We start from the raw sequence: 72089 nt of genomic DNA on the forward strand, positions 1-72089 counted from the left end.
AAAACATCCACTAGTTGTTTCTGAATAAAGTTATGTGAGCTACCTGAGTCAACAAGAATTGCAACAAACTGACCCTTAAATTTCACCCGAAATTGAAGAGCTTGAAGGTTCTTGTCACCCTTCAAAGAGTGGAGGGCAGCTTCACGAGTGACCTCAGGTTCCACCTCAGGCTGCCAGACAATTTGCTCATCAGACTCATCAGCACAGTCCTCGAAATCTCCCACCATGAGGAACATCTTGGAAGGGCATTTATGACGAGCATTCCACTTCTCATCACAAGTGTAACAGAGGCCTAATTCCCTCCGCCGACACAGTTCTTCAGTACTCAGCTTCTTGAAAGATGCAGTGGATGGTAAGGCAGGTAAAACAGGCTTTGGACTTGGCAGAATGGCAGTCAAAGCCTTAGGTTGTTCAACAGTATAAGAGCTTTTAACAAAGCTCTTCTTACCCCCTGGGGATTGGAAAGAGGATCTCAATTCCACAAAATGAGCATCGTAGGTGATTGCAAGCTGCATTTCCTGGTGAAGAGAAGTAGGAGAATGCAGTTGAATAGCTCGTCGAAGGTCAGGAAGCAGACCAGAAACAAAGAAACTCATGAGAACCTCATCAGAAAAATCAGTAACCTGATTGATCAAGGCCTCAAAATTACGAATGTAATCATTCAAACTCCCCTCCTGTGTCAATTTTGACAACACACCCCTCAAATCAGTGTACGCGCTACCTCCAAAGCGCTGGCGAATTGCCAATTTCAGTTGTTCCCAAGAACAAACCGAACCACCATTGAAGAGCCACTGAAACCAAGGACCGGCCAAACCTTCCATGCGCATTCCCGCCGATCGGACTTTTAACAGTTCAGGAACCTGTTGTAATCCGAAATAAAGTTCTGCACGAAAAATCCAGCTATTAGGATCAGATCCATTGAAAACAGGTAATTCCATACGAACAGACTTCATCAGGGAGCGAGGATCATCAGGAGGAAAACGCTGATGAGAAGTCCCACCCAAACCAGTACCAGCAGATGAGTGAGCACCATGTGGAGGAACATTGTTACCTACCACTGCTGCATGTATCTCCTGGAGTTGCAGATTAAGATTAGTGAACTGAGTCTGATGTTCGGTAAACCTTAGCTCAACCCTAGCTTGTAGATCTTCCAAGCTACGATCAACGCGAAGCTGGAACTGACCGAATTCATCCGCCAAATCTTGAACACGCATGATGAGTGAATGTTGAGCTCCGAAGAGATGAAAGCACCAATGTTAGGATAGCGAATCCTAATTGGAAATCTTCGAAAGGAGCAAATGAACAATGGAAGAGAAACAGAGAGAATAACAAACAAGAACTGTATATTTCAATTGATGAATCTCATGACACATTTTAGTTCCATTATATGCCACGCCTCCTAATAACCGTGTAACAGAATTGGGAAAACAAACACGTAAGCTGCAAATTACAATTAAAGACAGACACGTAAGCTATGAATGCAATGAAGGTTCACACTCTAAAAGCAATACTAACAGAAATGACTTGGGCTGATTACATATTACACAATGTAATCTGAGGCCCAAGATGGAGCCCCAACTATTCTTTTAGTTTTAGGAATCTCCACCGTAACAAGGTTACTGACTGTACCAGTATTTGATATTGAATTAAACTGAAAATAGAGACTATGTCCTTAATATTGCAAACACAACCAAGAAAGAAACTTGTGACATTAACAATCGCAAGACACTAACAGCAAAATATGCAGAAAATAACAAGTTAAATATTAAGGAAGATGACCCAATTGCCCTGGATCGGAAATGCTCTGATACCAAATTGATGGGTATCACAGTAGTTAGGAATCGAACCTAGCTCATGGAAGTAAGTGGCGCTACCACTTAGCACTAGGCTATTCTTACTTGTTGGATAATATGCACTGTTTAATATATTTATTATATAATTTAATAGAATTATTTTAGAAGTTGGGGGATGGAACCCTTGTCATGAGGATATACATTCTAGTACTTACCACTAGACTATATTAGTTGTAGTTTAAATTGCATCATTTAAAATATTTATTATATAATTAAGTATAAAATATAAATTTATATACATTTATCCAAATAATGTGATTCAACCGGTGATTCAATGACCGGTGCTCTGATGGAGTCGATGATCGGTTTGGGTTTAACAACATTGGAATATGTCCTTACAATTGCAAATACAACCAAGAAAGGAATTGTGATATTAACAATCACAAGAAACTAACAGCAAAATACAGAAAATAACAAGTTAAACACTAAGGAAGATGACCCAATTGCTTGCTCTCAAAAACCAACAAACCGAGGTCACAAATAGATCCAAATTCTCCACTCACCAATATAACAGCCCAACTCCTAGACACTTATTCTTTTCTCTCCTCTAACTGAATCTCAATTCTGTTACCAACTTGGATCCATTTTGCAAAGCCCATCAGTTATATTCTTACTTTAGAATCCATTAAACTGTGGCATTTTGTCTGGAGTGAGTGGTAAACAAAAGGGATTGAGTTAATGGGAATCCAATGGGCTAAAATACGTTCTTGCGTCCGGTTGTATAAAAGAAGAGGTACGAGTATCTGCAATTCTAATCCAACATGTACATAAGGTTAGTAAATATAGTATACTTTTCCCCTCAGTTTCTTCTTGCCAGATGGTCCCATACGTTTTTATGTTTCCATGCCTTGCAAATATTTTGAACTGCATAAGCTTTATCTCGTATATTGATTGGTCCAGTTTTTGAATGATTTAATATTTGTACATTTCTTTCTTTTAGCAAAGTTTTAATGTTTTTTCTTTATTAATAATTAAAACATAAAGTTTTTGACCTCCACCTATTCTTACCATTTGCGTTGTTTTCTTTAAATCTAATAATAACAAAAAATAATAATAGCATAAAAATAAAAAAAGAATAAACAAGAATTTATTTTTCTTTTATTGATTGAAAAACAAAAATGTCAACTAACATCCTAGGATTTCTTTTGGATGGAGAAATCCTCGATTACATACCATTTTGAAATGAAATTCAAACAGCAATAACTCAATGACAAACAAGTGTCCATAAAATTCTCCTTAGAAATTATGGGTCTTCACTCAATATTAATCTATTTTGAAGCAACAAGACTTTCATAGTGAGCTTTCAAATTGGCAAAAAGTGGGTCTCTAGGAGGCAGAGTTTCTTTGACAACTGGATGGTTGAGAAATTCTTGGCTCCATTTGTAGAGTTTGGGAAATTTCTCACTGGTGAACAGTTGCAGCCCCCCAACTTCTTGAAATAAAGGTATCCAAAAGGCTATGAAAACAGCAGCAATATCCACAAAGCCAAACTCTTCTCCTCCAAAGAACTTGTTTTTAAGCTCATTCTCAAGAATTTGCAAAGCCTCAAATGACTCTTCAACATACTTCTCTCGCTCTTTCTCATCAATGGTATAAACAGATTTCCATGCAGCAGCCACGCACTGATTTTAAAAATTAAAGTACTTATTAGTAATTATGTTAGTAAATAATTAGGACAAGAAGAATTTAGATTGAGTCATATAGAAATTATAAAACAAAAGAAAACTTGTTTAAAGGTGGTAACTTTTTCTTCTTTAGCCCCATTTTTTATGGTAAATTTTGTTATCGCAATCTCGATAATCTCTACGGTTAAAATCTGTCAATTTGTCAGAAACACATTGCAGTGTGGCACATCATTCCTTCCCCCCCCAAAAAAAAAATTAAACATTCTAACCAAACCCTATAAGATTCCATAAAATTGACAAACCACAACTATATTTTAATTAAGGTAGTTCTTAAATGAATTTGATCAATCATTAATATAATTTTAAACAAATTAAGTTCATATACGATCTAATTTATAAATGAAATTTATGCAAAAATTTTCCTTTGTTGACAGTTGACTATTGAGTTCTCTAAATTATTGATAGATTACTCATTTAGATATCATTGAAGATGATGTTTATGGGACAAATCAGCACACATGAAAAGCAAGTAAAGAAGAAAACTGGAGTTACCTTGTCATCTATGAACTTGGACCAGAAACGAGCCAAGGCTTTCTGGTAAGGCTCAGCAGGCAAGATGGGGTGGTCTTTCCATGTCTCATCAATGTACTCAATAATCACGAGGGATTCTGATATAGGCTTCTCATTATGAACAAATACAGGAACCTTCTTGTAAACTGGGTTGTATTTGAGGAGCAGATCACTCTTGTTGTCCAACTTTTGTTCCAGATATTTGTATTCAATTCCCTTCAAATTAAGAGCAATCTGCACTCTACACACAAATGGGCTTCCCACAAATCCCAAAAGCTTCACCTCTTCCTGATATGTAGCCATTGCCGCACTCCTATTCACCTGACTTAAACAAATATTTATGAAGTTACTGGTCTCTGAGTCCTAAGGTTTTCTGGCTTTATAGAACCAGGAAGCTAATTTAATTATTTTTTGTGTGGAAAGTACTGAAAAGTAATTTAATCATTGATATAAATTAATGCATATGGAAAAGGTCCAAAAGTGATGTAAGGGATTACATCAGCAATATAATAATAATAAAAAAACTTTGTGGAGTAGGTCAATTAAAGTCTTGATTTAAGCAATTCCCACTTTTAATAAAAAAAACTATTTCCGTTGCTTTGTGTTCCTCTGGCTTGTAAATGTCAGAAGCACTGTTTGCCAACAATTATTGCAATTATTGTTCTTCGTTAGAGTTACTGTTCACATCGTCGGAGTTATTGTTCATTGTCGGAAACACTGTTCCGACGTCCCTTTCTTGACATTTCAGGACAGAACTGCTCGATTTTGTCTCCTCCTTCCAGATCTGCTCTTAGTTCTTCGTGGAGGCACGTGTTTCTTCTTCTCTGGCTATTGGTTTGATTCTATTATGCAACTTTTTATTGCATTCATAATGGTAGCATCATCTCCTGTTCACTCGGAGGTCAATTCTCCTCCTCCTCCAGCCAGAAGTTCTTTGAGTATCACCACCACTAATGTTAGACCCATTACCTCATCCAAACTGAAGGGTTTTGTTAACTACAAGAATTGGGCCATCTCTGTTCGTGTCTGGTTCTTTGGATAAGGGTATGAGCGACATCTCACAGTTCAATCGACTGCTATTCCTAAGGACGAAAATTTTGATGGGAAAGGATTGACAACTAGCTCCTGGGTATTCTTTGGAAGTCTATTGAACCAATCATTATGGACATTTTTTATTATTTTCAGACATGCTATGAAGTGTGGGAGGAAGCTAAAAACCTCTACACTAATGATATTCAACAGCACTATTCTATCATTTCTCAATTCATGGATTTGCGCAAATCATCTGACATTCAGATGGAGACATATGTTGGCAAAAGTCAATCTTTGATGCAGACATACTTGAATATGCCGCCTTACCTACTGATGCTTATACATATAGGAAACATGTGGAGCGCTTCTTTATGGTTGCCACTCTTTTAGGTCTTCCCGAGGAGTATGATAGTGTCTATGACATTATCTTGACTAGTGGGGATCCTAATTTATCACTTACTTACCAGGGCCTTTTGAATCTCAACAAGATAATAGTGCCTGCGCTTGATTCATCTTCTGTTGTTTATTTCACTGCTCTTGTTTCCTATACTGACGTTCGCAGGAATAGTGGACGTTGCCATGGTCGTGGTCGGGGCCATGGTGGACATGGTCAGAGACCTCGTTGTAGTTTATCATGTTTTTAAGGACTAAAATAATTCTTATATCTAGTTAAAAGAATGAAAACTTAGAGTTATTTGGCTAAAAAAATGGATTTCGAATTATTGACTTATGTGAATGATTTTTGCTTATTTTGTAGGACAATTGAGTTGAGTTGGAGTATTGGATCAATGGTTAAGCTTGAAGAACTTAAAGTGGTAGTTAAGGAGCAATTATTTGGTGAAAATCACCATAAAGCTGTCTTTCGGCAATTTTTGCATCAAAGATAATGGATTTGGATCTTTTTGTTCTCATAGAAGTTATAAATCTCTCTTTTATCTTTCCAACATGACCAAGATTATATCAATTGGAAGAGTATAGCTCATGTTATGGCCAAAATATTAAACCATATTTTTGTTGTAAAAATAGCTCATCTTAATGCACTCGAACCCATTTAATGCCCAGTTGCGGCCCAATTAAGGCCTATTATATAGTTTTCACCTAAAACAAGGATTCTTACACCTATTTAAGCTATTCTTCATGAGTCTTTGATTGAGCTTGAAATCGAAGGTAGAGTTTTGATCAGAGAAGCGTGTCTTTTGTGCTTTGGAAGCAAGAGATGGGTCGAAGTCAAGATTACGCTAGAATCCTTGAAGATTCACTGCGCCATCACACCAATGGAGTTTGGGAAAGCTTTCTCGTTTTCTTGATTCCACCATGTTAGGCTAGATTTTCTTTGTAGTTAGGGCTAGATGGAATCTAATTGAACCTTTATGTTTTGAATGAATCTTTAATGTTAATTTTCCTTTTCAAATTGTATAAGTTTATCTTCTCTTAATGTAGACTGATCTAGGGTGATTGTATTGCAATAGAGATGTTGGTACATGAACTGCGTACGATAAACTCATTGTAATTCTTATGATTCTAGGGATGGGCATAGGAATTATGCAATCTTTATGATTCTTGAACTTAATCCATGTTTTTTTTAGGAATAATCGAGGGATTAGGGTTCTTTCAAGATAATAAATAACTAAGATGTCAAGGAATTGAGTCCTAATTAATCTAAGAGAATTGATTGGCGTTATTTTAAGGACGGTTAATTAAGGGTTTAGTTCATAACATAAAGGGAAAATTGGGGGAAATTGAAACCTTAACTGCGTTTCTTGATTAACGAGTAATCCAACTTTTATCTTCTTGTCTAGTTATCTACTTTTAATTTGAATTCAAATTTCACCCAAACCTCTTAATTGATAGTCCAACTTAAGCAAAAGTAACGAATTAGTGATTGAAATTTTAAACCTCGCGGGAACGATCTCGTACTCTTACATTTTTTTACTTTTACGACCGATGCACTTGCCGAAGTCCCAACAAATTTTTGGTGATGTTGCTCGGGTTTAGTCTATTTCAACATTAGTAGTAGCTATACACACTTTAGATTGGACCTTTATTTTATTGCATTTATACTAATATTTATATTATTAAAGCAATAATGGGGACACAAAATATGGTGTTCCGCAGCCTATGATGCACCGACACTGACACGGGACACGACACACGACACGACACACCGATATGTTAATTCTAAAAAATGTCATATTTCGACACGTTGGGACACGTTTTAATATTAAATAAAATTTTTAATATATATATGTAATATAATTTATATTTAATACATATAAGAGTCCATAATAAGTCATATAACCAATCAAATATTTAAATTTCATAACATAAATATAAATATAAATAATTTTTTTGTACTTTGTTAATTTTTCATGTCAAATTTCATAATAGAAAATTTTTTTTATAATTTTTTTTTTTTATATTTAGTAATAAAATAAAATTAAGATTAAAAAAAAAACATGCCCGAGCGTTGACCGCATGTCAAAAAAAATTGACTGCGTATCAAAAAAACGTATCGAAGAATTAACCGTGTGTCTCCAAATATTAACTGTGTGTCGGACACATGTCGAAACGTGTCTGTTTCAGACACTTGTCTGTGCTTGCTTGTCCGCAGCTAGAATGCCCCATATCCCATTTTGAGGATACATAGAATTAAAGACATAATATAAAGGAAGGGGGAAGCACTCCACAGGAAGACAAAACAGGTGTAAGAACCTAGGCTCTAGATATCACTTCTTATAAAATCAACCGCGTAAAATACCACTTGTTATAAGATCCAGGCATGTGTGTCAAAAAATTTACAGCCAGAGCAGCCTTTCCACTTCAGATCACGAACCAAGAATAGGTCGCACGAACAAGAAATGCCCAAGACTCACGATTTGTGCCACCAAGCTCACCTACATAGGGAACAAACAACAAAGAACATGGACCAAAAATATACGCAAAAGATTCCTCAATTTCAAAGGCCAAAATAGGGGTTTCGATAGAAAACCTTTGGTCCCCTGAGCTAGAGCACATAGAGAAAGCTTTTGAGAAACGAGAGGGTATTAATTTTGTAATGTTACGTGACAAAACTAGTACTTCCCACAAAGACAATAAATCAGGCGAGAGAAAAAACTGTAATGGGACCATAAAAAGTTGTGTATGCAAAAAAGCTATTCATAATTCATGTAATATGATAAATGGATTTTCCAAAAAAAAAAACCCAAAGAAATGTACCATTTAGACAAATGGGATAGAATGATAAATCTAAAAAAAATAAAAAAAAGACATGCTTATATTATATGACAGTCAAATAACCAAAACACATCATTTCATGGAATAACTCCATCACTGTTGTATACTGAAAATAAGTGGTACTGAATAACAGTGAATGCATATGCAATTCTCATCCAACAAGTACATAAGGTTAGTAAATAATATACTTTTTTCCTGTGCTTCTTCTTGTAAGATGGTCCCATGCATTTTTCTGTTTCCATAAACCCCGACTAGAGAGGTTTTTTTTTTTTTTTTTTTTTTTTTTTTTTTTTTATGCCATACCAAAATTTTTAACTGTATAAGCTTTATCTCTTATATTGATTTGTCCAGTTTGTGAAGGAATAAATATCTGTACATTTCTTTCTTTTAGCGTGTTTTTTTATGTTTTTGTTTGTTAATAATTAAAACAAAGTTTTTGACTCCAACTATTCTTACCATTTGTATTGTCTTCTTTAAATCTAATAATGACAATAAAAATAATAATTCCATAAAAAAAATTATTTTTCTTTTATTGATTGAAAAAACAAAAATGTCAACTAACATCCTAGGATTTCTTTGGGATGGAGAAATCCTAGATTACATACCATTTTGAAATGAAATTCTAACAGCAATAAGAGTCCGTTTGTTTGACCTTTTTTAAAAAAAAATAGCTTTTATGCCTTGTTTATTTTATAAGTATTTTTTTTACAAAAGTTAAAATTATTTAAATTTTTAAAAGAATATTTAGTTTTTGAAAAAAATATCTAACTTTTGACTTATGTTTTTTTTTAAAAGCTAAAATTTTTAGCTTCTAAAAAATAAATTTTTAATTTTTTTTTTGTGATTTCTGCTTCAAACAATCTTACAGTAAAAAATGTTTTTTTTTTTCCTTAAAAAATGCAGCTTATAGAGAAAAATAACTTATCCAAACCAGACTAATTGTGACAAGTCCAGTGTTCATAAAATTTTCCTTAGAAATTATGGGTCTTCGATATTAATCTATTTTGAAGCAACAAGACTTTCATAGCGAGCTTTGAAATAGGCAAAAAGTGGGTCTCTAGGAGGCAGAGTTTCTTTGACAACGGGATGGTTGAGAAATTCTTGGCTCCAATTGTAGAGTTTGGGAAATTTCTCACTGGTGAACAGTTGCAGCCCCCCAACTTCTTGTAATATAGGTATCCAAAACGCTACGAAGACAGCAGCAATATCCACAAAGCCAAACTCATCTCCTCCAAAGAACTTGTTTTTGAGCTCATTTTCAAGAAATTGCAGATTCTCAAATGACTCTTCAACACAATTCTCGCGCTGTTTCTCATCAATGGTAAAAACAGCTTTCGATGCAGCAACCACACACTGATTTCACAAATTAAAGTAATTATGTTAGAAAATAATTAGGACAAACAGAATTTAGATTGAGTCATATATAAATTGGAAAACAATTTGTTTAAGGTGGTAACTTTTTCTTCTTTAGCCCCATTTTTTATGGTAAATTTTGTTATGGGAATCTCGATATTCTCTACGGTTAAAATCTGTCAATTAGTTAGAAACACTGTAGTGCGGCACATAATTCCTTTTTCTTTTTTTTTTTCCAAAATTAAACATTATCATCAAACCCTACAAGATTCCATAAAATTTACAAACCACAACAATATTTTAAGGTAGTTCTTAAATGAATTTGATCAATCATTAATATAATTTTAAACAAATTAAGTTCATATACGATATAATTTATAAATGAAATTTATGCAAAATTTTCCTTTGTTGACAGTTAACTATTGAGTTCTCTAACTTATTGATAGATTACTCATTTAGATATCATTGAAGATTATTTTTATGGGACAAATCAGCACATGAAAAGCAAGAAAAGAAGAAAACTGGATTTACCTTGTCATCTATGAACTTGGACCAGAAACGAGCCAAGGCTTTCTGGTAAGGCTCAGCAGGCAAGATGGGGTGGTCTTTCCATGTCTCATCAATGTACTCAATAATCACGAGGGATTCTGATATAGGCTTCTCATTATGAACAAATACAGGAACCTTCTTGTAAACTGGGTTGTATTTGAGGAGCAGATCACTCTTGTTATCAAACTTTTCTTCCAGATATTTGTATTCAATTCCCTTCAAATTAAGCGCAATCTGCACTCTGCACACAAATGGGCTTCCCACTATTCCCAAAAGCTTCACATCTTCCTGATATGTAGCCATTGCCGAACTTCTATTCACCTGACTTGAACAAATATTTATGAAGTTACTGGTCTGAGTCCTAAGGTTTTCTGGCTTTATAAAACCATAAGCTATTTCAATTTTATTTTTTTTGGAAAGTACTGGAAAGGAATTTAATCATTTAATAATATTCAATTGTCAACATATGATGCAGAAAAAGTTGAAAACAAAAGGAAATTGAAAAAGTGGCATTGATATAAATTAGGAATTACTTTTCTTACATAAAAAAATTATTATCTCCTACATTCATATTTTTTAAATGAATCTCGCAAGATTTTTTTTTCTCACATTCAACTTTTTTTTCTCTCCTAACTATTGTTTGAGCATAAGATAATATTTTTTTATGTAATATAAGATAAGTATTACCGTATAAATTAATGCATATGGAAAAGGTCCAAAAGTGATGTAAGGGATTACATCAGCAATATTGAAGAGTGTAGTCGACTAGAAAAACAAATGAAAATATAAATTGTTTACATGGGATCACACGATGCATATCTAATTGGAACAGTAAACTCATTAATTTTGTTTAGACTTTGGCGTAAAGGCATCTAAATTACTTGAAAAATGGTAATGGAATATATTATTTAAATTGTATGTAAATTGTACAAAAAGTTCTCTATTTAAAGAGATTATATGATCTAATGGACTAAGTCCAATAAATAAATAAATATTATTATTTACAATCCTCCCTCTCAAACTGAGAAATAGATATTTATCATTCTCAGCTTGCTAGTAAGCTCTTGAAATCTATCTGAAGGAAGTCTCTTTGTCAATACATCAGCTAATTGACGCTTATTGGAAATATATGGAGTGGTAATCAACCCGCTATCAAGTTTTTCTTTGATGAAATGACAGTTGACCTCAATATGTTTAATCCAATCATGTTGAACTAGATTATGAGTTATACAAATAGCGGACTTATTATCACATAGCAGCTTCATAGGTCCCTCGCATTTTATTTTTAGATCATCAAGTACAATTTTCAGCCATAATAACTCACAAATGCCTTGAGCCATAGCTGGAAATTCAGCCTCTGCACTTGACCTGACAACTATATCTTGTTTCTTACTTCTCCACGTCACCAAGTTACCATAAAGAAACATACAATAACCAATGGTAGAACAACAGTTAGTCAAAAATCCAGCATAATCAGCACTATTGTAAACTTCTAAAGAGAAATCGTCATCACGCCGAAATAACAATCCTTTACCAAGAGTGGCTTTAAGATACTGAAGAATTTTCTCCACTGCCTGCATGTATTTCTCCTTTGGATCGTGCATAAACTGACTGACAACACTAACAACATAAGCTAGGTTTGGTCTAGTATGAGCCAGATATATCAGTTTCCCAACTAGCCATTGATATTGTTCTTTATCAACTGGAGGACTGTAAGAACCCGCACCGTTAATTTAAGAAATTAATTAATTAATTATGGATTAATGAGATAATTCTATAATTGAACTTGATAATTATGAGAAGCTTAAATAATTATAGTAAGTGTGAAATAATATTGAAAGTCGTTTTTCTGACGAAAAGTGCAAATACCGGTTCTGCTTCTCGGTATAAATGCGTAACGATGAAGTATCTCGAAAAATTATAATAAGTGTGAGAATATTCCTAGAATAATATAGGGGACTAGCATAACAAGTTTCAGGTCAAAATAATGAGAACTGATTCCAGAAAGGTGCTGCGAAAAATAAAATAAAAATATGACAAATCCTAGAAAAATGAGTAGGTTCAGAATCCTAAGTTTGGCATTAAAATGCTAAGTGTAGCTACTAGAGCTAATACAGTGCGATTAAAACTTAAGTAGCCTATAAATAGCCTTGGCACACACATATAGGTCAGAAAATACAACTCTACGTGCCTCCATTTCTGAGGTTTGGGCTCTTCATGCTGCCACCTTCTCTTCCTTTTGAAACTCAACCATGTTGCATCTTTTCTTCTTGCAATCTTCACCAAAATACCTTGGCCGTGTGTGAGCTAGCACTGTGAGTGGGAAAGAGCCACCATTTCTGAGTTTGAGCTACTGTGTGTGAGGTGTGGGAGCTGACCTTGTTGGTTTGAGTGTTGGGAAGCCTTTTTTCCTTGCTTGTGTAACTTCAAGAAGCTATTTTGAGTGGTAAAGGACCTTGCTTGTGGAGTATTTTTGTACTCCTTTAAAGTCAGAACTGTGGAACTGATTTGTGAGCTACAAGAGCACTTGTGGTTCTGTTTTGAAGCTTTTGGGTAAGCACCATCACCTTGATCATGAATTTTTCATGTTAAAAGTTGAGTCTTGGCATGTTTAATAAGATAAACAAGTAACCAACGTGATAATTGACCTAAAAGGGCTTAAAGATGCATGCCTTAACGTTATAGTGTGTTAAAAATGGAACCTTGGATGTGATATCTCGCGAAATGCAGAAACTGCATTCTGTCGCGAAATATTCAGATATGATATCTGGATATTGATATCCGAATATGGGCTTTGTGATATCCGAATATGGATATCCGGATATGATATCCGGATATGGCCCCGACATATATCTGGATATTCTGGGAAGTTCGAGACAGTAACAGTACTGTTCATACAGAATGATATTTTGGGTTTGTGGACCCATGATTTGGCTAATGTGGACTTCTGTAATAATTAATCTAAGTCAGAACCAAATGGATTAAGGGCTTATGGCTTCGTGAGAAGCCTAAAGACATGAAATGTAAAAGGAAGGCTTGGTCTTTATGTCTTATGCTTGTAGAGTATGAATATTGATATGATTTTTGGTCCAAACAGATTGTGATTATGTTGTGTGTGGACTTTGAGCTGGTGTGATCCTTGGATTGCATTGATTGCTTAGAGGTAAGCTTTCGTGTCCTTAGTTTAGCCATTGTTGGCTCCACCATACCCCATGGGGGAATGGTTTATATGCATGATATGTTTTCAAGCTTTGATAACTGAAATGCTGTTGAGCTTTATGTGCAAGTGCCTTATAATATGTATGTGTTGTTCCACTTTGACGGTAAGCCTGAGTATGTGGTGTCATACAATATGGTCATCCTATGGGTGGGTGCAAGTGACGTCTTGCACTAATATGGGTAATAGACGTATATAAATCCTGCATTTCTCTAGCCAGTAGAATAGTATTGACACACATGACATGATTATCTGCTGCATTGCACTGATTTTGGATTTGATATTGTATATTGCTTTTAGAACTTATATTGCACATGTAAGTGAGCTTGGGGTGGAGAAATCCTTGAGGACCCCTTGCCTTATTGAGATTTCTGTTTAGAGATCTCACCCCACGTTTGGGGCACATTTTCAGGTTCAGGTAACTCAGGGGTTGAGACATCTGGCGGCAGGAGGCCAGAGCTTAGTTGACTGTTGATTTATATACATGGATGCTGACATGTCTTACATTTTATGGCTATTGTTATTGTATTGAGACTCTGTTGGGCTTTGTTGCCTTATTTGGTGAGCATGAGGATTGTCCACGCCACATTGATGTTAGTATGTTTGTAGTTTGAGTTGTATAAATTATCAGGATGTTGTTCGGTCTACATGTTGTAGTTCCGTGACTAGAAACACAGTTGTTATTTATTTAATGAGGTATTTCAGGTAGATGTTTCATTGCAATTTACATACACGCGATGTTTTGAAAATGATTAAGTAATCAACTTGGTAAATGATAATGACATCGTAATTGAAAAGAAAAATTTATTCCGCAATTTTAATTAAGCGTAGCTTAGTATACGATGACATGATAACAAACTGGGTATACACGGGGTGTTACAAGGACTCTCCTCTTCATAACCTATCTTGTGTTTCTGCTCAATAGGAGTATTCGAGGGTTTACACCCTAGCTTTCTTGCTTCTTTGAGAAGATCAAGAACATATTTTCTCTGGCTGATAAAAGTTCCTTTATTTGAATGAGCTACCTCTATCCCTAGGAAATATCTCAGTTTCCCAAGGTCTTTAACTTCAAACTCAGAGGCTAGTCGTGTTTGCAGAATATGTCTCTCCATAAAATCATCACATGTTATAATAATATCATCAACATATACAAGGAGCACAATGAGCTTCCCATCTTGGGAGTGCTTAAAGAAAAGAGTGTGATCTCCTTGACTCTGTTTCTATCCTAAGGTCATCATAACCTTAGTAAACCTCTCAAACTAGGCACGAGGTGACTGCTTTAATCCATACAAGGCTTTTCTTAATCTACAAACTTTATTTTCTCCATTCACAAAATCAAAACCAGGCGGGATTTCAAGGTAGACTTCTTCTAACTCACCATTAAGGAAAACATTCTTCACACCAAATTGATTTATATCCCGATTGTAACGGATAGCAAGGGATAACAAGACTCTCACTATATTCAGCTGGAGCAAAGGTTTCTTCATAATCAATGCCATAGGTCTGAGTGTAACCCTTGGCGACTAACTGAGCCTTATATATTTCAAGAGTTCCATCAGAATTATACTTCAGGGCATAAACCCATATGTTTTCTTTCCATTGGGTTTATCAACAACATCCCATATTCTATTTTTCTCCAACGCATTCATCTCCTCTTGCATGGCTTGAGCCCAATTCTTATCTTTCAATGCTTCATGTACTGATTTTGGGATTGAAATAGAATCTAGTTCTGAAACAAAGCTTTTGTGCTACACAGAAAGATTAGTAGAAGAAACAAAATGGGAGATAGGGTATTGAGTATAAGAGGGACATGAGGAACAAGATTTCTTGGAACAAGATATTTTCCTTTTCTTAGGGCAATGGGTAAATCATCAGAATCAGAAGCAATGGGTAAGTCATCAGAAGTATTAATATCATGATCAGAAATCTGAGATTTAGGACTTACCAGTGGTTCAGACGATTGAGGTTGCTAGTAAAGCAGTGTGGGTTTTTTCCTTCTATGATATACCAACTCAGGTGTCATAATCTTCCGTCTCTCTAGTGTACTTGATGGATCAGACACAGGAGGATAAAACACAGAAGAATCAGACATAGGAGGAATAGACACACGAGGAACAGACACAAGAGGAAGAGGTGAAGGAGTAGACACTGAAGATTCAAACTCAAAGAAGGAAGGTGATGAGTTTTCTGAAGAATTGTTCTCCCAGAAGATGAGGACCTCGAAAAAGGACTCAGATTCCTGAAATGTAACATCCATAGAAACAAAAAAAATCGACTGCCAGGGTGATAACACTTGTAACCCTTCTTATCAGGAGCATAACTAAGGAAAACACATTTAACAACCCTAGGATCTAACTTAATACGATGATGTTTATGAATATGAACAAAGACAACACACTCAAACACTCGTGGAGGAAGACTCTGCATAGTTGGAACAGAAGTCAAAAAAAGTTATTGAATGAATGGGAGTTACATTGTCAAGAACCCGAGTGGGTAAGCGGTTGATCAAGAATGTTGCAGTAAGAATGACATCTCCCCAATAGCATTTGGGTACATGTGTTTAAAACAGTAAGGCACAAGCAACTTCAAGAAGGTGACGATTCTTTCTTTCAGCAACCCCATTTTGTTGAGGGGTGTCTACACAAGTAAGTTCATGAATCATACCTTGACTTCGTATAAATTGGGAAAAACAGTGATTAACATATTCAATACCATTATCAGTCCTTAGTCTCTTGATTCTTTTACAAAATTAAGTTTCAATCATTTTATAAAATTGAAAGAATAGTTATGGTATCTCAGGCTTTTCACGCATCAAATAAACCCAAGTTACACGAGTGCAATCATCAATAAAAGAAACAAACTGTTTATTACCAGAAGAATAAGGGACCTTAGAAGGACCCCAAACATAAGAATGAATAAGATCAAAAGGTTCAACACTTTTAGTAATACTAGAAGGAAAAGATACACGATGATGTTTACCAAACTCACAAACATCACAATGAAAAGACTCAAAAGACTTAGACAAAAACAATGATGGAAATAAAGACTTGAGTAAACTAAATGGAGGATGTCCCAATCATTTATGATGAAGCCAAATCAAAGAATCAGCAGTTGACTGGCCATGAGACAACAAGATGCGATCCTTAACATTATTTGTAGAAGATTGGGTTGTGACACCAGATAGTACAGCTCACCTTGCTTTTTAGCACCCCCAATCGTCTTCCTAGTGCCGAGATCCTGAAAAACACAGTGAGTAGGGAAGAAGGTTATAGTGCAATTCAAATCTTTTGTAATTTTATGAATAGAAAGAAGATTAGTAGAGAGTTTAGGAACATGAAAAGCATCTTTGAGATGTAAGGAAGGCTGTAAATGTATGTGACCAGAACCCGTGTAAGAACCCGCACTGTTAAATTAGGAATTTAAATGATTTAATTATGAATTTAGGAAATAATTTCATAATTGACTTTGAATAAATACGGGAAGACTTAAATAATTATTATAAGGACTTAATAACGCTGAAAGTCACTTTTCTAACGAAAAGTGCAGATACTGGTTCTGCTTCACGATATAAATGCGTACCGATGAAGTATCCCAAAAAATTATAATAAGTACATGAATATTCCTAGAAAAATACCTAAGTCAAGTATATCAATTTTGAAGTCATAATAATGAGTATTGATATCAGAACTAATACTAGCGATGTATAAAACACGTACCAGAAAAGTGTTGCGAAAAATTATAATAAAAATATGATAAATCCTAGAAAAATGGCTAGGTTCAGAATATGAAATTTGAGATTAAAATGATTAGCGGAGCTATTAGTGCTAATACCGACAGGTTAAACTTAAGTAGACTATAAATACTAAAGGGCACACTTTTGTTGGTCAGTTTTCTCTCTTCGACGTGGGATTTCTGATCCTCTTGACTTCCACCCTCTCCTCTCTTCAGAAAACTTGAGCTTTTCCTTCATTTTTGCACCAAAGTTCCCACCTTTTCTTCTTGAAAACCCTCATCCACCATTGTGTAGACTTGTAGCAAGCATTGGGGGAGTGGGGAGTCTGTTCTTGGGAGCTTGAGGTTCTGTTTCTGAGTGTTAGAGGGCTGCCTCCTTGGTTGTGGGAGTGTGAGTGTGTTCCACCTCCATGGAAGCTTCAAGAACCAAGCTTTGGAGAGAAAGAACCTACCTTGGTGTGGAGATTTTCGTGCACCACTAAGTCAGTGGCTTAGAACACTCCATTGGTCATCAAAGTCTCCTCATTTTCTGAGTTCAAGGGTCCATAGGTAAACCATGATCACTTCCTTTGAAATTTCATGATTTTAGCTTGTTTGAGTCATTAAAAGAGGGAACTTTGATCATTCAAGTTAAGGGTTGTTAATCTAAGCATAAAAAAGTGATAATGAACTGCTGTTTTGAGAAAAACCGGACCTTGGGGAACCCTTGGGGTCGCCGATTATGCAAAAAATTCTGCAGAATTATGTTCTATTCGCGTGGTTATCAATTACCTTTCGTATGGTAATCGGTTACCATGTGTAGTAATGGATTACCCTGTTTTTGGTAATCGGTTACCATGTGCAGTAATCGATTACCCCCTGTCAGAATGACCAGAAACCAGTTTTAATGCGTGGGAAAGTTTCCTTTTGGGCATGATGCCCTAGGAAGTCAGTGTTACTGTTGAGAAACATTAATACCTTTAGTAGTGCTTAATACTTGATAATTATGAATTAGAAAGGATGTAAACGAAAGAGAAAACGTTGCATAAGTATTATGAAATTGAGGTTTCTGAATATTGAATTGTGCATTCGTGCAATACAGATTGCAATTGTTGGGTTGTGTGACTGTTGGGGTGTCTGCATATACCGAGCCTTTGGATAGGGATTTTGGCACTACAGGTAAGCTTTCGTGTCCTCATTTTGCCTATTGTTGGTTCCACCATACCTCATGGAGGGATGATTTATATGCATGCTGTGTTTTGGTATGAAAATATTTGAAGATCATTGATATGCTATTGAGCAATTTTATTGAGTGCAAATGCCATATGATATGTATGTGATGTTCCACCTAGACATTAACCTCTGAGTATGTGGAGACATACAAGATGGTAACTCCGTGGGTAGGGGTGTTCATCAACCGATCCAAACCGATTCAAACCGCAAAAACCGAACCGAAAAATCGATAACCGAATAAACTGAAAACCGAAAAATCGGAAATCGAAAGAAAACCGCAAATTTTAATTGGATTGGATCGGTTTTCGGATGGGTTGATGAAAACCGATCCAATCCAAACCGATCCAATATATTAATTATTCTCTACCTACTTGTCCTTTCTCCAATCATAGCCCAAAAATTTCTAAACTCAAAACCCATTAACTCATCAACTAAACACAAAAAATAACTTAGTCACACTATAGTATTGTTTACTGATATTTTTGTATTTCAAATTTTTTTTTTACAAAGCCAATATATACAAAAGATGTTATTTGCACAAGAATCATGAAACTAATTTTAGGATATTCAAAAAACCGAAAACCGATCCAATCCAAACCGAAAAAAATTGGATTGGATCGGATCGGATTTGAAAAAAAATTTAAACCGAATGGATGATTACATGATCAAACCGAAGGGATTGGATCAGATGTGTTTTGCTTCCAAAACCGATCCAATCGAGACTGCGAACACCCCTATCCGTGGGTGAGGTACAGGCGAGGAGTTTGTACTGTAAGTTGTAGACGTATATAAATTCTACTTTTATTCTCTGGCCAGTAGGATGCTTACACACATGACATGGATATATGCTGCATTGCACATATTTTGGAAATTATACTATTGTTACTGTTTTAGAACTTTTATTGCACATGTAAGTGAGCTTGGGGTGGAGAGATCCTTGAGGTCCCCTTGTCTTACTGAGATTTCTTTTTAGAGATCTCACCCCGTGTTGGGGAACATTTTCAGGTACAGGTACCTTGGGGGATGAGACCTCTGGAGGCAGGAGGCCGGAGTTAAGCTGACTGATGCATGCTTACTGTTTTATCTGTTTTACATGATTATGCCTGATTCCCATTTTATGGCTATTGTACTTGAGACTTGATGGTTATGTTGTTTTACTTGGTGAGCATGGGGTTGTCCATGCCACATTGTTATCAGACATGTTTGTTTACGCTTGAGATGTATAAGTGTATCTGGATATTGTTCGGTGTACGTGTTGTAGTTCCGTGACTAGATATATAGTCGATGAGGTTATTCAGCTAGTTATTTATTGCAATGTACATACAGACGATATTTTGAAAAGGAAAAAGTAATCCACTTGGTTAATAATGAATAGTTCATAATTGAAAAGAAAAAGTTAGCTTCCGCATTTTAATTAGTTACGCTATTGTCATATGTATGTTTAATACACCGGGTGCACACGGGGTGTTACAACCCGCAACTAATCTATGTGAGCCATCAGCTACGATTATTGTATGAGTGCCAATGGTATGATTATAAGAAATAAATAAGTCAGAACAACAAACCATATGATCAGTAGCACCAGAATCAATAACCCAAGAATGTTTAAAATTAGTACATGAAGAAAGAAAAGAATAAGTATTGGAGCTCATACTAGTTATAGCTAAAGCACTAGTACCAGATGGCTTACTCAGAGAATCAAGGATGGTCCTGAGCCATTCCAACTCATCTTAATGAAATGCAGGTTGGGTCTCATTAGGTGTAGGAGCTATATCAGAGGAAGTAAAATGAGCTTGACCACGCATCATTGCCATCTTTTATAAGACCTTTTGCTTTCCATGGAGGCGAAAGCATAGATCCTTGACTTGTCCTTCAACAATAAGAACACCAGCGATAATCTTTCTTAGGTTTAGAAGATGCACCATCAGAAAATTTTGTAAAAGAACTCCCTTGAGAAGAACCATCTCTTTTTGTAGAAATCATAGCAGACCCATTAGTGGATTTATAAGCAACAACATCAGGTGATGACAGCATGACAAACTTATCTGATGTGATAGAGTTCACCATAACTCCCTGACGAGTCTCCTCTTCCCGAACAGTATTGAAGACAACAGAAAGGGATGGAAAAGTATCTTTGCCAAGTATCTGAACCCGAATAAGATCATACTCACAATTCAACCCAACAAGGAAATAAAAAATACGCTCATTTTCCACCTCCTTGGTTAAGGCCATAGCATCTGTAGTACATTGCATCTTCAAACTCTGAAATTGATCAAGCTCAGTCCATAATTCCTTTATAATACCATAATAAGCAGTCACATATAAGGAATCTTGTTTAGTACAAAAGATTTTATTGCGCAATTCATAACGCGCAACCATATCTTGTTTCAAAGAGTAGGTTGAGCATACAGTTTCCTAAATCTCCTTAGCAGAAGATAAAAACATACAATGACGACCTACTTCAGGAGTCATCGAATTCCACAACAAAGTCATGATAAGAGAATCGTCATTATCCCAGACAACAAAACTAAGATCAGCAGCAGCAGGAGCAGGGCCATCAAGATGAGCAATCTTATTGCGACTCTTGATGGTAGTACAAATAAGATGAGACCACGACAAAGAATTTGACCCATCAAGTCGATAACTCTGATGTAGACTTGGAAGATCATTGTGACCAAGAGGGGTCACCAAAGATGTAGAAGAGTTTGCAATAGTCGAATTAGTGTCAGAAGAAGCCATACTGTAAAAAATAGAACCAAGAAGCCAAAAAGTACACAAAGTATATGCAAACGTTGTCGGATCAGAGAGAAAATCACATATCCAGGTAGAGGAAGAAGAGACGAGCAGAGCACTTTTGGTCGGAGCTGGAAACTCGCCGCCACGCGCCAGTGAAGTTTTCGGCGCGTGGGATTCACCTGTTGAGAGAGGGACGACGTGTGAGAGCTCGTGCAACGTCGGCCGAAGTTGGGCTTTTCACGACGAGGTTGTCCGGAGGTTGCGGTCCAGTCTGTGGCTAATCGGAGTCCAAAAGGTCACCGGAAAGAACTGTTCCAGTGATGAACAATGTTGTTTGGGTCATTTTCTTGGAGATTGGGTTGTCAATCTATTGTAAAATGTCTGCAACCTGATAGATCAGAGAAAAAAGAGTCGAAAACAGGTCCTCTCAGTCCAAAAGGTCCCCGGAAAGTTTTTTGGTGGCGGCTAATGGCGGTGAGAGGCGGAAAAAAGAAAGGTTTTTTTGTTTTAACGGCGGTAAGTACATAAGCAGACCTTCAGAATCGAGAGCTCTGATACCAACTTGAAAAAAGGTAATGAAATATATTATTTGAATTGTATGTAAACTGTACAAAAGGTTCTCTATTTAAAGAGATTACATGACTTAATGGGCTAAGCCCAATACAACAAATAAATAAATATTATTATTTACAACAAACAAAATATTAAAAATACGAGTAAAGTCCTTTTGGGTCCTTAACAAAAAATACGGTCCTCATTTTAGTCCCTTACAAAAAAAATTAGTCGTTTGTTTCCTATGAAATTCAAAGTGGACCCATTTTAGTCCTTTTGAGGGACTAATGTGGGTCTTTTTTGAATTTGTGAGAGACTACAATTTTAACTAAATGGGTCCACTTTGAATTTCTTAGGGACCTCGAAACTAATTTTTTTTGTAAAGGACTAAAGTAGGGACCGCGTTTTTTGTTAGGGACTCAAAAGAGATTTTACTGTAAAAAGTATAATCATCCATAGTTCTGTACACTCATTTGAGAATATGATTGAATAGTTTAAGAAGAATAAGTTGGAAGCACCCGCAGCAGACTAAGTGATGGGACCTTGCCAATTCAATTTTCTATTATTTTGGGATACAAATACAATCCAATTTGCTATTACTTGGGTTCATTGTGTTTGGACGTGGTCAAATAAGGAGTTGTAACTAGTTTAATTGATTTTTTTTCTAATATCGAGTGAGTCAATTAAAATCCCAATTTAAGCAATCCCCACTTTTAATAAAAAACTATCTCCACATGTGATTTCTCCTTCCTTGCTGTGCGTTCCTCTGGCTTGTAACTGTCAGAAGCACTCTTTGCCGACAGAGTTATTTTTCACTGCTAGAGTTACTGTTCACATTGTCGGAGTTACTATTCATTGTCGAAAACACTATTCTGACATCCTTTTTTGGACATTCCAAGACAGAACTGCTCGATTTTGTCTCCTCCTTCCAGATCTACTCTTGGTTCTTCGTGGAGGCGTGTTTTTCTTCTTGTTTGGCTATCAGTTTGATTTTATTCTGCAACTTTTTATTGCATTCATAATGGCAGCATCATCTCTTGTTCACTCGGAAGTCAATTCTCCCCCTCTTGCCAAAAGTTCTTCGGGTATCATCTCTACTAATGTTGGACGCATTACCTCATCCAAACTAAAGGGTTTTGTTAACCACAAGAATTGGGCCACCTCTATTCGCGTCTGGTTCTTTGGACAGGGACATAGGCGAAATCTCGCAGTTTAATCTACTACTATTCCTAATGAAGAAAAATATGATTAGGAAAGGATTGACCACCAGCTTCGGAGTATTCTTTGATCCAATCATTCTAGACATTTTCTATTCTTTTCAGATATGCTATGAAGTGTGGGAGGAAGCTAAAAAACTCTACACTAATGATATTCAGCAGTTATATTCTATCATTTCGCAATTCATGGATTTGCGCAAATCATCTGACATTCAAATGGAGACATATGTTGGCAAAAGTCAATCTTTGATGTAGGCATAGTTGGATATGTCGCCTTACCTACTGATGCTTTTGCATATAGTAAACATGTGGAGCGCCTCTTTATGGTTACCACTCTTTTTAGGTCTTCCCGAGGAGTATGATAGTGTCTGTGACATTATCTTGACTAGTGGGGATCCTGATTTATCACTAACTTACCAGGGCCTTTTGAATCTTAACAAGAAATCAGTGTCTGCGCTTGATTCAGCTTTTGTTGCTTATTTCATTGCTCTTGTTTCCCATACTTATGTGAAAAGAATGAAAACTTAGAGTTATTTGACTAAAAAAATGGATTTTGAATTATTGACTTATGTGAATGATTTTTGCTTGTTTTGTAGGAAAATTGAGTTGAATTGGAGTATTGGATCAATGGTTAAGCTTGAAGAACTTAAAGTGGTAGTTAAGGAGCAAATATTTGGTGAAAATCACCATAAAGCTGTCTTTCGGGAATTTTTTGCATCAAAGATAATGTATTTGGATCTTATTGTTCTCATAGAAGTTATACATCTCTCTTTTATCTTTCTAACAAGACCAAGATCATATCAATTGGAAGAGTATAGCTCATGTTATGGCCAAAATATGAAACCATATTTTTGTTGTAAAAATAGCTCATCTTAATGCGCTAGAACCCATTTAATGCCCAGTTGCGGCCCAATTACGGCCTATTATATAGTTTTCACCTAAAACAAGGATTCTTACACCTATTTAAGCTATTCTTCATGAGTCTTTATAGAACTTGACACCGGAGGCAGAGTTTTGATCGGAGAAATGTCTTTCGTGCTTTGGAGAGCCGGAGACAGGTCGAAGTCGAGATTACGCTAGAATCCTTGAAGATTCATTGCGCCATCACAACAATGGAGTTTGGGGAAGCTTTCTCGTTTTCTTGATTCCACCATGTTAGGCTAGATTTTTTGTAGTTAGGGCTAGATGGAACCTAATTGAACCTTTATATTTTGAATGAATCTTTAATGTTAATTTTCCTTTTTAAATTGTATGAGTTCATTTTCTCTTAATGCTTTCTTTGAGTTTGGTCTTGTAAACTGATCTAGGGTGATTATATGGCAATAGGGATATTGGTACATGAACTGCGTATGATAAACTCATCGTAATTCTTATGATTCTAGGGATAGACATAGGAGTTATGCGATCGTTATGATTCTTGAACTTAATGCATGTTTTCTTGAGGAATAACCGGGGGACTAGGTTCTTTCAATACAAAGAAGAACTGAGATGTCAAGGTATTTAGTCCTAATTAATCTAAGAGAATTGATTGGCGATATGTTAAGGACGGTTAATTAAGGGTTTAGTTCATAACATAAAGGGGAGATTGGGGAAATTGAAACCTTAACTGTGTTTTTTGATTTGCGAGTAATCCAACTTTTTTCTTCTGATTTAGTTATCTAGTTTTAATTTTGAATTCAAATTTCATCCAAACCTCTTAATTGATAGTCCAACTTAAGCAAAAGTAATGAATTAGTGATTGAAATTCCAATCCTCACGAGAATGATCTCATACTCTTACATTTTTTTACTTTTACGACTGATGCACTTGCCGAAGTCGCAACAAATTTTTGGCATCGTTGCTGGGGTTTAGTCTATTTCAACATTAGTAGTAACTACACACACTTTAGATTGGACCTTTATTATCTGTTATTTAATTTTGTTTTTGTTATTTGATTTTAGTTTTTATTTAATTATTTTGTTTTGTAGTTTGTGCGAGGTACCATTGACATTGAGTCTTTGCAATTTGATCAAGAGATAGAGAAAATCGCAAAAAGAAATAGAAAGCTTGCAAGGGAAAGAAGACAACAAGGAGCTTCTAGTTCGCAATCAATAATGGTTGCCACGATGGGAGACAATAACCCCCCTCAGGAGAAATTGATGGATGCATTCCTGACTCCAAACTTCACTAGGGCCATATCAAGTATCGTAAGGCCGACAGTTGCTGCAAACAACTTTGAAATAAAGTCAGCATTTCTCATATGGGTCCAACATAATCAATTTGGGAGGAGCGATGTGGAAGATTCTCACTTCCATCTGGACAAGTTCCTGCTGATTTGTGACACTGTCAAGATCAATGGTGTATCTGATGACGCGATTCGCTTGAGGTTGTTCCAGTTCTTATTGAAGGAGAAGGCACTGAGTTGGTTGAATCAACAGCCTGCAAACAACATTAACACGTGGGATGATCTGAAGGTCAAGTTCTTCGCCCAATTCTTTCCTATGGCTAAGTATAATAAGATGGTGAATGAGATCACCAACTTCACCCAACAGGACAGGGAATCTATGTATTCTGCATGAAAAAGGTTCAAGGATTTACTTAGAAGATGCCCTCAATATGAATTACCCACTGGACAAAAAGTGAGTCTTTTTCAATGGAATCACACAATCCTGCAGGATGTTTAAAATTATTGTTGCAAAAGGCTCCCTAAGATAGAAAATGCCAACTCAAGCATTGGCGTTATTAGTGTCCATGACCTTACTAGAGAATGGAAGTGCCGTAGTACAACCTAATAGAGGAGTTCTTCAATTGGAGAGTAATGATGCAAAGGTAGCTCAACATAAACTCTATCTCAACAAATTGCCAATCTCACTAGCATGTTCGAGAAGTCTCAAGTTTCTGCTATTCAAGTGCAATTGCCAGTTTGTGAATACTGTGGAGGGAAGCATGCCAGCAACAACTGCGATGCCCTTGGGGGAATAGAGACAACTTAGGTGAACAAGATTTGGTATGATCAGAGAAATCCAACTAACCCCTAGAGGAACTAGAAAAGTCCTTATGGTGATACTTGCAACCCAAGATTGAAGAATCGCCCATGTTTCTCCTACAAGTCATCGCAGCAATTGCAACCACCTCTGCAACGCCTCATCTCAAGCCGGTTTGTTAACATGTAATATTGTAATAAAAGCGTAGCATACTTGATTAAAGTAGCGGAAGAATTATATAAAGTATCACAATAGTTCTCTATAACTATGTGACTTAACTATTTCCTTTATATACACTTTATGTAAATTACCATGCAAACTTATTTTTAACGATATAGACTGTACAAAATCCAAACTTGATAACTGATGATCATAACTAATGATCTAATAACTATCCAAACATGATAACATGTACTTTCCCGAATAGAGTCTTACAGACAACATGACGGCTATAATTCGGACTAACTAGGGATAAGATCCCACAATCAAACTTGATACCTGAAATCCAGAAAAATCTTATCAAAATACACATACACTAAAATATGGCTCTCTGCCATTTCAGATAACATCCAACATGATACAATACAGTAATACAAAACTCATGTCTCCATAATTTACAAATACACATAGGCAACACTTGCCTCTCAAAATAGATAATAATTGTACGTATGAATAATCATAACATCTCATGCATCACAAAACATGGTATATAGTCATCCTCAAAATATTAATCTAAGTATCTGCTCTAGCTGGATTCGCTAGCCACCTTGCACATGCCTCTTGCCTTGAGAGGGCTCTCCTATTGTTGGAGTACCTGAAATATATATCCCCAAATGAGATGAGATTCACAATCTCAGTAAATTTTGGGTTTATGGAGTCATCTCCACCCAAGAGTTCACTTCCTGCATGAAAGGTCAGATACAGAGCATATAATACAACATGTCATCTTACAAAAACATACATACTTGCAAATTACAAGAGTTTGTTTCCTCCCAACAAAATAATCCAAAGGCTTGAGTCCCTCATATGGAAAGTATCATATACCTCTGAGGCTTGTGTCCCTTATATGGAGATATGTACTTAAAATTGTTCAGAGTCCATGAAACTTGAATCAAACGAATCATATCACATCATCTTACATACTTGTCTACATGAATGCATATACACTAAGTATCTAACACATCCAATCATACAAACATCCAAACCATCATCCCAATGGACCATGTTGGAACAAACAAAGTAGGAGAAACCGGAAGCTTACCTGTCAAAAGCTTTCCTTGCAAAATAACTTGGAATCCAAGTAGTTATTCCAAATATCCTTTACTTGACTTGTACTCCAAAATACCTATTTCACATAGGATATTAGAATCACAATGCATGTCATGATTCAAACAATGACCCAATGGTCCAAACACCATATAAAACATAATTGCATAAACTTTTCCTATTCTTGAATGAACAAGAACTAGGGCTTCCAAGGCTTGGATAACTTGCAAATTGATCTTCCAATGTCAAGTCTATTGATTGCACACTAAAGTCATGAATAAAGAAGCAACTTTACTTGGCGACCACGCAAAGGGAAGGCGGCAAACTTGCTAGACAAGAAAGAAAAATGAGAAACTTACTCAACGCACCACTCAACCTTTAATTAAAATTAATTCTATTGATTCTCATTTTATCTAACTTTGACTCATTTTCATCTAACCATACTGAATTAAATCTAATAGCACATTGATTCCCTCATTTTTGCTAAACAATTTAATTATATCTTCTAAATTAAGTTTAGGCCAAGTTTTTGCCTAATTGCCAAATGATCCTAAATTTTTACTACAAAGACATCTATGTCCCATAACATATATCATGATTCTATGAGTCCTAACTGACTTGTTGGCATGAATTGTCATTATAAAATTATGTTGATCACCTGATTAACTTGTCATTATTTCCTTGAATCCATACTTAATTTCTTTAAATACTTACTTAACCCCCTTTTTTTTTTACCAAACTTGATAATGTGGGTTGTTATACTATAAGCTGATAATAATAGGAATAGAAAATAAAAATGAAGAATACAAAAAGAATAAAATGTGATAAGATAATAAATAAATTGAAAATAAAATTAAATGAAAGGTATATGATGGGAAAGACAAGTTTGAACCACGAGAGCTAGTTAATTATAAAATAAATTAAAATCTTTTGTATATAAGACAATACTTACAAAACGGGTTAACCCGTCCCGCCGACCTTTAACTCGCAAAAATCGGGGCTAGACAGATTGACTCGCCATTGATACGTGATTTGGAAATATTAACTCTACTCGTTTTGAGATGGGTTACACGTCAACCCGCCTAAAAAATTAAAATATTATAAATAATATATATACTTAATACTAATATTTTTTTTTGGTAAGAAATACTAATATTTTATTTCTAATCTCTAACATCCAAATATTTCTCAAGTTTGAAACAAGCGTCAAACAATAAGCTAATGACAAAAGAATAATTTAAAACAATAATTTAATTTAACATAGCTACACAAGCCATGTTTAAGATTAATTAATAATTCTAGAGCTATTATATATGAAAAGAATGACACCAGACATGTGAATAATACAATTGAACACATCATTGCATTATATAACTAGAATTTCATAAGCATATAGTTTGGTTTGTATAAAAAAAACATTAAAATCCAAAAAAAATCTCAGGTTTTTTTTTCTTTTTTTGTGTTAATATCTTTTCTGTCAAATTAAAAGTGAATAAAATATAACCTCCCAAATGAAACAATAGAATTATGGCCGTAAAATAGGTTTTTTTTTGTCTCATACAATAGCCATTAACACAAACCAACCAAGCCATCATCTAACATTTAATATTTAAAAATAATAATAATAATAACCCATGGGTTGACCTGCCCTACCCTGCCACCAAGGGGTTGGCGGGTTGAAATAAATAATCCAACCAGCCCCGTATTAGCGGGTTAGCGGTCAACCAGCTCCATTTCAATTTTTTTTTTTTGAAACATACCCCTAATCTCTGTTGCACCAACATCGATATTGGACATTACAGGATGCGACATGCCGACACGTTAATTCTAAATAATATTAGATTTTGATACGTTAGGACACATTTTGATATTAAATAATATTTTTAATATATATAATATAGTTTACATTCAATACATATAGAAGCCCATAATAACTCATATGCCTAATCAAATATTCAAATTCCATAACATAAATATAAAGCAAAAATAATTTTTCATGTCTTGTTAATTTTTCATGTCAAATTCAATAAAAAAAATATTTGGTTTAAAAATTAATTTTTCATGTTTAGTTAAAAAGATAACATAAAATAAATTTAGGATAAAAAAGTGTCAGAAAACGTGTCAGAGTATTGACTGTGTGTCGGTGTCCGACACATATATTTTTTTTAAAGAAGCGGGTCTGCTTCCTTGCCCCTAATTATCTCTTTGAGGCGAGTATACTCCCTCCTATATCTCCACAAGTAGGGGTGGTAAATGAACCAGAGGCCTTTGACTCGGCTCGTGAATGCCTGAGCTTACATGTCTAAAATTGGTTGTTGGAACCAGGCTTGGACTTGTATAAAAACTCGTTTAATAAAAAGGCCTCAGGCTCCAATTCAAAAGCTCGGCCTTAGAGCCTCCCAGGCTGGCCTAGTATATTAATTTTTATTTTTATTTTTATTTTATATTTTTTATACTACTTTTAGTATCCCTCTCTCTCCTCAATCCATTTCACCCCATTTTATTGGTTAAACAGACTTTTTGAATTATTTCTTTCTATATTATGTTGTTTAGATGTACATTAAATTTACTAATATTTATGGAATTACTTGTGCTGTTGATTGTATATCCATAACAGGTAACATGCTTGGTCAGACTGACATATTTAAACACAGGCTTAGCATTTTAAGACCAAAGCTTGGCTCGGCCCCTTAACACCCCTATCCACAAGCTTCGATTCTTTGACTTAAATATGAGACTAATTCGGAGTTCGAGGTGGGTAGGGATAAAGATTTTAAGCCCCTCCCAAAGGTGGCATGTGAAGATCGAGCCGAAATCCTTTTCTTTCCACTACTCAGCTCCTATACACCAATTGAGGTACCAGCATTCGGTGCCCTCTTTTATTCTTAATTGTCTTAGTTGTCAATTAGGAAGTACTAAGCGTGTAGAGGATTAAATTATTATTATTTTTATATATAATAGTAGTATTAAGATTTGAGCCTATGACTTCATACAAATTATTTAAATCCATCACCACTAGACCACTTGTAATGATGATGATGATGATGATTATTATTATTGTTATTATTATTATTATTATTATATATTTTTTGTAATCTTTTTTTGCATTAAAAAAAAATTAAATGAAAGTCCCTAAGTTTGAAATTAGGGTCCTCGTTAGTATTTATTACATTTTCTCTTTCCAAATTATTTTGTTCATATTTCCTTCTTATAAGCTCATGGTAAGAAATACATTCTTTTGTATTTATGGAGTTTTAGCATCCTAAATAAATTATTATTATTATTATTATTATTATTATTATCATTATTATAATAATGAAGTTTTAAGCAATAACTATAAAAGGGAAAAAAAAGGAGCTGCATATTTATTTACCCTAGCAAATGTGCTACAACGAAGTCAAGCTTTAGAAGAGCAAGCAACATCTGGAATGGTGGATGGGAGTGTTGTAGTGGCCTCTGACACTAAGTCTAGTATTATTAAGAGTTCTGATAATATAAATGATTAAAAGAGTAGCCGTGCTTCTATAGGTCTAGAATCAAATTCTAGTGACCAGAAAAGCAATAGTATCCCAAATTCTGAAACCAACATAAAAAGTGAAGCTTCTATTGATGCACAGGTGGAACCTAGTTTTGTTCCCAAGCAAAAAGAAGTAAAACGTTTCGAAGCAAGTCATGCACTTAGGTGTGCAAATAATGTTGGGAATGAAACATAGTAGACAGAGCATGTTTTTCTTAACTTGGAAGATGTCAAGCAAGCATGTTGGAATAGCTGTAAATATTAATCGTGCTGTGGAGGAAGTTTGTATTGTTCCCACACAAGTTGAGCGTGTTGGAATAGCTGAGAAACTGAAACTAAATCAGATTGTAATGGTGATGATTCTGGGCTACTTGGCAAGTCTAGGAGGCTAAACAATGAGACAGAACCTCCTCCTACAATCGACAGAATGCACTCATTCCTAATAGGAAGTTGGGACAGAGTGGTCAAAGCCCCAGTGTTGTCAAGTTGGGAAACAAGAAACATCTTTCCAACAAGAAGCAGACTTTTAGGGAAAGTGTGGTTAAATTGCCTGATGAAGCTTACTACAAGGACCCTTTACTTGAACGGGAGTCTCACAGAGGTGGATCAGTATCCTATCAAAATATACATGAAGCAAAATTTTGTCTCCGAGTGTATGAGTATATTCAGAAAACATTGAAATCTTTGGGACTGGGAAAGATTACTGCTGGCATAGTTACTCCTTGCAAGCTGCATTTGAAGTGCCTCCAATGTGAGTCTGAGGAGGTCTTAAATTCTGAAGAAGGAAAAGATCTATATAACAATATACTTGATGATTTCCAAGGTCAAGAACATGATGTAATTATAATTTCTTATGTGCGTGGATCCAGTTCATGTGTAACCTATTGATCATTATATTAATACTGAAAATGAAATATTAGTGGCTCAGTTTAGATATTAAAAATAAAATACCAAGAACAATGATGTGCTGAAATCAATTGTGTACCATAATATATATATAGCATTATGTAACCCTGCACAAGTGCACATTATTTATAAAGAAATTAAATTGACACAGTTAATGACAAACATCGTCATTTATTAAGTTTTTTTAATTAATTAAATTTGTCACTCACGTCCATTAAATTCCCACCCATGTCTTTGGATGCACTTTAGGTGTGATTGTTTGTTGCGCCTCTTAAGATAAATCTGAGTTACAGATTACTTCCTCACAAATGTTCCCCCAAAATCTGACATCTTGTCCTCAAGGTTAAAGAAAAAGGAAAATGCACTCCTTTGGCTTTGGATTCTAGCCAATGAAGTTGAATTTTGAGGAAAACCAAGTCCCGCAATAAAGGTACGATTCTCTTATTTCTTGATTAGCTTGATTGTCATACGATTCAAAGCTTGACATAGATTTTCCTTAATAACTACATTAGTAGCATGTTTGAGATTCTTGAGGAGCAAGCAAAGCTCCATCAACATTCGTATGCTCCTTCTCTTTCCGATTGTCCAGGCAATAGTACTCAATCCGTCCCCTAGCCAAACTCCTGGCTAAGCCCAAACACATCCCAACTCTAATACTGCACTTGTCAGACGGGTCCAAGGGGCCGCCCATGACAGAGGATTACTATCAATGAGCTAAACTAGACCAACCACATCAAGTGGATCTGATACCATGTCATCACCTAAAACCTTAAGGCATTGGTTTTATAGATTCCTCCACTTATATGGACTTCACTTAACCCATTACCAATTAATGTGAGACTCATCAGATTTAAATATTCCAATAGTGTTGAATCTGCATCTAGTCAATCAGTTGAGCCAGCATACATTGGCTCTCTCTACTAATATTTTTTGTATGCGTAGTTCATTGACTGCAATTTGTATATCAGATATGTTGTCCTTCATATTGAACAAAAAATTTTAATCACTGGAAGGTAGTAGCTGACTAGCAACTTCAAGTCTCCTACCATTAGGAGTATAAGAAGTATGAGCATTCAAGGATTTTCGGAAGGAAGAGAAATGCTTCCCACTACAAAATTTATATAATGGGAAAAAATATTTTCTTTTATTGACTGAAATAACAAAAACGGAAACAACATCCAAGGATTTTTATTTTTTTTCACAAGGAGAAATCCTATGTTACATATATGAATTTGATATGACATTCAAACAGCAATAACACAAAAACGGACAAGTGGTTCATACAGTTCTCCTTTCAAAGTATGAGTACGACTTAAAGTAATCTACTTTGAAGCAACAAGACTTTCATAGCGAGCTTTGAAGAAGGCAAAGAGTAGTTCTCTGGGAGGCAGGGATTCCTTAACAACAGGGTCGTTGATAAATTCTTGGCTCCATCTGTAGAGCTTGGGAAATTTCTCATTGGTGAACAATTGCAGCCCTGATACTTCTTGAACAACAGGGATCCAAAAGGCTATGAAAACAGCAGTAATATCCACCAAGCCAAATTTCTCACCAGCAAAGAACTTGTCCTTGAGCTCATCCTCAAGAAACTGCAGAGCCTCAGATGATTCTTCAACACCCTTCTCACGCTCTTTCTCATCAAGGGTGAAAGCAGCTTTGAATGCAGCAGCCAAGCACTGATTTCACAAATTAAAGTGCTTATTAGTAATTATGTTAGAGATTCAACTGTATGGTATCTGCTTTTATGGTCATCCGTACGATAAGTATCACTCAATTACAAGCTATTTATCTAGAGATTCAACTACCAACTGTCAGATTTGCATATTACAGAATTCTTATGTTAAAAAAAATATCTGCCAAAGCCCGATAAGATTCCATATAATTCATAGATCACAATAATAATATAACGTATAGTTTATAAATGAAATTGATTAATCATTGATATGATTTTGAACATATGTTTACAAGAGGTATAATTTATGGAATGAAATGGATTCAAACTTTTTCAGGTTTGATACTTTACTATTGAGATTTGAGTTCTCAAACTTATTCTGAGATTTCATCTTTACAAGAAAATAGAAGAATGAAGTTATACCTTGTCATCTATGAACTTAGACCAGAAACGAGTCAACGCTCTTTGGTAAGGTTCAGCAGGCAAGATGGGGTTGTCTTTCCATGTCTCATCAATGTACTCAAGAATCACAAGGGACTCTGATATGGGCTTCTCATTGTGAACAAGCACAGGAACCTTCTTGTAAACTGGGTTGTATTTGAGGAGCACATCACTCTTGTTATCAAACTTTTCTTCCAGATATTTGTATTCAATTCCCTTCAAATTGAGCGCAATCTGCACTCTGCACACAAATGGGCTTCCCACAATTCCCAAAAGCTTCACCTCTTCCTGATATGTAGCCATTGAGCTACTTCAATTTACTTGACTTCAACAAATATTTATGAAGTTACTGGTCTCTTGAGTGCTAAGGTTTTCTGGCTTTATAGAACCATGAAGCTAATTTAATATTTCTTTTTTTGGAAAGTACAGGAAAGTAATTTAATAATATTCAATTGTCAACTAGAATCATACGGTGCAGAAAAAGTTGAAAGAAAAAGGAAATTGAGAAGGTGGCATTGATATACATTAATGCATATTGGAAAAGGTCCAAAAGTGATGCAAGGGATTACATCGACAATATAATAATAATAGAATTGAAGACTGGAGTGGAGTCGACTTGAAAAACAAATAAATATATAATTGTTTACATGGGTTTACACGCGTCACATATCTACATTAATTGGAACATCGAACACGTATTAATTTTGTTTAGACTTTGGCTTGAATAACGAAATATTAAAAAGTATAATTATCCGTAGTTCCTTATACTCATTTTGAGGATTGATTGTTTTATCATATCAATGATTTCTTTTTTTATTCTTGGGTGCGAGAATACATTCATTATATCGCCACATTATTCATATTCAAATCTATGATAATGTTTTTTTTATCTTTTTATTTAAATATTTTATTGTAAACCTACAATGAAACAAGCATGAATCCATCATGCTAAAGCATAGAGAGTACGTATACAATATTTTTAAAGGAAACTAATCAATTTTATTCCAGTAAAGCTTTCAATTATTAAGTTGAAAATATTGGATTTGCAGCTCATGATGAACCTGACCCAATTGGTAGGTGTTGTAATCTCTTATTTAAAAGAAATGCTTAGTTGTTGTTCCATGTAACACTCTGTGTATACCCGATTTGTTATCATATCATCGTATTAAGCAGCGGTTAATTAAAATACGAAACTAACTTTTTCTTTTCAATTATGACGTCATTAATATTAACCAAGTTGATTACTTAATTTTTTTTCAAAATATTGACTGTATGCAAATTGCAATAAAAGTTGTATACACTGAATAACTTCATAATATAAATAAGTGCGTCTCTAGTCACGGAACTACAACACCTAGACCGGACAAATCCTGATAGTTTATACAACTCAAAGCTACAAGCATAATCTAACACCTCGTGTATACCCGGTTTGTTATCATGTCATCGTATTAAGCCACGCTTAATTAAAAATGCAGAATATCTTTTTCTTTTCAATTATAACGTCATTATCAATTACCAAGTTGATTACTTAACTCACTTTCAAAATATTGTCTGTATGTAATTGCAATAAACAACTATCTACACTAAATAACCTCAATATATAAATAAAGGTGAGTATCTAAGTCACAGATCTACAACACGTAGTCCGGACATAATCTTGATACATTAATACAACTCGAACTCAAAATAAGACATAGTCAATCAATGTGGCATGGACAACCCTCATGCTCACCAAATAAGGCAACAAGCCCAACATAGTCTCAAGAATAGCAACATAATCCTAAAGATAGCAGAAAACATGCCAGCATCCAATCATAACAATAAAAGCAGCAATGCCCGACTCAGCTCCGGCCTCCTGCCGCCCGAGGTCTCAACCCCCGAGTTACCTGAACCTGAAATATGTGTCCTATACGTGGGGTGAGATCTCTAAACAAAAATCTCAATAAAACAAGGGGTCCTCAAGGATTTGTCCACCCCAAGCTCACTTACATGTGCAATATAAGTTCAAAAGCAGTAATATAATATAAGTTCCAAAATCAGTGCAATGCAACATATAATCATGTCATGTGTGTTAACTATTCTACTGGCCAGAGGAATGCAGTATGTACGTACGTCTACAACCCACAATAGTACACGCCCATGTCGTACCTGCCCACAGGATCATAATCCCGTCTAGGCGAAACATCACATACATATCATAGGCATTTGCACTTAACAACTCAAAGGCATTTGCACTTAACAGCTCAAAGGCATTTCAATAAATCAATACATGAAAACACATCATGCATATAAGCCATTCCCCCATGGGGTATGGTGGAACCAACAATGGCTAAACCGAGGACACAAAAGATTACCTCGCAAGCTAACTATCCAAATAGGAGTCCAACCAAGCTCAAGGTCCACAAACAGCACTTTCACAGTCTGTTCATACAAATAATCATATCAACACTCATAATCTATAAGCATATAACATAAAGACAACGCTTTCCTTTTAAGTTTCATGTCTTTAGGCTTCTCACAAAGTCATAAGCCCTTAATCACTTTGATTCTGACCTAGATTAATTATTACAGAAGTCCACACTAACCAATCATGGGTCCACAAACCCAAAATGCCATTCTGTATGAACAATACAGTTACTGTCTCGAAATTCCCAGAATATCCGGATATTTGTCGGGGACATATCCGGATATCCATATCCGGATATTTCCAACCCCATATCTGGATATCATATCCGGATATCAATATTCGGATATCATATCCGGATATTTCGCGACAGAATGCAGTTTCTGCATTTCGCGAGATATCACTCCCAAGGTTCAACTTTTAACCCATTAGGACGTCCAAGCATGCATTTTTATTCAATTTTATGTTCATGTTCAGGTTGGTTACTTATTTAACTCATTAACATGCCAAGACTCAACCTTTAAACAAAGAAAACTCATGATCAAGGTTAGGAACATACCCAAGGCTTCAAAACAAAAGCTAGAGGTGCTCTTGGAGCTCTCTAAGAAGCCTCAACAATCTGACTTTGCCAAGCCACGAAAATGGTGATCAAAGGTTGGTTCTTTCTCATCAAATATCACTCCTTGGAGCCCAAAATACCATGACAAAGGCTCCACCCTCACAACTCAGAAACACATCCCTTAAGTCTCACAAATTCTGAAACTAAACTCAGAAAGAAGTTCCCTACTCACACCCAAGGCAAGCCCTTACTCATACAAGGTGATTTGGTAGAGAAACAATGAAGAAAAATGGTTTCTTTGGAGGGGAAAGCTATGGAGAATGGTGAAGAAGGAGGCTGCACTCACAAGCTCAGAATTTCACGCAGGAGGCAATCAGAATAAACTAGGTCTTTGTGCCAAAGGTTATTTATAGCCTCAATAAGTCTAACCACACTGTATTAGCAATAATAGCTACGCTTAGAATTTTTATTCCCAAACTTAGGAATTTGAACCTACTCATTTTTCTAAGATTTGTCATATTTTTATTTTATTTTTCGCAGCACCTTTTTGGTACGGCTTTTACAAAGCCAGTATCAGTTCTAGCACCAGTTCTCATTATTTCGACTTGAAACTTGTTATGCTAGTCTTATATATTATTCTAGTGATATATACATACTTTTCATAATTTTTTGGGATACTTCATCGGTACGCATATATACCGTGGAGCAAAACCGTATCTACACTTTTCGTCAGAAAAGAGACTTTCAGCATTCTTAATCACTTACCATAATTATTTAAGACTTCTCATAATTATTAGAGTCAATTATGGAATAATCTCATTAATCACATAATTAATTAATTAATTAATTTCCTAAATTAACGGTGCAGGTTCTTACACATAACTAACATCAATGTGGCATGGACAACCCCCATGCTCACCAAATAAGGCAACAAAACCCAATAGAGTCTTAAATCATATGACAATATAAAGACAATAAAACATAAATTGGCATCCAAGAAGATCAGCATAAACATGCATAAACAGTCAACTAAGTTCCAGCCTCCTGCCGCTCGAGGTCTCAACCCTCGAGGTACCTGAACCTGAAAATGTGCCCCAAACGTGGGGTGAGATCACTAAAAAGAAATCTCAGCAAGACAATAAATCTCACTTACAAGTATAATATAAGTTCAAAACAGTAATTTCAATGCATGTTCATGTTAAGGCATTTAAATCATAACAGTATAATCTCTTGTTCAACGAGCTAAATACTACAACTCATTATTCATGTGATGTATGTAAGTGTGGTTCGACTGGTAAGGGAACATGATAGGGTTTATACACATCTGTTACCTACCAACATGAGGGATACTGCCTCATGCCTTGCACACCAGGGTTGCTGCCTGATCGTACAAGTACTAACATCACATTCATACATTACATCAACAACTATATCAACATGTTTCAGGCATATATCAATGCATATATCATTTTTATAAAAGCATACATGCATATAAATCACCCTCCCATGGAGGTCGGTGGAACAAGCAACAGATCAATCCGAGGACCAGAAGCTTACCTCTTAAGCAATCAATCCAATCAAAGAGTTCACACCGGCCCAAAGTCACCAAACAACACTCTCACAGTCTGTTTATAGCAGAAACAATCATTATTATTTGTAGCCCAAGGTTTCACAAGGTGTTTAAGGCTTTCCAACTTGTTTTATGTGATTTTAGGCTAATTTGGCAAAAGTATTCGAATACTCCCCGATAAGTATTCGAATACTTTTGTTCCCATAAAAGTATCCCAATACTTTCACTAAAGTATTCAAATACCACCAAGTATCCTAATACTTTCACTAAGGTATTCAAATACCACCAAGTATCCTAATACTTTTACTAAGGTATTCGAATACCAGCAAGTATCCCAATACTTTTACTAAAGCATTCGAAAATGCCATTTCCAGAAAAGTATCCCAATACTTTCACTAAAGTATTCGAATACCACTAAGTATCCCAAAACTTTCACTAAGGTATTCGAATACCACCAAGTATTCCAATACTTTTACTAAGGTATTTGAATACCAGCAAGTATCCCAATACTTTTACTAAAGTATTCGAATATTGCCATTCTCAGAAAAGTATCCCAATACTTCACGAAAAGTATTCGAATACTTTTCAGACAGAATGCAGAAACTCGTGTAGTTTCTGCATAAACTCGATTTTAAAGGTCCTCCAATGGTTCTAAGTCCAATTTCTCCACAAACAGAAGTTTATTACTGTATTTTAAACATAGATTATCAGTCCTTAACTCAAATGATCAAAGTTTCCCTATTTAATGGATTAATCAAGCTAAAATCATGAAAATACAAGGGAGGTGATCATGGTTTACCTCCAAGGCTCAAAACTCAGAAAATGGGACACACTAGGAGCTTCCAACACAGTCCCACAACACTGACTTCACAAGGCCACAAATTTGCCTTGCAAGCTAGGTCCTTTTCCTCCAAAGGTAGCTTCTTGGAGCACCAAGTGCTAAGAAGATGACTTCCTCACCCCTAACCAAAGAACTCAGCCCTCAACTCACCCCAAACAGCAACAAGTACGCAGAAATGGAAGGCCTTTCTCCCTCACTATGCTAGCTCACACCTAGCTATGGTGTTTCGGTAAAGAAACTACGAAGAAAGGTGGTCACTTTGGTGGAGTTTCATGTAGAAAAAGGCTATGGAGTGTGTGGAGAGGGTGGCAGCCAAATGCACCAAAAATTCCTACGAAGTAATATCAAAATCTGACATAGGTTATTGTGCAAGTGACTATTTATAGTCCATTTAAGTTTAATCTCACTGTATTAGCACTAATAGCTCCGCTTATCATTTTAATCCAAAACTTGGGATTCTGAACCTAGCCATTTTTCTAGGAATTATCATATTCTTATTTTATTTTTCGCAACACTTTGCCCGTACGCGCTTTTACGTAGCCTGTATCAGTTCTGACGTCAGTTCTCATTATTTTGACTTCAAACTTGTTATGCTAGTCCTAGATATTATTCTAGTGATATATACGTACTTTTCGTAATTTTTTGGGATACTTCATCGGTACGCATTTATACCGTGGAGCAGAACCGGTATCTGCACTTTTCGTCAGAAAAGTGACTTTCAACATTAACAATCACTTACTATAATTATTTAAATCTTCTCATAATTATTAGGGTCAATTATGAAATTATCTCATTAATCTCATAATTAATTAATTAAATTCCTAAATTAACGGTGCGGGTTCTTACATTTAATGATTAAAATTAATGCGAAGATAAAAGTGTCATGAATAATAAAAGACATTCACTAGTTATAAAATTTATTGAAGCAGGGAAATTTGAATATTTTACCATAAAAATAACGATCTAATAATGACTATCGTGAGGCACTACTACTCTTTTCAAATTGGGATATAATATCTATCTATCAAAATAATGGTTGGCTGCGCACGCGAGTAACTTCTCTTGGCATGTCCAGATGCTGGATGATCCTCCGCCTGGTTGTTTACATCGCCTGCTGAGTGACCAAATTGGAATTCATTGGCCTAGGCTTGTACCTAGTGTGACCTAGTCTTCTGTTTTGTCCTTTACTTTCCTATTGTATAAAAAAAAAAGACTAGTGTATAAATTAACATGTAAAATACCATTCTAGCCCTAATACTTCACTGTTTTACTCTTAAGCTTCCAAAGAATATATCAGGGGCTTTTCAACCATTTTGCCTCTTTTTTACCATAAAATTTACCAAAATATCCTCATTTTCAAATTATTTAAAAATTTAACACCAATCTATCCTTGTTTGAACGGTGGAAAGATGTAATTTAATATAATCGATTACATCATCATAAAATTATGGTAAAACTTCAGAAGATAGAAATTTTTGGCTCGGGAGTTTGAATTAGGTGATTTTTTTTATTTCACATAACTTTTTGATATCTACGCATTGAAAAATTCCCGAAGCAGAGATACCAACGAAGGCGGTGATATGCCTCCAGCATATAATATTTTTAAGACTTATTAGAGCAAGGATTTAATCTACTTTGAAGTAAAAGGAGCTCATATTCGTAATAAAGTATATAAACCATGCTCAGACCTACTCACACTTAAAATCTTTTATTTTGTAGGAATTTTACAGTGAAAAAGAGATCAAATCACAAGAGCAAGTTGAAGTAAATTTCAATCCTCTCGCGCCAAGAGTATCAGGTTGGCATTGATGGCGCTAGAACAACCTTAAGCCCTTGTTTCACCACTCCATTAGCGTGGGTGCCACGGTAGACGTGCTAGCTTTGAACGAATCGTTCGCACTAGTCGCACGGAGCACACACTTTTAACGCCAGAGCCACGATTTAGTGTGATTTTCACCGCGCTAGTAGCATGGGAGTGGCGCTACTAGCGCCAAATACACATGGCTCACTTAAAGAGGAGAAATTTCATTGGAAAGAGGACTGATGGGAAAGATTTTATGGAGATTTTCTACACCATATAAAAAGGGAATTAAAACCCTTATTCGAGGACCTTTTGGCGGAAGAGTTTTTAGAGCAAGAGAGAGCGTTATTGGGACATTTCCAATGGAGATCAAGAATTCAGAGAGTATAAGCTTGAAGGAGATTGATTAACATTAATTTCTTTTCTTCTTCGTCTTCATGATGCCTTATAATTTCTTTTCAGTTTTTGTTTTGTTTCAGCCAACTATGTCTGGCTAGTTTTCTTTTTGTCCTTAGGATTATGGATCCGTTGTGAATTCTTATTTTATTTTGAATTAATTCTTTAATAAATTATCTCATATTGCTTGTGTTTTATTTGGAGTAATTTTCTATATCCTTGTAGGAATTGATCACTCTTATATGGATTTGAGGGTTAGGATTCACAATAGGTATATTGGAATTTTAATCCTGACAAGGGTAAAACACCAATTCTTGTATGATCTAGACATAGGCTTGCTTGAATTGAAAACTTTTATAATTCATTATACTTAATGCTTATTATGAGAGGAATCACTAAGACATTAGGATTTCAATTAGGTTAAAGGGTTAAAGTCACTAAGATATTAGGATTTAACAAAATATTTTTAGAAGATGAATTGTTTGAAATAACTGAGGTAATTATTATTGAAATTAATTTAAACTACTTAAGGAGCATCAGAGATGAAGTATATCCTAACTGCAACTTTAGTTATTAATCTTAAATCTATTCAATTCTCTGCGTTCTTAATCTGAATTTATTTCCATTGCAATTGTTTCAATTATTTTTTATTTTATTTCAAAATTATTATCCTCTACACTTATTGATCTGTCCAAATTAGAGGGATAGTGAGAATAGTACTAGGTACAATTAATTCTCGTGGAACAATAATTCTACTCATATTTTATTACTCGAGACGATCAATATACTTCCCGTGATCGCAACAAGCAGTGGCTTACTTGGCGAGAAGAGAAAGCCAACGGGGGTAGGTGTCCAGGGGAGCTGTAACGAATATGGTTTGCCAGAGGAAAAAATACAATAAGGTAGAGGCCTACACTAGTATCAGGCCTCCTCGGTCCCAAAGGTGCTGCCCCCACACCTAGTTGGGGCAGCTACCCCGAACCCCGCCCCTATTGGCTTTCTTTGCCCCTCGCCAAGTAAGCCATTGCTCCCGTTGGCTTTCTCTGGTTTGGGATTTTTTTAGTACGTATATCTCAAAAAGTTATGTAGAATAAGAAAAAGATCACTTGATTCGAAGTCCCGAGCCAAAAAATTTGATCTTCCAAAGTTTTAACCTTATTTTTGGGTTATGTAATTGATTACATCATCAGTAACGTTCAAGTAAAGGCATACTGATGTATAGTTTTGGGATGAAGATAAAGTGAAATTTTTAATTTAATTAGGGGCAAAATGATCAATCACCCATATTTTAGGATCCAAAAAAAATAAAGACTAAATATCTTTTTTTCAGCAAATTTTACTATGTCCGCTTTAGTCCCTAATAAATAAAAAGGCTATTCGTGGTCCCTAAGAAATTCACAATTGACCCATTTAGTTGAAATCGTGATCCCTCACAAATTCAAAAAAGATCCATATTAGTCTCTCAAAAGAACTAAAATGAATCCATTTTGGATTTCTTAAGTATCACAAATAGTTTTTTTATTTGCTAAGGACTAAAGCGGATATTAAAAAATTTGCTGAGGACCGAAAATAGTATTTACTCAAAAATAAAAAGATAGATAACCAAATATGCATAGTTTTTTTGTGCTGTTTTCACATTTAAAAAAATGAATCAATCGTATCATTCTAGGCTGTCAAATGCTTTTTATGACCCACTCTGTGCTTTATCATTATCGTATTCAATCTAAGCGTTACACCTAAAAGCATCAATGCAAAGAGCCGACAAAGCGTAGTGACAAATAAAGCACTACGCTTTATTTGTAAAGCGTAGTGCTTTACAAATAATGATAAAGCACAAAAAAAAAAAAAAAAAAAAAAAAACACTAACGTAATAAACTAGAAGCAAACATAATAAGATGAAGACAAGTTGCAAATAACATAGTAAACTAATAAACTAGTAGCAAAAAACAAATAGCAGTAACATAATAAACTAATAAACTAGAAGCAAGTATAATGACGTGAAGACCAAGTAGCAAATAACATAATAAACTAATAAACTAATGACAACAGACAAGTAGCACTAACAGGCTTTTTTACCCTTATAACCCTTTATTATTAATTAATTACCGATTTGACCTTGATTATAAACTATTTCAAAAATTTAACCCCCTCAAAAAACATAACACCAATCTGCCCCTGTTTGACCGTTGACCACCAAGCCTACCCGGGTACACCCCTCTGTACCCGGGTATTTTTTGAAAATTTTTGTCTACCCGGGTAGGGAGGCGTGTACCCGGGTATTGTTCTTCGCACCTGAGAAATTGCTTGAATTATTTACCCGGGTAGAGAGGGGTGTACCCGGGTAAATCTTCAACCACCCGGTATGATTACTCTTTGGATCTCCCATGCTCTTCTTCTCCAAGCTTTGAATATGGAGGCATCACGTGCTCTGCCTCTGCAACTTTTTTGGGTCTGTAAAGCACACAAATATTTTTCAATGATTATTTCAGAAAGAGAATTCTCAGTTAACAGTATAAATCCACAACCACAAACCTTGTCTCATGCATGTCTTCCCTGAACGTGATAATTCGTCATTTACCAGTAAAATGAAAAGCTGCATGCTCACACTAAATTTCTGTACCATGAACCCTGTCTTTATTTTCTTTCCGTCTCACTCTCCCCAATAGACCCGGTACCACATTTATATATAGGAGCGCGATTTTGACGTACATAAAAGTAGACCCCATCATAATCGATACGAACAGGGACCGCTTTGATGAGCAGTAAAGTGTTGATGTATGGAAATTCCAAATCCATTCTCAAAGCTAAAAGCTCTTCAAATTGGTTAGGCATGCTTAACTTGATAATACTGATCTATCTCATTAGCTGTAAAAAAGAGAGAAAAAATACCAAATGGGTGGTCGAAGATTTACCCGGGTACACCCCTCTCTACCCGGGTAAATAATTCAAGTAATTTCTCAGGTACGAAGAACAATACCCGGGTACACGCCTCCCTACCCGGGTAGACAAAAATTTTCAAAAAATACCCGGGTACAGAGGGGTGTACCCGGGTAGGCTTGGTGGTCAACGGTCAAACAGGGGCAGATTGGTGTTATGTTTTCTGAGGGGGTTAAATTTTTGAAATAGTTTATAATCAAGGTCAAATCGGTAATTAATTAATAATAAAGGGTTATAAGGGTCAAAAAGCCAGCACTAACATGATAAACTAAAAGCAAATAATATATAATTGTTTTTCTAACCAATGGCACACTTGCAACAAAATTTTAGGGGATGTTTGATAGGTGAAATTTTTTAAGAATACTAAGAAATTGATAGATGAGATTCACAAATGATTATATTTAGTATGAAGTAGGGAAAATTTGCCTAAAAAAAAAGTTTGATTGAAAATTTTTTATAGTATAAAAATGAAGAAAAATATCCATTTGAAAATACCAACTTGATGGCAGTTTTTTGATGTTCACAGACACTCAAACTTATAGTCAATTTTACATCAATTTTTTTTTTATAATATTTCAGTAACTTTTCCAAAAAAATTACTTTCCCACTTTTTCTATCATTTTTTTGGTAATTATATTTTGATAGTAAATTTTTTTCCTCTCTATCAAATATCCTTAAAAAATCTTGCAAATCATCTTTCCTTGTAAAAGCTCTTATGTTTAGGTTGAAGAGTCACGTCATATGACTATTCTAATGTCTACTACACTCAGCCACAAGTAAAAGAGAGGAGGGGAGTACAGCCAAAAGCTAACAAGCACGGACTCGTGCATTTTTCAAAATTTTGCGTTGGGACACGTGTTCGAACGTGTCGTCCGACATGCGATTAACAATTAGGGACACGCAGTTAATTCTTTGACACATTTTGACACGTTTTTTTGACACACGATCAACTATTTTCGACCCGCGATCAATGTTAGGACACGCTCGGATACGTTTTTTTTTTTTTTTTGTAAATCTTAATTTTATTTTGTTAACTAAATATAAATATAAAATAAATAATTTATAAATTAATTTTTTTCTGTTATGAAATTTGACATGAAAAATTAATAAAGTGCGAAAAATTATTTATATTTATATTTATGTTATGAAATTTAAATATTTGATTAGTTATATGACTAATTATGGACTCTTATATGTATTAAATATAAATTATATTATATATATTAAAATTTTTAAATTTTATTTAATATCAAAACGTGTCCAACGTGTCGAAATATGACATTTTTTAAAATTAACGTGTCGGCGTATTGTGTCGTGTCGTATCCCGTATCTGTGTCCGTGTCCGTGCATCATAGGCCAAAAGTATGCGGACAAATGTTTTGACAGAAAAGAAAAAGGGGTTTTGCATTTATCATTTCACATTACACAAAATTTTTTTCCTACACACACAATATTTTGTGGGGTCCACACATTTTAAAGGAAAAAAAAATTATGGCACGCAAAACAAATCTCTATAACATTACACAATTACTTTTCCTACAACATAACTCTTATAAAAGGCAAAGTAAAAAGCACTTTCACAAAAAGCTTGTTACAGAGAAATCAACACTACCGTTTACCATTTACTTGATATTTTGTAATAAGATATCCTTATATTTTTTTATAATTTTATTTAAGAAAAAGATTTATTTACAATTTTTTTTTACAAACTTACAAAATATATTATATCTCACCGCTAATACTCTACTCAAAAATATATTACCAGTATGAGATAATGTAATTTATAAATAAAAAAATTTAAATCCAAAAAACTTCCCTCTTTTAGCTTGGATATATCTACATTTATTGCACCGGAAATTTTCTTCGTGATTAGCTGAATGGTCCTTGTCATCACTACCTTTTTTTTTTTTTTTTGGAGTTACCCAACTCTAATTTTCTCTTTGAGACGAGTTGGCTCCCTCCGATATCCCCACGAGCTTCGACTCTTCGAGCCGGCTATGAGACCTTGTCATCAGTACTTGTTTACAGAGCATCCGACATTTTGGATCTTTTTAATGAACTTTTGGTTATGATAAAATAAATATATTCAAGTAAATATCATATGAGGAAAGTAAAATAAAATTTAAAAATAACTTCTAATTTTTAAATAAAAATAATGCTAATAGAATTACACTAATTTTTAAGAATTATCAATAATGAATTCAGAATTAAATTCTAAAATTAAGATAGCAAAATATAACGGACAATGAATAATATTAGCGAATTAAAATTTGCCATAAGAAATTGGATTGTTCTTGTGCGAATTTGGAGTAAGCTGAATAAGGAGGTCTCGTTGGTTGAGAAATACAGATTTGTCTGTTATGTTAAATAATTTTGTGCCTCATTTGCGTAAGCTGAATAAGGAGGTCTATGGTTTCATTCAGGAGAGAAAGGAATCGCTGTTATCTGAGATAACGCTTGTTCAGCAGCAACGCCTTTCTTGTGATTCTAGTGATTTGGAGGCTTTGGAGCTTAAGTTTCAAGGGCTGCTTAATTTGACTCTTAAACAAGAGGAGCGTTTATGGTTCCAAATATCCAGGCGTAAATAGATTACCGAAGGTGATTATAACACTAAATTTTATCATATGCAAACAGTGAGCAGAAGATGCCGTAACAAGGTTATGAAGTTTAAAAATGAAGTTGGGGAGTGGATTAATGATGTTTCTTTATTGAGGGATCATGTTTGTTCCTTTTCCTATAATTTATCTATGGAGGAATATGAGAATAGACGTTGGTTGTCTTCGAATAATCTATGGCTGTGTATCCCTGCGGCTGATGTCCTACTAATTTGGAGGATATTAGGGTGAATAATCTTTTTAGGATGAGTGCGTATAAGGCTATTGGAAGGGATGGCTTTTTTGCTATTTTCTTCCAAAAAAATTGGCTGCTTATTAAAGACCAGCTTTTTAATTGCATCTTTGATGTTTGGAGGAATCCGGAGCATTTTAAATTTATCAACTCTACGCTACTAGTTCTTATTTCCAAAGTGAATGTTCCTTCTCTGATCAGTCAATTCATGCCTATTTCTTTATGCTCGGTTGTGTAAAAAAATATAGGCAAAATAATTATCTCTCAGCTCCAATTGATTATGAAGCGATTAATTTCTCCGTTCGAAGCTAGTTTTGTGCCTGAGAGACATATTCATGATAATATTATTATGCCCTGGAATTAATTCATAGGATGCATAAAATGAAGTCAAGACGCTGCTTTTTCACAATTAAAGTTGTTTTATGAAAAACATATGACCATCTGAGTTGCGATTTTTTTAAGAGTGTGTTCGAAGAGATGAAGATACCGGAGGAGTTGCATACTATTATCATGGAGGTTGTTACCTCTTCTTTTATTAATATCTTGGGGAATGATGGGCTTACTCGTAATTTCATCCCTATTAGGGGCCTTCACAAGGTGATCTTTTGTCTCCATATCTTTTTGTGCTTGCAATGGAGAAGCTTACACATATTAATTTAACAATAGTTAAGGAGTAGTTGTTGAAGCCTATTGTTGCGGGTAACAATGGACCTGGTGTCTCCCATTTCTTATTTGCAGATGATCTGCTCCTTTTTGCGGAAGCCTTTATAGAGCAATTAGAGGTAGTGCTTAAATGTATTTCTTTGTTTGAAGAAATTTCTGGCCTAAAACTTAGTGTATCTAAAACCTCTATTTATTTCTCTGAAAATACTCCGGAGCAACTTGCTGATCTTTTGTCAGTTAGATGTGGTTTTAAGAGAACAAAAAATATTGGGAGATATCTCGGAGGTTGGATGATTCACGGTTGTGCTACTAAGCAACATTATATTCATATCTTTTAAAAATTATCCTCCGGTTAGGTAGTTGGCAACGACTTTCTCTTTCTCAAGCTGAGCATATAAATTTGGTTAAATCTATTTTTTCTTCGATTCCTTATTTTCACATGCAACGTGGTATGTAATGTAACGCCCGACAACTTACAAGGATCGATGATTGTCCCCACAAACTAACATGGGACTTCCCAGGAGGTCACTCATCCCAGAATTGCTCCAAGTCAAGCACGCTTAACTAAGAAGTTCTTCTGTTCCAGGCTACTGAAAAGTAGATGTATCTTGTTAGTATAGGTAGTACTAATTAATTCTTATAAGTTATCCCCAACTGTACCATCTCATACCAGCACAGTCTCTAGAATCCCTCTCTTCTGGGTGTTGATTAGATTCATTCTGGGTGCAAGATTTGACATGAGCCGCTTATTGTCCGCACCTCTTCTTGCACTGGCGATCACTCCCAGCCCTTGGCAGCCTTTGGGATGTTACATGTTACCTGTTGGAGTTTGTAAGGAGATTGAGAAACTTATTTGGAATTTTATCTAAGGAGACATGCATAATCAAAAAATTGCTCACATTTTAAGATGGGATATTAATGAATATAAGGATGGTAATGAATGAAGTGTTCTTGGGTAAAATGTTATGGAGGCTCTGCTGTGAGGAGGATTCATTGTGAGGAAGAATCTTGCATGCTTTATATGGTAGTAGTAGTTCTATTTCTTTTACTGCTTCTGCTGGTTGTTCTCGGTTATGGTCTCATTTATGTCATGTTTGGGCCAAGGTTCAATTTCATGAATATTGACAAGTTGGAGATGGTAATACAATTTCATTTTGGAATGACAATTGGTTATTTCATGACGTGAAACTTGAAGATTTAGCTTTGAATCTTCCTCTTTCTGGAAAATCGAAATGTCTTACTGATTATGTTTCATATTCTGGCAGGTGACAGTGTGAGTTGCTTACAACTTGGCTCCCTATTAATGTTATTCATCATATCCGTAGTGTATTTCCCCCTTCAATTAATGATCCCCCAGACAGAGAGTTGTGGTCCTTGGGTTCAGATGACTCAATTTTGGTCAAGGGGATATAGACTTTGCTTAGTGAGTTGACACATAATGGTTGGAATGATGGTTGGGAGGCTTGGTGCTGGCGTAAGATTTGGAAGTGGCCTGGTCCCCATCGTATGATAATTTTGCTTAGCTCATGGGAGATTACCTACTAAATTATGAATTGCCTTGTGGTCTATTGGGAGAGTCTCTGTCTGATTTGTAAAAGTGAAGATGAGTCTATTATTCATGTTTTTCGGGACTGTGCAGTTGTTCGTGATTTATGGTGCAAATTTATTCCTCTGATGCACCAGGATGAATTCTTCATGGGAAATCTTGATTCTTGGTTGCATGATTTTTGGTTTACAAAAAACTTAGATATCCATAATTGGTCTTCTATTTTTCCTGTTTTTATTTTCAGATTTGGTGTTGGAGAAATGAGGTTGCTCATTCTCATTTGATAGCTCCTTCGCTGCCTCATTCTGCTGATGTCATTAAACGTACTCTTGCTGACGTATTGGGGTCTTTTTCCTCTTCTATTTCTCATCCAGTGGAGGCTTTGGTTCGTTGGGACTTTCCTTCATTTGGGTTTGTTAAACTTAAAACTGATGGTACGTGCTGCTAAGGAAGTTCCTGATGTTGTTGCTTGTGTTTGTTTAATTCGTAATTACCAAGGGAATTGAGTTCTTGGACATTCTGCTTGTATTGGTATTTGTAATGCATTTGCAGCTGAGTTACGAGGAGTTTGATATGGTTTTCATATTGCGTGGCACAAAGGTTGGTGTCGTCTAATCCTTGAAAGCGATTCTACTTCGGTGGTCGCTTTGCTCACTAATCATGGTGGTGTAGCTCGTGAGTATCGTTTGTTGACTCGTTTACGGGCACTTTTGAATCATGATTGGCAGGTCTTGGTTACACATGCTTTTATAGAAGCCAACAGTTGTGCTGATTGTTTAGTTAATCTCCCTATTCTGAATTCTTCTTTGCCAGATGAGTCTATCTTTGTGGTTCTTCTTACCCCATTAAGATTGTTGCTTCAGACAGATGCTATTGGCGTTTGTCATCCTAGAAAAGGAATGGGATAGTTTTATTTCTTTTTTGTTTTTATGCTTTTGTTGGTTTTTATTTTCTTTATTTTGTATTTTGCTGTTTTGATTTTTCAATTTATTGTATAAAAAATAATAATAATTTTCCTTGGGAACTACCTATTGAAACTAACCAAATATACTGGTAATCTTCTTACATTGAGCTAAGCCATAATTAACATTAGTACTAAATAATTGTACAAGCCAGAAATAAGGAAACATCTTATTATTACTATATATTTTTTTAAGGATTTTTAAATACATAAGAGATGCGGACAAAATACGGTGTTAACTAGAGTACTGTTGTTTAGCAAGCTTAATTTATAAGCAATAATGGATAGTCTAACTGTTCAACGATGTCCATGTTACATATTCCATTTTGAAATGAAATTCACACAGAAGTACTTCATATAATTTTCCCTTGAAATTCTGAATCTCATTTTATATTAGACTATTTTGAAGCAGCAAGGCTTTCGGAGCGATCTTTGAAATACGCAAAAAGTTGGTCTTTAGGAGGCATATTTTCTTTGACAACTGGATGGCTATGAAAATCTTGGCTCCATTTGTAGAGCTTGGGAAATTTCTCAGCGGTGAACAATTGCAACCCTGCTACTTCTTGAACTATAGGGATGAAAACAGCAGCAATATCCACAAGGCCAAACTCATTTCCTCCAAAGAACTTGTTCTTGAGCTCATTCTCAAGAAACTTTAGAGCCTCAAATAATTCTTCAACAGCTTTCTCGCGCTCTTTCTCATCTACGGTAAAAGCAGCTTTCCATGCAGCTGCCACGCACTGATTTCACAAAATAAAGTACTTGTATATGATAGAAAATAATTAGGACAAACAAAAATTAGATTGAGTTAAAAGAAATAAAAAAATTTGTTGAAAGGAATTTCTTCTAAGCTTTACTTTTTTGGTACTTATTAAATTTCTGTCATGTTATATGGAATAATTTTATCTTATATAAACACAAAACTGTATGAGCTCATTTTATTTTTTATTTTCTCTTCTTTTCTCTTCTCTTGAACCCGCATGGGTCTTATATATTTCTATGTGTATATAAGAAATAATTTTATCTCTTACAATATGAGAAACAAAAAACCCTTAGTTATGCGGTAACTTTGGTTATGGTACTTTCCATATTATTTGTGGTTAGAATCCAACAATCATTTTTTTCTTCAATTAAAAAGTCTACCAAAATCCTTTAAGATTCCATAATATTTACAAATCATAACAATAATATAAGGTAGTTCTTAAATTATTCGATCAATCATATTAAGTGATTTCACATTTAGGTGTCATATAATGGGAGGAGTCAGTATAAAGCAGGAAAATAAAATTGTAGTTACCTTGTCATCTATGAACTTGGACCAAAAACGAGCCAAGGCTCTTTGGTAAGGTTCAGTAGGCAAGATGGAGTTGTGTTTCCATGTCTCATCGATGTACTCAACAATCACAAGGGACTCTGATATGGGCTTGTCATTATGAACAAACACAGGAACCTTCTTGTAAACTGGGTTGTATTTGAGGAGAAGATCACTCATGTTGTTCAACTTTTCTTCCACAAATTTGTATTCAACTCCCTTCAACTGAAGAGCAATTTGCGCCCTGCACACAAATGGGCTTCCCACAACTCCAAAAAGCTTTACCTCTTCCTGACTAGCAGCCATTGCAGCACTTCAATTCTCCACATAAACAACTAGCAAGTTACTTTTATATTTTGATAATTGAGTCTTTTGGTCCTCTAATACCTTTATAGAGTCCGAAAGATTAATTTAAAATTCATACAAAATATGAAAAATATAAATTGATAGAGAGAAAAAGTAAGATAAAAAACATGTTTAAATTATGAAAAATAAATATACATAATCATAGAGAAATCTAAAAAATATAAATCAAACGTAAAAAAATAATATTAGTAAAGAGATATGCATAAGAATAAGGTTGTAAATAGGCTAGGCTTTGGTTTAAATAGGTTAGGCCTGTGTAAAAAATATTGGGTATGATCTGACATATTAGCCCGTATAGGTCCCAAATTACAAGTTTGGTCTGACTTGTATTTAAAAAATAAAAGCTTTAACCTAGACCTGTTAGCCTGTTTAAGCCTATTAAACATTAAACAATTAAAAGAATAATTAAAATAATATTATTTTATTATTCAAAATTATTAAAATAATAGTTTTATTTATTATATTTTAACTAAATAATATGATATAGGCCGACCTCTAGGCTTATAGGCCCAACATGTACAAAAAAAGCCTATGACCTGTTTGCTAAATTTGTTTTTTTAAAAGCGTAAGTCTGTTCTATTTTACTATTTATAACATGTTAAGCCTGACCTAATATAGGCTAGGTCGTAAGCCCCTATAGGCCGGCCTAGCCCATTTACCTCCCTACATAAGAAGTTAAAAAAAAAAATTAAAATAACAAATAATAAAATATTTTTACATTTAAAAAAAAATAATTGTAGCTTTAGTTACTTTCGAAATATATTTTAATTTAACATATAAAAGGAAATAGTTTTTGTTTTATACTTTAGAAAGTAAAAAAGAAATAAAAGACAAAAAAAAAGGAAAAGTGGTGCGAATGAGCTGCATAATAATTTCATTTGAAGCAGATGGCTCAACCACTTGACATTGATGTATTTGGGTTATAGGTCCAACATGTACAAAAAAAGCCTATGACTTGTTTGCTAAATTTGTTTTTTTAAAAGCCTAGGTCTGTTCTATTTTACTATTTATAACAGGTTAAGCCTGACCTAATATAGGCTAGGTCGTAAGCCCCTATAGGCCGGCCTAGCCCATTTACCTCTCTACAGAAGAAGTTAAAAAAACAAATTAAAATAACAAATAATAAAATATTTTTATATTTAAAAAAAAAATAATTGTAGCTTTAGTTACTTTCGAAATATATTTTAATTTAACATATAAAAGGAAATAGTTTTTGTTTTATACTTTAGAAAGTAAAAAAGAAATAAAAGACAAAAAATGGAAAAGTGGTGCGAATGAGCTGCATAATAATTTCATTTGAAGCAGATGGCTCAACCACTTGACATTGATGTATTTGGGTTAATTACAAAAAGGTTTTTTTTTCCAAAAGAAAAGGTATTTTTATAATAAGAAATATTTTATTTACAAATTTTTTTACTTACAAAGTTTTACAATCAAATCTCAAATCTCAACTGTTAATTTTCGTTAATATAACCGTTATAAACGGGCCGGTTTTGAAAAAATCAGAGTTCCGCTGGGTCGTTAGTTACCCACACGCTGTAACACAAGTTGGTATCACTTTGTGAACTGAGTTTAGTTTATAAACTATGTTTTCTTTCTTGTACTGGTCAATGTGGAACCTTCCCACTTGCAGCATCATCTGCGGTCAAGTCTCCTCTGCAACCTCCTTGCTCCTCAGTCTTGAAAATGATGGGTTTGAGATTGATGTCTATGCTTACACTTGTTTGATAACTGCTTATGCCAGTAACGGCAGGTATAGGGACACCATCAAAATGTTTAACAAGACGCCCCAAGGAGGCTATGCATGTTCTTAAAGAGATGGAAAGTAGTGTGTTTGAAAAGCTTTGTATGAAATATTTTCTCTTTGTACTCAAGTCACGAGTGGAAACACAGGTAGTGTTACCTATTGCTATTCTATTTAATGGAGGAAGTCTATGCTTCAAACAAAAGCCTGAGGTGGAGGAGGAACCACCAAACCCCATTAAGCTTCTGAAGTCAAACGTTAAAACATTAAACCCCATTTTTTTGCTTTCTCAATTTACCGTTACAGTGCCATGCGTGTAGAATCCAATGGGTACTTCAAAATCAAAGACATGCTAAACTCCAACGGGTACTTCAACATTGTGGTACTGGAAACCTTTCAATTTCAAATGTGTAATTTTCTGTTGGTAAACAATTGATTTACTTGGTAATTTGTTTAATTTAAAATTAATGTCATTTAAAGTATTTAAATTTTTTGTACATGACCTGTTTGAGGAAATGACAAAATTAGCATCACTTGTTAATATGAGTAATATATCTATTATTTATTATATATTATTTTGAAATCCGGTTGAACCCAGTTGAACCACTGACCCAATGACCCACTACCTCGACCGAGTCGATAACCGGTCCGAGTTTTAAAACACTTAAAATGAGAAAGTTAAGTTGTAAGACGTCGTAGATATTGCGAATATCCATGTGCAACTTTCTAGAAATTATTAAATATAATTGTACTAGAAAATAAAATACAAAATATAATTAAAAATAAAAAAGCAGCCATGCTAATGACAGCAATAAATGCCACGTCTCCTTTTAAGAGTTAAATATTGTAAATACATTAGATATAAGGAAAAAATATTTATCCTTTTAAATGATACAACTTATATCATTTCACTTTTATAAAGAGGTGAGACCCACAATTTTATTTTTTTGTCAACTCTCTCTCTTCTTTTATCTATCTCTTCCTCACTCTTAAAATGACACAACTTTAAGTCCTTTAAAATGACATACATTTTTTCCTAGATATAATGCAAATTGCAAATAATTTTGAAAAATATTTTCGGTGCTCCCATAATCACAGAGTACTTGGTACTCCTTTTACACTACCTTATATTTATTTCTATCCATATACCATTTTTTTTGGGGGCAAAACTCGGTACTCCCATGACCACAGGAAATGAGCTCATAATTTTGAACTATTGATAATGCAAAACTGATAGCCGGCTAATGGTATCAATAAAAAATGTCATTTGTCTCCTTTCTTCGAGTTGAATATCATGATTACGTTACATAATAATGCAATTTGCAAGTAATCTTCAAAAGTTTATAATAGGAAAATGACAGAGAGCTAATGGTAGCAATAAAAAATGTCATCTGTCTCATTTCTTAATGTTGAATATTGTGATTACATTATGAATTGTTAGTGAATATAAGAACCGCGTATGTAACCCCTCGAGGTGGAATAAATCTTTGGTGCTACTGTGGCACCAAGATGTAGTGCATCCCACCAATAGGAGCATTACATATCATAAGAGAGAGAAAAAATTTGGCAAAGAAAAGATAACTTTAACTGACATGTAATATTTCTATTGGTGAGATGTACTGAATCTTTGGTGCTACAGTAGCACCAAAAATTTATTCCTCGAGGTGAAGTGTATCACTATAGGGGTGTCTTTGATAGTAATAATATAGAACAAGGCTATGCAAAGATGTCCCAGACACTGTGTATAATAACGAGGGAAGGTATTGAATGACTATTATGGCTCTCTATGTCAACAAAGTAACAACTCATGAAAATGGTGAATAATGTGTTTTCAGTGAAAAAGGAGGGATTATTTATTGGTAGGGTTGGCTCTTTTCATGTATGAGGAAAGAGCCAAGTCAACAGGTTTAAGAAGAACAATAGTAGTTCCCCGTATTGGTAGGGTTGGCTCTTTTCATGTATGAGGGGGGATATTTCAACGTAAGACATTTGGGTTGTCTTATGTTGGGATGTTTGATGTTTTAGCACTGAGATGATAGTTCCATCAGGGAAGCATTGACGCTGTTAGGTTGGTATAGCAAAGGCTATATAGGCCTTTGGATATTAGGCCTGTAATATTGGGCCAATCAATTGGGCTGGCCAGAACATAAGCCCCCATATTGGTAGCATGATTAGGCAGGATTCATATGGTACACTCATATATAACCAGTAGGTAGAGGTTAGCTACGTTGACTGATGTTTTCTATTGTTTAGCTTATCCTGTAAACCAAGGGGCCTGAAGCTGAGTCAGAATGAACATGGTGTTAGTATATGGATGTCCTAGAGACAATCTTTTGATTAGATTAGGACATCTGTGGACCTTTTATATTGTCGCAAATAAATAAAAGCACTCTTTATCCTGTTTCATATTTTGTCTCAATATTATTGTTAATATTTTATATGAGTAACTGGATAAACCCCTTGGAATAGAATAGGTATCTCTTGAGTATCTGTGATGAGATCGCAATCATGAGGATTCAAGGATACTGCACGTTTATTCCTAATTTTATGTTCCTAGTCTAGAGACACTGAGAATGGGGATCAATGATCTCAGGTAAGACTAGCACGACTTATCTACTTGTATTTGGATACAAGGTAAAGACCTCATGTGCTACAGATATGGAGATGTCTTAGCTAAAGTCGTGGGTGGACCTATAAGGGTATAGCTCGCACTGAACAGACCCACAAAGAGACTCTATGAGGAAATCTCACAGATAGTATCATTAGAGTAGTCTCTTTATATTTGGGTATGTCTTTCCTTAGACCATAAGTTATTACCTAGACAGTGTTCTAGAAGGCATGTTTTGATTGTATACCTCGTCTTCCTGAAACATGGAGACTCATAGGTACACTGTTGGGCTTGTCTAGAAAGAGCACAGGGCTAGGGTGATAAGCTGAAGGAATTCGTCAAATCTCTGTGAGAGATTAGGTTATCTGTAAACCGGAGAAATCGGGATGACATTTACTGGGACTCGGGAATCTATGCATAGTAAAAGAGATCATGAGATGATCTGCCTTTATAGTCAGTAAATTGAAGATTCCCTATTTCGAATAAAGCTTACCAAGGGTTGATACATTTCCTTACCCTAGGTTTAATGGAAATTTAACCGAGATGAAAGGAAATACATACGACAACCAAATATGTATAATAGGATGATCAAGTCATTAATCTAACTAGTTCTGGGGCAAAAAGCATTGCTAGTGCTCTGTGTTGTCATTAAATGAGTTGTGGGTTTGTTGGGCCCGAGTCCATTTATGTCAGTGGCTATGTTGGACCTAATGGGTCACACACTAACACCTTATTGTCATGATGATCTAGCATTAAAGGTATTGGGCCTAATAATAGTTGTTAGCCCAAGAAGAAGTTTGGAATCCCACCTAAAAAGGAAAAGGGCGCATGGATCATGTAATGGGCTTGGATGGTCCAAGACATTATTAATTAATTTAATTAGTTAAATTAATTATCAAATATTTAAATTTTGAATTTTGATTTTGAAATTTGAATTTTGAAATTTGAATTTTGAATTTGAATTTAGAAATTCAAATTTTTGAATTTGAATTTTGAAATTTGAAATTTGAAATTTGAATTTTGAAATTTGAAATTTGAATTTTGAATTTTGAATTTAAATTTAAATTTTGAATTTAAATTTTGAATTTAAATGTTTGAACGTTTGAATTTAAATGTTTGAATTCAAATTTGAATTGGCTATGAAAAGTTGTTTCATAACAAAAGGATAAGATAAGATCTTATTGGAACAAATCCCTAGTATCAAGAGGAGATCTTTGATCACATCCAAGGGTGAATTTGGGGTGCCACTTTGGTTGTTGTGAGTGTCATCTTGTCAACCAAATAAGCTCCAAATCAGATTTGGTTGGTTGAGAGAATCAGTGAGTGAGTTGGTTCAAATTTGAATGCAACTGCTCAACGTATCTGGACCATTTCTGGGGCTGAAAGGGGCATATATATGGCTGGCCATATGATGGCCATTAGATCAAAATTTTGACTAGGTTAAGACATAGTCTTATGAGGATTCAAAGGTAGGTTGTTGAGAATTTTGAATTGCACCAACTCCACATTTTTCTCCCTCTTTGTGCGCCACCTCAATCAGTTTTTTAAGTGAAAAAAATCTGATTGCATCATGACTCTCTCATCACACTCTTGTGCGCCAACTTGGATAGGTTCTCCTTAGGGTGTTTCACAAAACACCTAGCCAATTCTACTCCATTCTATGCGCCACTATTGTGATGTTTTCTTGCTGAAAACATCACTCTTCTAAACACATTCACATTACCTCCTCCTTCACTTATTGAGTGCATAGCAAGCCTCTTTGTGGTGATCAATTGGTGGTTCTTCAAGAAAGAGTTCTTGCATTTTGACGTAGGTGGTGTGAATCAACGTTAGAGGGTTTGAACCCTTCAACCCTAACACTGATCTCTGTGGTGTTTGAATCACAAACAAAAGTAACATCATGCTGTCTTAAAACATCAGTCTTGAATGCATGTGTGATTCTGCTTGAGAAATTTTTTTATTTTTCTCTCTCACATACTTCGGCCTTCAAGGCCATTTAACTTTCACATGGTCAATAAAAGATCGCTTGGTAAGCTGTGGGATCTTACGTGTAATTCGTGGGACAACCAGGTGAGGCATTTTGGTCTTGGTTACATTCGACCTTTGGGGAGCTGAGGTGGTTTATCTGTTTTGATGTCTGAAAAATCACGCTTTAGCTGTGTTGCGTTGCGTAGCAGCTTTACTGCTTGGTGGCTAGTCATAGCAACGTGTAAGCCTTTTAATAAGGAGCGTTTCTTGTTTTTCGAAACATCATAAGCAGTCGCGAAAATTATTTCCTTATGCATGCAAGCATTAAATGCGACATGATACCGCACATTTAATGCGACGTGGTACTTTAGGAGTTATCCAGTCTTTAGCGAAGTTATGATATTGCCCTTCATATGTATCATTGATATAAACATATACTTTAATCTAATGGCTATCTATTCCCACGTGTTGTCTCTTGGACCTTATTTAAGGGATTCTTTTTCGGAAAAAATATTTCTCATTTTAAATGACTCAAAGTTATGTTATTTTTAATGAAATTATGTCGTTGTGATGTATTCTTACCTTCTCTCTCCTCCATTTTCTTTTTATTTCTAATTTTATAAATTAGAGAAAATGATAAAACACACCAAAACAACGTAGTTTCATTTAAAATGACACGATTTTGTGTCATTTAAAATGACAAAAAGTAAACTTTTTTTTTCCCTATTTCAAACATTACGAAAGCTTCTTCCTCACACTTGAAACTTTCGAGCTTCCGACATCTCTCCTCTTTTCCTTCTCTGGACTTTCCTTCTTCACATTTCAAGGTTCTTTGACGTCTTCAAGTTCTGCTCTTTGTTTATCTCTTTGGTTACTGCTTCGGAGGGGTTGGCTCTCATCTTAGGAGGGGCTTTATTTGAGTCTTTCTTCATTTGTCCTTTGTATTCGTAACAGGTAACTCTTATGCTCAGGTTTTATTTTGTATTTCCTTTAGTTTATGATTTAGCATTTTCACTTGTTGAGTATGGGTAGGGTTTTTCCAGTGTCTGTTGGTAGTTTTGATTGACGCTTCTGATCGTGAAAATATAGGAGTTAGATTTTGACCCTGATGAGGTGAGTGTCGGGCTTGCGCTTTGCGAGCTACTCGTTCGCCAAGATGAGGCCTTGGCACATGTGGTTAAAAGTATCTGTAATCCTTGTCCTCGTTCTGAGTCTGATGGACATCAAGGTGATGAGTCAAGTGTTGGTTGTGGTGGTATTTTTGTGCCTGGGATTGAAGTTAGACCTTATGGTATCATTCTAAGCTTGCTGGGTTTCTTCGAGGAGGAAACCTGCGCAATATTGCCACTATGACATTCTTGTCGCGGCGTTCCTTTCCAAGGGAAAGGTGGTCTGGCCAGTGATGGGACTGTTGGTGGATCCGAGTGTGGTGGTAGCCATTTTGGAAACTGGAATAGTTGTCCTGCTCCTTCTGTTAGTCGCTCGGTCTCACGTAGCAAGTAGACAATCTACTCTCGTCTTCTTAGTAACATCAACCGAGAGTCTAGGAATTGCTCTCTGCTAATGGTCTGTCGGTCGATTAACCTTCCAATCATCAGCAGTCGTCCAGTCGGTTACACCCTCCAATTCCAAAGTCGTACCATTATTGTAAAATGGATGAAACCACTGATAACTGAGAAGGAATATATCATCCTTAAGACACATAGTTTATATGCTACGACATTTGGGATGCTATTGCTTAGGATTTGGAGATGCATAGAGTGCCCCTGGATTGGTGGGCAAGTTCTTTACCTTATTCTGACTCGAATTCTTCTTCTTCTACAAATTCCTTAGATTCTTCAGGTATGCCTTACTCCAAATTTTTAGAATTTATTGCATATGGGTCCATGGGGGTTTTAGTGGGCAGGTTGAGTATGGAGTCGGTTGGCCAGAGCAATGCCTCTCAGGGGGAGAGGGGGAGTGGAGGTTTATTCACGACTGGCCTGAATTGGTCGCTGCTGATGATCTAAGTCCTAGGCATCCTCAGGAAGAATTTGACCCCCTTTTTCCTCATCCTCCCAGGTTTATATACTGAAAGCTCTTCTGAAATTTCACATCTTTGTGAAGTAGTCCTTGGCCGGATCATCTAATGACAAGGTTAGGTTTCCCTTTACAGAGTTTGAGATGGTAGTCTTGTGCCATTTGGAAGTGGCGCCTTCTCAACTTCACCCATCGCTTGGGGTTTTATCCTGGCGTTTCAGATAGCTTATGACCATTTCAAGTTTGATTACAACATTGGACTTTTTTTCTATTGTTTCTTTGTGTTTTCTTTTGGGAAGCATACTTGGGTATCCCTTCGGGCTTTGACTAAAATGGAAATTGCCTTCTCTACCTATAACCAATCTTACAAACATTTCAACAAAGACTTCTTCTAGGTGTCGCCCGCCCGGAACACAATGCGAAACCTTTCTTCATCGACTCCTCGACTGTTTGGAATCAGGGACACTAAAAACTTTGGGTCGATGAGTATTATTTTAAGTATAGATCTTTATCTAAGTCTGAGAAAGCAGTAGCCAACTACCTTGAGAAGTTAAAAAATGAAATGGGAATTTGGTTGACCAAGACAATAATAGACCATATCGATTGTGTCTAGGCGATGCCATTAAATTTGCTTCTTTGTTTAATTGTTTGATTAGTATGCCTACTTCTTACTCTTTGGTTTTTTCTTTGCAGTCTAAAGTATGTCGAAGAAGGCTTTAAAGCTCGCCAAAGAGGCCATATAAGAGATTAGGGGAAAGAGTGGCGAGAATGGGTAGAAAGATGATAAGGGGAAGGACTCTATTATTCCAAAGGAGAAGAAAGGTTCCAACTACTGAAGGATGGCCAAGAGAGCTAAAAGGGTACTCATTATACTCGATGCTGAAGATCGGGCACTTCTAGCTACAAAAGATAAGAAAACTATGGCGTCATATCAACAAGGGGAGAAGATGAAAAATCAAGAGGTCATCGTCCTTCTCAAATGAAAGCCATGGTTTCCGCTGCTGGCGGGACAAAGCTTTTGACCAGTTCCCAGAGGTCCCTATTGATTCTGGACGTACAGTTCCTCTGTCATCCTCTTCTAGGCCTACAACCCTTGTTAATGCTTTGGGGTTAACTACGGAAAATCTTTCTTCTGTCGTGTTTCCTGCTGTTGGGTGTGAACTTGTTGGTTGCTTAGCTGTTCTTTCAAGGATGTTCCCTTAACTTAGTTCATCAAGAGAAAATACATTTGTTCTCTTGATATCAACCTAGTTTGCGCAAGTGCACACATCAAGTAATAAATGTGATTATTAATGTCCTGATTATCGTTCCCACGAGCATAAATCTCTTAATAATACCTTGACCTGTTTTACAAAGAATTAATATGAAAGGAAAAGACAGTATTTGAACCGTTTGGTCATTCGTTCCCTACTATCTTGAAAACGTTCCTTACAGATAGTAAGTCCAGTATGACTTCAAACAACTCCTCACGTCATTATATATCAAATCCTTCTTGATGTGAGAAGGAACAACAAGATTCATTGGAGTTTTGGTTTTATAGTCACAAGATTTATGAAAGAAAATAACTACAAGATAACAATATTTAAAAGACAACAATAATGATGGATAAAAACAGTTTTTAACACAAGGAACAGATCCGCTGTTCCATTCTTAAATGGTTATATTCTCAACTTAATACTTAACCTTTCTGAATTTGTTCAGGTCTTTTCACTGTCAACTCTGATTCCTCAGCTCATGGACTTTAATGGCTCACAAGTTTCCATATTCCTATGACTCCCTTGACTCCAATAGTTACTAAGTTCAGAACCTTCAGTGAACGAGGTGGTTCCTTATTCCTAAGGCAGCCAGTAGTATTTTTTCACAACACTACCTTCCTCCTCTGATTAAGTTGTCTGAAATTCCTTCCTTATGGAAGTTCCTTTCTCAGTTGAGTTCAATTTCCATTGATACACAAAGAATAAAGCCCAATTAATCACAGAAATACAAAAGCTTCAGTGCAAAAGTTTTGAATAAAGTTCTTTAAGAACTTCACAGCTTTTCTGTTCCACAAATAACTTAGCTCATGGCTATAACTATAAACATAATTATTCCAAACTGAAGTCCCATAGACCCGAGATTCAGTTCAGAGATAACGACTGGAAGAAAAGAGAAATAACAACTTATATTAAATAAGAAACAATATTAGGTTACAAGAAAACAAAATGGATAAGTATGGTGGTTGCTCATGAGGAGTCTCAAATGGAAGGTTTAGAGTGGAGTTAGGGTTGCTGTCACTTAACTATTGCTAAAAACTATATAACTAAAAAGCAGAATATAAAACTATCCTAAGTGATCTCTTCTTAAGGAATTCGATACTTTCTTCGTGTTGGAACGTCCTGTTTATAGGCCGAAAGAGTGGGTGGCAAAGCTTGTAATTTCATTTGAGTTGTTTTCTTGACTGCATGAAAGGGGCAGTGTGAACAGTCTCTTTTGAGATGCAAGTTGCTGGATGGGACACTTATTGTTGAGATTTTCCTTTCCTTCTGCACTTCCCATGCTTGCTTTTCCTCTCACCCAATGGTAACTCTTTATTCTCTGTTGTGCACGTTTCTTCCTGCTTTTTGGAAGCTTCTTTTCAACGTTTCCTGCAAAGTGGTCAGAGAGATTGAGTTAGTGGAACATGTGTATTTAATGAACCAATCGGTTCCCCTTTTTTCTATATTTCTCAAATGATTACCTCGTCATGTGTTCCTTACTTTTTTTTTTGTTATAAAGATATAAACATGTGTTTTTAATGCAAAAGTTGGTCACCAAATGAAGGAACATATGGCTTTTTACTGCCAAAGTGAGCTTAGATGAGAACAAATTTTCGTCCCATCACCCGCGTCTCTTAATGTTGAGGTCTTTGTAGATCTTTCCTTGATTCAAGTTGCCGGGTGGGACATCACTGGCGTGATCGCCCAAAGTGCTGATGTTATGATTACCCATCTTTATGCTCTAGAGGCTGCAGCTTTGGCGAGCGATCGCGAATATTCTAGGAGGGACGAGCAGATTATCACACTTGAACGCAAGATTGAAGAGCTTACTTGTGATATTGGTCAGCTGGGCAAGGAGGTCAGTACCCTCGACTCTGAGAAGAAGCTTTTTGAGGACTATAAGGCTTCTTTGGAGAAAGCGAACGAGGGCCATGTGAGTAGGATCACTGAGCTTAACAAGGCTAACGAGGAATTAACCAAGAGTAAAAATAAGCTAACCACCGCCCGTGATGAACTGACCGCCTGATTGAAGAGGACAGAGGTTGCTTTGAAAACAGCCTTATCTGATATGAAAAGGATGGAGGAGACGATTGAAGAGTATAAAGGCATGTTGAGAGACGTATATACCGAGTCTTTTGACAACACAGTCGACTATATTATCCTTTGCAACCAGTTGGTAGATCTAAAACTAGATTATATATACAAAAAGGAATGTTGTTAAGGGCGGCTGTCTGGTGGAGGAGTATGGGGATAACCTTGACGAAGAGATCATGGATTTTGGTCCAATGGTTTCTCGTGTTGTGATTAACGACATTTTGGCGATCGACCATAAGGTAGACGAGGTTGTTACTACATAAGGTATGGATAAAGCTACTCAGAGTCAAGAAAAAGTTTGAAGGGCTGGGATGTCAGCTTCTCTTGTATTTTCTCGCTCATTTGATGGTCAGTATGCCGACCCTTTTTATTTGTATATGAACAATATTTGTCATTTTCATTTCTTCAAATTTGGTCTTTGGACTTCTTATTTTCTTCTACCATAGTACTCAAACTTTTTCTCAAATTAATAACTTGTATTTGTGTATATTGACTGCTTTGTCATATCCCGGGGGCACCTGTTCGCCGGGTATACATTTTCTACATGGGTAGTTAGCCATTTAGGACTTTGATTAATTTCGGGGTCACTTGTCCGCCAAATCGTCATTGTTGGGAGGTGGATACTTTGGTTGACGCAGAGTATGACAGGGGTTGGCAACTTGCCCAGACTTAATTCATTAGGGGTGGAGACTAGCCTATGTTTAAATTTTACAGGGGGTGGCGACCTGCCTAGACTCAAGTAATTGGGGTTGAAGACCATCCTAGTTTAAGTTTTGTTGGGGGTGGCGTCTTGCCCAGACTTAAGTTACTGGGGGTGGTAGACTAGCCCAGGTTTTTAGTTTTGCTAGGGAGGTGACCTACCCAGAATTAAGTTATTGAGGGTGAAGACCAGCCAAGGTTTTTAGAGTTTCCAGGGGTGGAAACCTTCCCGGTCTTCAGCGTTGTCGAGAGTGAAAACCTTACTTCCTAAGTGGTGCTTGTATCATCTAGGACTTACGCGGTCCTGGACAGTTAGAATAATTCGCAGTGAAATAACTAATCATACGGTCACAAATCATAATAGTTATGCAAAAAGTGAAAATTAGTTGTAAACATAGGAATTGGGAAAGCTCGAGGAATTCATTGCAATAAGTGGAGAAATAAAAAGATAACAATTGTTATCAGTCGGTTAAATGACGTAGTCGCTCTAATTTGCTAATTGTAATAATTCCTCGTGTAATGGCGTTCTCACTCTGATAGTAGGTTCAGTTTACCTTAAAATAGTTCCTCGCGTTGTTATGTATTTTAATCCTTCTGAATTCAAAGAGGAAAGACAGATCATAGGAACAATTTAGTTTGTATCGTAAGACATTCAAGATAATTTCATAAATTAAATTGAGCAAGTTCAAGAAATAGCACAAATGGATTAGAATATGGAACGTCAAATAAAAGAAAGGGATGGATGCACTGTAACACCCCGTGTGCACCCGGTGCATATGGTAATAGCGCAGCTAAATAAATGTGAAAGCTAACTTTTTTCAATTATGAAACGATTCATTATTAACCAAGTGAATTTACTTATTGTTTTTCAAAATACCATCTGTATGTAAATTGCAACAATACTAGACTGAATAAACTCATGGCATAAATATCTGTGTATCTAGTCACGAAACTACAACACGTAGATTGGGCAATATCCTGATACAATATTACAGCTCAAATATAAAACAAACTTAACTTATATCAAAGCGGCATGGACAACCCTCATGCTCTCCAAATAAGGCAACATAGCCAATCAATGTCTCAAATCAACTAACAATATGCTAATAGAAAATCATAATCAATATCCAGGCATATCAGTAAAACAGCATGCATAATCAGCTCAACTCTGGCCTCCTGCCACCAGAGGTCTCAACCTCAGAGGTGCCTGTACCTGAAAATATGCCCCAACACGAGGTGAGATCTCTAAAAAGAAATCTAAGTAAGACAAGGGGTCCTCAAGGATCTCTCCACCCCAAGCTCACTTACATGTGCAATATAAGTTCCAAAAGATAACAGCAGTATACTTTTCATAATCTATGTAATGCAACATATATCTATGTCATGTGAGTATGCATCCTACTGGCCAGAGAATAAAAGGCAGAGATTACTTCAATACAAGGTTCCTCGCTTATACCTCACCCACGAAGTTACCATCTTGTATGTCTCCACATACTCAGGGATTACCGTGTAGGTGGAACACCACATACATATCATATGGAATTTGCACTTAAAATCAGCTCAATAGCATAACAATATTCATCACATATTTTCATAAAACACATCATGCATATAACCATCCCTCCATGAGGTATGGTAGAACCAACAATGGGCAAAACTGAGAACATGAAAGCTTACCTCTCAAGCTAACAGTCCCAACTAAGAGTCCACACCAATCCACGGTCACCAAACAACATAATCACGGTCTATTTATACCAGAAACATTATCAATATACATCATCTAGAAGTTCATTACATTACAACAACGTTTCCTTTTTCGTTTAATGCCCTTAGGCTTCTCTCAAAGCCATAATCCTTCAATCGAAATGGTTATGACTTAGTTAACTTATTACAGAGGTTAATATTAACCAATTAAGGGTCCAGAAAACCCATCAACACCCCTGTTTGGACAGAACATATCAATACACGAATTTTTCAGAACATCCGGATATTTCACGGGGGCATATACGGATATCCATATCCAGCTATCCATATCCCGATATCATATCCGGATATGATATCTGGATATCAACATTCGGATATCATATCCGAATATTTTGCATTTCGCGAAGATATCCTTCCAAGACATCATTTTTCATGCTTCTAGACATTCAAGCAAGCATTTTTAGGTGTGTTATACCTTACCAACACTTAAGTTATTAACTTTCACTTATTACATGCATCTAGGTTCATCCTTTCTATAGAAAATAATGAGCAAAGGTAGTGGTGCATACCCAAGGGCTCAAAACAGAGTAAAGGCAGTGGCTTGAAGCTCTCTATACCACTCTACAATGCTGCTACCAAGAGACAACGAAAATGGTTCACAAGATTGGTTCTTTACTCAGCAAAATGGCTTCTTGCATCAACACATACAAAGAAAATGGCTTCCACTCTACCAAACAGTGAAGTCAGCCCACAACCTTCACAACTTAGAGACCACAACCCAAAAATGGAATGTCTTTCTCCCTCACAAAGCTTGCTGTAACACCGCGTCTGCAGCCGGTGTATTAACATACAAATGGTATTTAAAGTGCAGCTTCCAATAATTAATCGCGGAAGCAATAACTGTTTTCTTCAAATAAACAAGGCTAATCCTCATGGTGGATTAACTTTTTCTTTTAATAGCAATCCCTATGTAATTGCAACACTAAAATCAAACCTGAAATACCTCGTACTCATTAATAACAATTCAAAAGCATCCATAATTCATGGTGCCATAATACAAATACTCAAGTCAACAAATAAATAGGTCATTAAATAGTGGCAAAGACAACCCCTATGCTCACCTCAAATAACAATAGAATCCAATCAAGTCTCGTCATAATAAAGTCTCATCATGGAAAAATGAATAATCATAAGATGCATGACTCTTATCAATAATGAAGACTTTACGCTGGCCTCTTTCCTCTCTCAGTGTACGTCTCACGAACGTCATATCCTGAAAATGTGCCCCAAAAAGGGGTGAGATTTCTAACAGAAATCTCAGTAAGACAATGGGTCCTCAAGAAATCCTCCACCCCAAGCTCACTTACAGGTATAATATAAGTTCTAAAATAGTGCAGGCAGTATATAAAGAAGCAGATTAATAACAAGATAAAGGGAATGACTATACCGGGCCATTTATAGAAGTAACAATGCAGTATATAAAATGAGCATGTCATGCAATATATCAAATGAGTGTGCAAAGCTGCATATGTCCATGTCATATGTGTATGCATCCTACTGGCCAGAGAATAAAATGTAAGGATTACGTACGTCTACAACCCACAGTACAAGGAGTCCACCATGTACCTCACACTCGGAGTTACCATCTTGCATGTGGCTTGACATGCTCAGGGATTACCGTCTCGTGCGGAATACCCCACATACATATACATATGGCAAATGCACTATATCATAATCCAGCTCAAAAACATATCCAATACTCAAACATAAACAGATATAATTTTATAATCTAGCTCAACAGCTTATCCAATACTCATAACATAAATGGATATTATTCCATAAACTATACCATACATATAAACCAATCCCCCATGAGGATTGGTAGAACAAGCAACGGATAAAACCAAGGACCAAAAGCTTACCTGTATCGGTAAAGTCCTCTAATACTAACTCAGTATCATGTGGTCACCAACAACCAAATAATCCAGCGAGTCACAATCTGGTTTAATGGTAAATACATCATCAATAATCATATCTTATGGTTTCATGTCAAATTGAACATGGTTTCTTTTTCATTTAGCGTACTGCAGGCTTCTCCCAAAGTCCCCAAGAACAACATGTCTTTACCATTTTTAAAACTTCAGTTGCAAATATTTACCAAATATTCTTAGATTTTAACATATTAAACTAGAAATCTTAAGCTTTTCAACGACATATTTTATGTCTCAATTGGAGTTGTATAAATCTGGTTATGATTTTCACAAAGTGACTATTGCAAACTGAATTTCTAGCAACCAAGACACAAATTCAAACTAATACTGAGATCAAAAAACTTATCCAATTGCTACGAAATTCTACAAAGTTGTATCTGTATGTGTTAGCTACACATAGGTCCAAACGACACTTGATTTGGAGCTTTGTAGCTCCATATATCAAATTTTTACTAAAACAGGTTCGCTGCCTTCGCACATATCCCGATATCATATCCGCATATGCCATATCCGGATATTTCGCGACAATGGCCAAAATCAGCAGCTCAGCACAAAATAATCCATTAAAATACTATCTTTTACCTAGATACATTTATCCCTCGACTTAGCATGCATTTTAACACTTAGGTTCTTCAACCAACGTTCAAATTATCAAAACTCATAATTTTACGTCTTCAAATCATGTTATTTTCATGAAAACACAAAGGGAAGTGTTGAGGCATATACCCATGAGCTTCAAGACAGAAAAAAGAAGATATTTTTAAGGCTTTAACATCGTCTCCATGACCATCCAGCAAGGTGCACGAAAATGGCTTGTCAAAGGATGGTTCTTTTCCACAAAGATGGTTCCTTGAAGCTCCAAAGTGTGTAGAAATGGCTCTAACAACTCAACAAAAGAGAACAACCCCTCAACCTCAACAAACAGAATCTCAAACCCTTCAGGATGGTGTTTTTCCTCCTCTAACATCACTAACAACTAGTGTTTACAAGGATAGGATGATCCAATGGTAAAGAAAAGTGATGACTTTGGTTTGTTTCTTGAAGAATGATGAAACCATAGAGGAGAAGAATATTTTCTGCCATGAGAGGAGATGAGACTGCAACAATAAGGTTTCAGAAAATGCCTAGGGTTGTGTGTCACTAGGCTATTTATAAACATTGCAACATTTCCCCGACTCGTATTCCAGGTTTAAAGTGATAACATTGAAACTGACATTCATTTCTTTGTCAAATTTTATAAACATACTCTGCGTTCACGAACTCACACCAAAACAGTACCCTTCCAAGTACCACGTCAAGTGTAACATCATCTATCAGAACCCTCAAATGAGCTAAAATCTATAATCCCCAGATATTCTTGATTTTTGGAGATATTCTTGAGGTGTTTCCAATTCATAACTATCTTCATTTTACTAGGATCAACAATCACTTTATCAGTTGAGATGACCTGACCCACACACTCTATTCCACACAATAACGTGAGTGAGTTTAGGTCATATTCCATGACTCTAGTCATGTCTCAACTTATAATTTTCACAAGTCTTCACTCTTTAGAATAAAGCCATAATTTCTTTCATAGTAGAAAATCATATTCATGTTCATTTCAGTCAATACATGTTAATTAATATACCAATTCACCCAGTGGCGTACCTTAGTTCACGTACACCTGCAAAATTTACAATTCAAATAGAAAGGTAAAATAATTCTATATAATTGCATACCTCAATCTCCAGGACATCTGCAAGATCGAAAGTCAATAAAGGATGGTATAACATCGATATATTAACAAAATTCATAGTATTTATTTCATGCTTGGTATTATCCATGGTGTTCACATGCAATCAACATATGTAACAGATCAATAATTTACATATTAACGTAGAGTCATGGAGACCACTCAACCCAAAAAACTAATTGTACATGCACATTTCTCGTATATAGCAGATCGCGCGTGGCCTTGCCACAAAGTCTAAGTGTTACACACTTAATTCCTTAAAGAAAATTTCACACTCTCAAAAAACCTGACTAGAGAATGATTTTCACTCACACGCAATAAGATTTCATCTCTTGCGTTTTTAAAATAAAGCACCATCACAGATTATCTAATGGCGTAAGGCATCTTACCTTTTATGCCCAACTTTGGCATATCACTCTTCATTACAACATTAATTATATAAAACATAATTCATACATCATATTATGCAATCACAACAATCCAACACACGCCCATGCACATATTTCATCAACTATTTATCTCATCTTTCACGCTCACTATATCTTAGCTCTTACACTAAGTATACAATTCAGTAGGGGTGTGCAAAAAAAAAAAAAAAACTGGTTCACTTGCCCTGCCCTTGACCTGACCTATAAATACCTATTTTTTGAATTGGGTTTAAATGCTAACCCACTTTTATTTGGGTCAGTTTTAGACCTGACTTGTTTTAATAATGACCCATTGACCCACACCCATTATGTGAAAAAAAGAAAAAGAAAATCACAATTAAATTAAAAGAAAAGTAGCGTAAAACAATTACTTCAAAAATTTTTACGAAAAATATTTCCATCAAAATTTATGACTAAAAACATTTTTGAAAAAAAATTTGATGGAAAAATTTTTGTGTCAAATTTTTTTACGGAATATTAATTTCGTCAAAATATTTCACAAAAAACACATTCAACAAAAATTTTAACGAAACACATTTCCATCGAAATTTGTTGACGGAAAAACATTTCATCAAAATTCTTTACAGGATTCAAATTTCGGCAAAAGTTTTCGACGAAAACATTTACGTTAAACTTTTTGACAAAAATAAAATTTCGTCCCAATTTTTAGCGAAACACATTTCCATCGAAAATTTCCGACTAAATATTTTCGTCAAGTTTTTTTGATAAAAAACATTTCCATCAAAATTATCAACAGAACACATTTCTATAAAAAAAATTCGTAAAATTTTTTGACAAAAATTATTTCAATAAAAGATTTTGACGAAAAAAATATTTTGTCAAAACTTTTTAGAAAATATAAATTTCGTCAAAAGTGTCGAATGAAACATTTCCCACAAAACAATTTCCGTCGAAATTATCGTCCAAGCACATTCCCATCAAAATTTTGAACGAAAAATATAATGTCAAAATTTTTCACGGAATTTCTTTTTCGTGTGAAACATTTGATAGAGGAAATTATTTTCGTCAAAACTTTTGTCTGAAACTAAATTTCGTCAAAAATTTCTATAGAAAATTTATTTTTGTAAAAATTTTCATTAGAGAAAAAATTCTGTCGCTTTTCGATAAAAAATATTCCGACGAAAGAATAATTTTGTGATGAAATTTTCTTCGTTTGCAATGTAGAAACTTTATGAGTTTAAAAAATAAATCAATAACGATAAAAAATTTAAATTAAAAACATGTTTTGAAACCAAGTCAAAAATGGGTCAGGTCAAATTTGACCCACTTCAGAAACCAAGTCAGACTCACTTTAGAAATCAAGTCAGTCAGATCCGACCCGGTTCTGAACTAGTTCAAAAAAATCCAAACCAAGTCAGATCTGACTTGGATCAAATTAAAGCGGGTCGGGTCAAAATACCTGACCTATAAAAATCAAGTTGGGTCAAGTCGGCACAAGAACCTGACCCGACCTGACCTATGCACACCCTTATAATTCTGACACAAATTTTCCCATCTATACCTTGGATGGTACATTAGCTCTTTCGCTAATAGTACCTTATATTCGTAATCAATTACACATTTGATTTCACCAATTTATATAATCACACAGTTCTAGCACATATGATTTTACTTAAGAGTACACTAGTACATATAGTTAATTCACATTGAAAAATCATACCTTCAACTAGCTTGAGAGTTTTCTTTCTGTTCAATGGCTTAAAGTATATTCTTGACCTCCTAGTTGAGATCTTGTAACTGCTTGTACCCTTACAGCCCATTCGACCTTGGTAACACACTCATTGGTAAAGTGGCCAGGCTTGCTATATTTATATCATACGTTTTGTTCATACCGACAAATACCTTTATGAATCTTTCCACAGGTGCTACATTTAAGCAACGACGATTCTCTCCCAACAACCACTCCTTGATTCCTTCTTTTCTTAAACCTATCCCTGGTTTTCTCAAATAGCATATCCTTGCTTCCTTTGTTCATGTCACAATGCCCCTTATT

The 72089-nt window shown here is 35.4% G+C and overlaps 2 protein-coding genes across 2 annotated transcripts; both read right to left on the minus strand.

The window, feature by feature from the left end:
• Window positions 1–2963: 2963 nt before the first annotated feature.
• LOC133313393 (uncharacterized) lies at window positions 2964–10589 on the minus strand. The gene is made up of 4 exons (XM_061514756.1): window positions 10199–10589; window positions 9329–9667; window positions 4031–4369; window positions 2964–3475 (listed from the first exon to the last, which is right to left on the minus strand). Exons 1-4 carry the CDS (start codon window positions 10517–10519, stop codon window positions 3122–3124), a joined length of 1353 nt encoding a protein of 450 aa, XP_061370740.1. The 5' UTR covers window positions 10520–10589; the 3' UTR covers window positions 2964–3121.
• Window positions 10590–32743: 22154 nt separating this feature from the next.
• On the minus strand, window positions 32744–51837 carry LOC133313401 (probable glutathione S-transferase). Its single transcript, XM_061514768.1, has 5 exons — window positions 51470–51837; window positions 50614–50912; window positions 34343–34366; window positions 33630–33954; window positions 32744–33210 (listed from the first exon to the last, which is right to left on the minus strand). The coding sequence occupies exons 1-5, from the start codon at window positions 51788–51790 to the stop codon at window positions 32857–32859; spliced, it is 1323 nt and encodes a 440-aa protein (XP_061370752.1). The 5' UTR covers window positions 51791–51837; the 3' UTR covers window positions 32744–32856.
• Window positions 51838–72089: the final 20252 nt, after the last annotated feature.

Source organism: Gastrolobium bilobum, unplaced genomic scaffold (genome assembly GCF_033153095.1).
Source record: "Gastrolobium bilobum isolate Gb01-03AN ecotype WA unplaced genomic scaffold, APGP_CSIRO_Gbil_v1 utg4838, whole genome shotgun sequence".
Classification (NCBI taxonomy): Eukaryota; Viridiplantae; Streptophyta; class Magnoliopsida; order Fabales; family Fabaceae; genus Gastrolobium; species Gastrolobium bilobum.

Coding starts and splice junctions, on each gene's coding strand:
- LOC133313393 (XM_061514756.1), bottom strand. CDS start 10,519: ATGGCTACATATCAGGAAGATGTGAAGCTTTTGGGAATAGTGGGAAGC. Junction 9,668..10,198: donor CCAAGTTCATAGATGACAAG/GTAAATCCAGTT, acceptor TTGTGAAATCAG/TGTGTGGTTGCTGCATCGAA. Junction 4,370..9,328: donor AAGCTCGCTATGAAAGTCTT/GTTGCTTCAAAA, acceptor TGTTTAAGTCAG/GTGAATAGGAGTGCGGCAAT.
- LOC133313401 (XM_061514768.1), bottom strand. CDS start 51,790: ATGGCTGCTAGTCAGGAAGAGGTAAAGCTTTTTGGAGTTGTGGGAAGC. Junction 50,913..51,469: donor CCAAGTTCATAGATGACAAG/GTAACTACAATT, acceptor TTGTGAAATCAG/TGCGTGGCAGCTGCATGGAA. Junction 34,367..50,613: donor CCTAAAGACCAACTTTTTGC/GTATTTCAAAGA, acceptor TCGTTATTCAAG/CCAAAGTCTAAACAAAATTA.